Genomic DNA, 69,235 nt, shown 5'->3' with positions numbered 1-69,235 from the left:
TTGTAGTGAAGAGCACTTCACAGGACATAATAGAAGCATGCGCAAGTGGGAACACGTTGCAGATAAGTTAGTTGTTGCATGCGCGGAGGAAGCACGCTGCGGCTAACCTAGTAGCTGTGTGCGACCAGGCGGTGTGCTGCTGGTATTATTAGCCGCACAATCCGGACATGGCACATGGCCAATAAGCTTGCCCCTATATAGTCTCCCTGCCATGTGGATCTGACCCTATGAAGAGCTCCTTGAAGATGTCTTATAAGTGGTAGTTATATAGCTGTAAGCATAAGACCTCTTCAAGAAGAGCTTCCTACGATCGATCAACGACAGTCTTTGCTAAATTATGTGTTTTGAGAGAGTATGATACGGGTAGGCATATATATATCATCTAAACTAGTGCGCATGCACTATGCTTATCATCTCATACAATGAAACCATTGACGCATCAGGCGCACTCACGAAGCTTTATATCGCCAGAGAAAAAGGAGATGATAGTACGTTGTTAAGGTAGTACGGGCACCGTAAAACAATCATGTGCCGAATCCTAGCATGTTACCACTCTCTCCATACCCGTCACGTGCCCCTGTTCGCGTCCGCTGCAGAAAATTTCTTGTCATGGTGGTTCCCACTTACTAGTCATGAGGTACCAAACATTCAGTAATCCCAGCATTAAACTGGGGTCAGATGGGCTCTCGCGACGAGACGGCCGGCCAGCCGGCCATCGCCTCCCATCGTGGCATCGACGGTAAGTTCTGGTCCAGGAATCCGACGGAAGAGGACGATGAGCTACTGCCTTTGCCAGCGACGTCGACGGATCGGTGGAGGCTGTCGTCTCCGGAACCAGCCGCGGAGATTTCAGACAGGGCCAAGAAAAGGATGGAAAGGATTAGACAGCGAAAAGAGGCAGCCTTGTTCTTCACATCAAAGTTGCCGGAGGTAAGTGTGGCCCTTTCTTCCTCTTGCAGGTCGCCCGCGGGGCTGAAGCTGCCGGTTCTCGCCCCATCGACTTTTCTGCTTCATACTTTTGATGCGAATGAATGGGTTCGAGTTGAAAGGATAAAGAATCGACAATTGCACAACAAGTGTGCTGTTCGTCGTCGTTTTAACTATGTTGAGGATGCAAGAGACCAGAGAGGTCTCAGGCGATCGTCGCCGGCAGCGTCTGTTACTCCGAGATTCAGATCTCGAAATTCAAAGTTCCATTTCAGTAGGCCAAACGGGCAGAAGGCCCAGGGTCCACGTCTTTTTTCTTTGGGCCGCCAAACGAGCCACGAGGGCTCTGCGGACATGCACGTCGTCCAGTTTCAACGCGAAGGGCTACGACCCATGCGTTTTCATCTAGGGTTAAACAATACCACAGTCCAATCACGTAATACCATCTCATCTTCGCTGCCTGACCCTGGTGTCGGCTGCGGATCGACTATGGCTGGACGCGAGAGATTCCCACCGCCGCAGCTAAGGGGGAATGCGCAGCCGCCTCGTGGCGCGGCCCAGGGTCCTCCGTCGAGCCTGCGAGGACAGAATCATGACCCTCGGTACCAGCAGCCTTTGCCGCCACCGCGGCAAGGCTTCGCAGGTGCGAACTCTGATGGAGGACAAGGTAGGGGACACCAAGGGTTCCAGCCGCCGTCCTTCAGCAACTCCAGGTTTGAACATGGTTCCGGTTCTAATCAGAATGGTAGTGGCTCGTGGAATGATGATCAGTATAGGTTTGGGGAGCAAGGGTTCAGTGGAGATTTTGGTGCCTTTGATCAGGGATATTACGATGGAGGCTCCGGTTACAGGCAGAATGCTGGAAATAACGGTGATACTAGATATAGACGTCCGTATCGACCTCAGTTCAATAATAACCGCAACAATGGAGGTTATGCAGGAGGGTACCATGGCAGAGGCCAGTATACTAGACACTCTGGTGGTCACAACACTAGGCCCCCGCCGGCAGCATCCGAAGTCCAACAGAATTCCCAACAGGTGGTGGCTGCACACGCACCACTGCGTAAATCGGCTGTTCTGCCCAGCGCGGCAAATATACAGCAGACTAGCTCCCAGACAGTACCTATGGCGGCCGATGTTGTCACAGAGGCAGGGTCCAAGTCCTCTAAAAAGGCTGACAAGACCCTTTGTTTTCGTTGCAGTCTCACAGGTCATATGGCATAGGACTGCACCGCCGTTCTTTGCATTTATTGCGAGAGAGCAACACATCTGAAACAGAACTGTCCGCTACTTTCTATGCCAAAGCCAACGGCAACTACATATGGGCTTTGCCGTAGTGAGCTGAGAATTTTTGAGATACCAGCGTCTGATGAACTCAGCTTCAAACATGACAGTGGCAAAGTGGCTAGAATTCGTGTGGATGGAGGATGCTTGACAGTTGAACAGGTGATTAAAGAGCTGGGATGGATTGTTCCCGGCGAACACCAATGGAACCTCGAAAAAGTTGAGGATAACATTTACAAAACAATATTCCCTACTAAGGCAGATTTGTCTCGGTTAGTTAAAATTTCATCAGTCCCTATCGATGCTCCTAAAGGATTATTCTTGATCTTCGATGAGTGGACCGCAGCTCCAGTGGACAACTTCAAGCTAGAAGAGGCTTGGGTTAGAGTGAGTGGATGCCCATATAAATTGCGCTGCGATTATTTAGCTCTTTTCGCAGTGGGATCTTTAATTGGGAAGGCACTAGAGATTGATATGGATTTCACGAGAAAGCACTCAGTGGTGAGAATGTATGTCCAAGTGACGAGTATTGATCAGATCCCGGGGTGCACCGATCACACTTATGATGGTGAGGGTTATGGGGTCACTTTTGAGGTTGAAGGTTATAATCCTCCAGTGCTGCCAGATGTTCATATGCAAGAGGCAAACGATGATGCTGAGGATAAAGGCCAAGGAGAAGGGAAACATGAGTCAAACCTTGGTAATAAAACAGAGATGAAGAACTCTGAAAAACCACCATCTAAATCTTCAGTGACATTTGATCAGACACAAACACCAAAACATAACACTGTCGTGACTGTTGGATCTATTGTTTTAGAAACTCCTACATGCATTGCTGCATCGGAAGGAAATCTAAAAGTGTTCGTACCTAGGAGACTTTGGGGTGATCGGGCTGAGGAGGATGAAGGCCTTCCCTCGCCGCTTGCGTTTTCGGCTCCAACCTGCTTTGATAGGCCGCAGCAGGCTGTGTCGCAACTCTTTGGTGCGACTGGAAAAACTATTGACAAAACCGAGTGGTCTTCGGCTGAGGTTCTTAAGAAGCTTTCCTCGACCACGAAAGTGCCAGTTGATGTGAAGTCTAGCTCTATCAAAATAATGAGAGAAGAAGAGGCTGCCTTAGTGCGTGCAGCTCAGACAGAATTTTCTGGAGTAGATTGTTTTGCAGCTACACCACTAAAGAGTGGCCATGCATCAAAGTCTCCTACGTATGTTTCAACACCATCCAGCCAAAATAATCTTTCTTCAGCAAAGTCCACCCAGCAGGTAGACGCTACTCCAGTTTCAGATCATGATACAGTGGTATGTAATTCACAAGCTCTTGAACGTGAACAACCAGTAGCACTAGAACATGATTTTTTGTTTTCTTCTCAGAGTGAGGCATGGCAGGAGGCCAATGTTTCTGTTACTACTTCCGATGCGGCCGAGTCTGTAGCGTCGCTCCGCGCATGCAACCCACGGCAGAAGGCCAAGGACATGCATGTAGCTTTGGCGAGCTTGCCATGTACTCCAGGAGGGAGTGCATGTCGCAGCCCCACCTCTTCACCGCACACTCCTCTGGGAACTGGAGTTTTTCTAGGCGGGAGATACTCGCAAGAAGACGTGATCGCTTTTGGTGGAGTTCCATTGGGTGGCATTCGCTCGAGCGAGCGGATCAAGGCGCAACCCAATGCGGACGCCACACAGCTAGAGAGGGCGCAGAAGATTGCCCAAAATCGGGATGCAGGTACTGATTTTATTTCCAGATTTTCTTTAACTTCTATTCCCAATGAGGTTGTTATTCATAGAGCATCTAAATTAGGTGTGTGTTTAGGCGCCTCTCCTTGTCAAATAGAAACCTCTGTTAAGATTGTAAAGGATACAGATTTACAACGGACTTTGATGATGCTTAAGAAAAACGAAGATAAAGTTAAGAGTGGGGAGTCTTCTCAATGCTTAGCTCTTGATCAAGCTACTGATCTCAGCGACGATTTAGAGGAAGAAGAGCAACAAGGCTCTCTAGGTCATAAGGACCAGAATCTTCCCGTTAAAAAGAAAAAGAAGAGAGAATGCAACAAAAAGAATGCAGAGGTTAAGGTAGTGAGGCGTAGTATTAGAATCAAGTCTATAAAGGGTTCAAAATGAAGGGTAGCTTTTGGAATAGTGACGGTTTCAAAGACGTAGCCAAGCACGCGGTAGTGAATGAAACAATTCGGGAACATAAACTTGATTTCTTTGCGGTACTAGAAACTGGGAGGGATAATTTTTTGGCACCCTTTCTAAAAAATATATCAGGGGGTCTGGATTTTGCTTGGTATTGTTTACCTCCACAAGGTAGGTCGGGGGGCATTCTTGTGGGGATAAATGCACAGTCGTTAAACGTTAAGAACATCATTTCGGGGGATAGGTGTGTCAAGTTTCACCTTTCCTCTAAGTCTAATAATTTTGAATGGTCCTTGGTGGCTGTTTATGGTGCAGCTCAGGATGCCCAGAAGGGGGAATTCTTGGCTGAATTAGTTCGTTTTTGTGACGATAATCCTCTACCAATGTTGGTAGGTGGTGATTTTAACATCATTCGTAGACAGGAAGAGAAAAATAATGACAACTTTAATTCGGGATGGCCTTTTATTTTTAATGCTATCATCGAGAGCTTAGACTTGAGAGAATTAGCATTGTCGGGTAGGCAATTTACTTGGGCCAATAGAAAAGTTAACCCTACTTATGAAAAGCTAGACAGAATTCTAGCTAGTGTTTCTTGGGAACAAAAATTTCCTTTGGTCTCGGTTAGAGCTCTCACAAGGGCGGGCTCTGATCACACTCCCCTACTTATTGACTCAGGTGAACAAGCTCATCGGGGTAATAAGTCTATTTTCTCTTTTGAACTGTCGTGGTTACGAAAAGAAGGGTTCTATGACATGGTTGCCAAAGAGTGGGCTTTCATTTCTCGTGGCAATACTCCTATGGAGGTCTGGCAGAACAAGATCCGCCACCTTCGAAAATATTTGAGGGGTTGGGCAAGGGACCAAAGTAGTGTTTATAAAAAGGAAAAGCAACGCCTTCTTGATATCATTGATAGTCTTGATATTAAAGCTGAAACTATACCTCTAGATGCCTCTGAGAGAGAGGTAATGAGAAAAGCACATGAGCAGGTTGCCAAATTGCGTAGAGATGAGGAGACCAAATGGGCTCAACGTGCAAAGGTTAAGCATGTTCAGGAAGGAGGGAATAATACAAAATATTTCCATTTAATAGCAAATGGAAAACATCGAAGGAAGAAGATCTTCCAACTAGAACAAGATGAAGGTACAATAATTGGACAGGAAAATTTAAAGGCTTATATCACAAACTTTTACAAGACACTTTTTGGGCCGCCCACTCGAAACTATTTTTCCTTATTGGAAAATACAATTGATGATATCCCACAATTGTCAGATGAGGAAAATAGTATCCTCTCTGCCAACTTTATTGAGAAGGAGGTCCATGATGCCATTATGCAAATGGAGAAAAATAAAGCACCAGGTCCAGATGGTTTCCCTGCTGAGTTTTATCAAACTTTCTGGGAAGTTATTAAATATGACCTTATGAAGTTGTTTGAGAAATTCCAACAAGGGGACTTGCCTCTCTTTCAATTAAACTATGGCACCATTATTTTGCTTCCCAAGAAGGATAATGCTGTTCAGATTCAACAGTATAGACCTATATGTTTGTTGAACGTAAGTTTTAAAATTTTCACAAAAGTTGGTACTAATCGTGTAACAAAGGTTGCACATTTAGTTATTAGACCAACTCAAACAGCTTTTATGCCAGGGAGACATATTTTAGAAGGGGTACTGATTTTGCATGAAACGATCCATGAACTTCATAGGAAGAAAATGGACGGCGTGTTACTTAAGATTGATTTTGAAAAGGCATACGATAAGGTTAAGTGGCCATTTTTACAACAAGTTTTGCGCATGAAAGGATTTGATCCTAAATGGTGTACATGGGTGAACGAGTTTGTCAGTCGGGGTAGCGTTGGCACTAAGGTAAATGATGACATAGGTCATTACTTTCAAACACACAAAGGCTTAAGACAAGGTGATCCTCTATCACCAATGTTATTTAACCTCATAGCAGATATGTTGGCAATCTTAATCGCCAGAGCCAAAGAAGATGGCCAAGTGGATGGGCTGATTCCACATTTAGTTGACGGGGGAATATCAATTTTACAATACGCCGATGATACAATCATTTTTATGGAGCATAATATGGAGAAAGCTCTTAATATGAAGCTCATTCTATGCATTTTCGAGCAGCTCTCGGGACTTAAGATAAATTTTCACAAAAGTGAAGTTTTTTGTTTTGGTAAGGCGAAAGATGCACAAGAGGATTACAGAAATCTTTTTGGTTGCGAAGTTGGCTCTTTCCCTGTTAGGTATTTGGGAATTCCCATTCATTTTAGAAAGCTAAAAAATGGTGAATGGAAGCCGGTGGAAGACCGGTTCGAGAGGAAACTCTCAAGTTGGATCGGTAAATTACTCTCGTATGGGGATCGCCTGGTTCTTATCAATTCAGGGCTAACAAGCCTCCCTATGTTCATGCTATCTTTATTTGAAATACCAATAGGGGTACGAAAAAGATTGGATTTTTATAGATCAAGATTTTTCTGGCAAAGTGATGGCCACAAGAAGAAGTATAGACTTACTCGGTGGAATATCATTTGCAGACCCAAAGATCAAGGGGGTTTGGGGGTGGAGGTTTTGGAGATAAAAAACAAGTGTTTATTGAGCAAGTGGCTCTTTAAACTCTTAACTGAGCAAGGAGTATGGCAAGAGCTCCTACAGAATAAATATTTACACTCCAAATCTTTGTCGCAAGTAAAGGCAAAATCCTCAGACTCACCTTTTTGGAAAGGCCTTATGAAAGTTAAGGACGATTTTTTTGAACGAGGTTCTTTCACTGTTGGGAATGGTGAGAGTATTAGGTTCTGGGAAGATACTTGGTTAGGTGGTACACCTTTGGCACATCAATATCCATCTTTATATAATATTGTCCAAAGAAAACAAGTTTCTTTGGCCAATGTCATGGCTCAGGTGCCTTTAAACATTGGTTTTAGACAGGCACTATCTGGTACTAGAGCTGATAGATGGATTCATTTGGTGCAGCGTCTAATGAATGTATACCTAACCACACAACCAGATAAATTTACTTGGAAGCTTACAACATCTGGGTATTTTACGGTCAAATCTTTATATCTAGATTATATGAATGACCATACTAGATTTCTTCGGAAATACCTATGGAAAATTAAGGTTCCGCTAAAAATTAGGATTTTTATGTGGTTCCTTCATCGTCGAGTCCTACTCACAAAAGATAATTTTGCCAAAAGAAATTGGCATGGTAGTAAGAAATGTTGTTTTTGTAATCAAGATGAATCAATACAACATTTATTCATTAGTTGCCCGCTAGCAAAAGTTGTGTGGCGTATTGTGCACATGGCCTTCAATATAATTCCCCCAAAGAATATTACAAATTTATTTGGCAATTGGCTAGCGGGAGTTGTAAAGAAAGATAAAGTACAAATCCGAGTTGGTGTTTGTGCTTTACTTTGGGCTATCTGGAACGTGAGGAATGACTATATTTTTAACAAAGCAAAAACTACTCTTTTATGCAGGTTATACCGCTGGCTACCCATTGGATCCGTATGTGGTCTTACCTACAACCAATGGAGAGGCGTCAGGATTTGGCTACTGGGTGCAACCGGCTGGATATGGCTGCTCGGGATATATACAGCCAGTGCAGCTGGCGTTTTGATCATAGATTAACATGATGATGCAGAGCCATCTCATGTTTTCTCTCTTTTTTAGATGGTTGATACATGTATCGACCCTGTGTGACCCATGATGTAATTTTTTGTAAAACTTCAACTTTTAAATAAAGCAATAAAAAGCCGTATGCATCAATCGATGTAGAGGCTGGGGCTTATGCCTCCTTTTCGAAAAAAAAGTCATGTGCATGACTAGACTGTACGCTACCACTACGGTCTTACTAGTCGCATGCCACCATCCAACCCGCTTCTAAAAATAGCAGTCGTGTGCCCTGGCTGGAGCCCGTTTTTATTAGTCGTGCCCCTATAGCCTTTCCCCTACTAGTGTTATAACCTTGTCGACTTGGTGTCATTAGAAGAAACATTATGCAATACATAGTTTCACTATCAAGTCAGGTACTTGATGATACATATCATTAATGGTGTTCAAGGAAAAATTCAAATAACTGATAAATAAGTTGGGAAATATCATCATGTGATTGCCTTAGGGAATATTTCCAACAATTTATATAATTAAATATTGATGTTGGTGGAATATTGTGCCTTTGTTGTTTCGAGATATATCTACATATCTCATGCTTTGAACTGCCTATGGAATTCAGTAGTCATCTTTACTCCCTCCTGAAAAAAGAGATCGTAAAAGGGGTTAGAAAAATAATACAAAAATTGAAATAGTAACTTTGAAAGTTAGAACAATATGAGGAGAAGTATCAACCTTGAGTGACACTATTGGTTTGTAACCAAGTTGTTCATCAGCGTTGCTGCAGTTGAATGTTCTATTCAATGTGGCATACTTAATGATTGTGGATGTTAGCACTCCAGGTTTACGCATTCCATAGCGACTGAATAAGTTATTGTAGCTCCAGTCTACCAGACATGTTATCGGCACGAGAAGATACAGAGGTATTCTTAACCTAAATCGGCTGTGAACAAATATCAGAAGTTAGTAACAATAAGTTTCAATATTACCTTAGTTATAAGAGATAAAATTCTTATTAATGTTACACTTCCTAATGCCAATATTCCAATTCTTCTACACAATAAACATACATAACAATGAAAAGATGTTATTAAATAATCCTAAATATGAAATGTACCATGTTTAAGAAAAACACAACACATCATTTGCCTATTTCTAGACAATTGTGATGAATACATATCGCACGTGACACAACAATACCTTCTACATATGTACCACATTCACAATTTATAATAACTTTATATTGCTCCAACATTATGCGGTAATATTTTGAAGGGCTTCAGGTAGTATACGTCCATGCCTATTAAAGTAGCTTAATTATGTATTTGTGTATAAGAAAGATAAACATGTGAACTGGTAATTTGACACACTCAGTTATACGGGAGAACAGATAAATGTCACCTTTTGTATCCAAGATCTTCCAAAATCGTATATAAAAAGTCCCACATATTCACTGGCTCCATATTAGTTATAAAGTAGGCCTATCAAACAATTAAACATGTCAAGAGAGAATAACATGAATCATTATTTTGCAAGTCACAATAAATACATACTTTGCCTCCACTTCTCTTTGCACCCTCTTTGGTAGAAAGAGTTTTCTCTGCACATAGGTGACCATGCACCACATTCTCAACATATACAAAATCATCACAATTCTTGCCATCACCCATAATAATCTGCAACAGCAAACACTAGCTAGTTCATCTTCAAATCTAAGCACATCAAAATTATTTTATGTTTAACTTGCTTGTATCTGTATTAGTTACTCAATAGTACATATATAGTCTAGATTGATCCGGAAATAACACTAAGGTTTGTGGCACTCATTTTGCATAACATTAATTATATATGTCACAAATAAAGCAGGGAGCGAGCATTTACTAAGATAAATCATATTTACTAAGCTATGTTTTCAGTGGTATTATTATTATTATTATTATTATTATTATTATTATTATTATTATTATTATTATTATTATGTGGAATATGTGAAATATACACTTACACGTACTTACCATCATTCCTCCGTAAGCAAGCAATGTTTGCACCATCTTGTCACCAGGACCAAAAATGCTTCCAGGACGTATACAACAAGTGAGCAGCTCATTTTTGTCATTGGCGCTCATCACTAGCTTTTCTGCTTGTGCCTTTGTTTCTGTGTATGCATCGTGAAACTGACAAATAAGAAAACCACGTGGTTAGCGCTATAACGAATTAACTAAATCTTACTTATACCTATGGCGGGCTGTAAGGTAAATCTGGCAGTATTGAACTATATACAAGCCAAGTTTGTCTCAGCCCCGTTTGTCTTCAAACTTGATACGTTCGATGCTAATAATAAAAACTGATGAAATATGTGTGTCAACCTTATCGGGATATGGTGTCGATTCATCTACACCAAAGAGGCCATGAACTCCATCGAATACAACTGCGCTTGTACTAGTGTATATCAGCGATTTAACCTTGCATATGTTACAAGCCTCGATGACATTCTTTGTCCCTGTGCTCAAGAAATACAAGATGTTGTGAGTATGCTGGCAGACCTCTGAAAAGCATGGCAAAAATTTAACAGTACTTACCCTCGACGTTGACCTTGTAATGAAGCTGGAAGTTGTTGTTGCTCTGATCCGCCGCAGCAGTGTGGAAAACAGTATGTACCCCTTCCAAAGCTGCAGTGCATAAGACTAGCTAATTATAGAGGAAGAAGCCATCGAAGAGGGTGGGAGGCCGCGTACTGGATCTAGACGACAGTATACGACTTGCTAAGCTAGCTTTCTTTTTTTTCGAAATGGGAATGAAGCCCCGGCCTCTGCAGCTAAGCTAGCTGCTACGGGCTTATCTGCAGTGGATCTTGGTATCCTAACAGTATCGAGCCACTTTCTATATATATCTACATGCTAATGTACAGTAGAGAGGATAATATCAAAAACTAAGGTCCTCAGATTTTTCGATAAAGGACTAAGGTCCTCAGATATCAGATTTTGCAGTGAAATCATCATTCAGTTGGTTCGTATTGCTGCCCAAATTAAAGTTGCAGCGATTGTTGGATTAGCACCTTCTGGAACACTAGCTACCTTGTTTCTAGGATGGAGGACAAGATAACAAGTACCTTCCGTGAGTTGGACCAGTTCGCAGACGTCGGCGGCGACGTATACGGCACGGCCGCCGCGGAGGGCCGCGCCGAGGAGCCCATCATTCTCAGTGGGTTCCAGGCACTACGGGAAAACACTACGTTGCCGTGCGACCAATCGCACGGCAAAGGGGCCTATTTGCACGGCAAAGGATTTGCCGTGCGTCGGCGCACGGCAGCGTCTGCACGGCAACGCCCTCGACGGCAAAGAAGACATTGCCGTGCGCCTGTCCAAACCGCACGGCAAAGGCTCGTTGCCGTGCGCGCGCTCGTTGCCGTGCGTTCGAGCGTTTGCCGTGCGCGCGCTCGTTGCCGTGCGCCCACTCCTTTGCCGTGCGCGCCGTCTCTGCCGTGCGTCCTGGAGGCTGCCGTGCGTTCAGACGTTGCCGTGCGCCCCGACGCTGCCGTGCGACCAAACGCTGCCGTGCGCTCCGACGCTGCCGTGCGCCCCGACGTTGCCGTGCGCCCGCTCGTTGCCGTGCTTCTCCTCTTTGCCGTGCGTCCACTCCCCAGCACGCACGGCAAAGGATTCTCCAGGGACACACACTGGCTTCCCAGGAGCACAGGCTTGCGCCACGTGGCGCCTTTGCCGTGTGTATGCACACGGCAAAGTGACCAAATGTCCTTTGCCGTGTGCATACACACGGCAAAGGCCCCTGGTTTTTTCATTTTTTTTCTGTTTTTCTTTAATCCCTGCATTTCAAAATTGCATTTCACATATATATAACATATACAACATATATATTCACCATAGCATCACCAAACACATGAACAACACCACAAATACATCGAGCACACATAGTTTATGCATAACAAGTGCAATGTCCACAAATACATCAAGTACAAGTGCAATGTCCACAAATACATCAACACACATCAAGTACAAGTACAATCCATAACAAGTGTAATGTCCACAAATCCATCAAGACCATGCCATCAACCTTATTGTCCTCCTCCGCTTCCGCCGGCCTCATCGTCATTGCCTTGTGACATATAATCTATAAGGTTGATGGAATGAACATTTACATTTGCATTTGCATATTGATCACTTGAACAAGCACAAGTAGCGGGTTGGGCACAAGAGGACTCACCGCGGTTCATGCTCCGGATGATGTTCAAGTTGTTGACGGTGATAGGTGTCCCCGGGGTCTGAGTGGGCGGTGGCGGCATCCACGGCATGGAGTAAGGTGGAGGAGCAGGAAGACTCCCCGGTGGAGAAGTCAGAACCGTCCGGCTCATCGGCCAGCTCATCCGTGCTCGCTGCGCTTGCATCATCTCGCTGCTCGCTGTTGCATCCGTCGCATCATCCGTGTCCGCCGCTCGCCGGTACTCCAGAATCTGCTGCTCCATGTGCGCCCTTTGCTCCTGGGCCGCCTGCTCCTTCGCTGCCATCTCCTCCTACGTTGTGTTGCCGCGATGTCATTAACATTTCAATGGAAAGCATGTAAAGGAAATGTAGAGACCCGAGGAAGAACATACCCGTAACCGCTCGACAGCTAGATCCGAAGCCCGTGGCCGGGGCTCTACCTCAGGCTGGCCGCTCTTACGACCACGACGGATCTGGCGGAGAGAGGGAACCTTCGCTGGGTCGACGCACCCGTCACCAAACCATAGGCGGCCATGCTTCAAGCCTTCTCCCGCAAGCACCGCGACCTCAGGGTCAAAGTCCTCGGCCTCTGGATTGGCCTCCTCGCCGTACTTCTTCTTGAACTTGGAGACATACGACGTGCACTGGGTCTCGGATTGCGGGTTAACCCACAAGGACCCCGTCTCAGGATCAGGCGTCTTCCTTTGCTTCATCTTCTTTAGCACGGCAAAGACGTTAGGCTTCGCTCCTGTCCTGACTTCCTGCAAAAGAGAACATGTAATTGAGTGAAGTGACACACCCTTGCGGAGTTAACAAATATATAACATGAATTCAAAGAATGAAGGAACCATTAATTTGCTCACCTCCTTCGCAGGTGAAGAGAGATGGGGATGCTGCCTTGGATATGCGATCCACCTCGCATCTCTGCCCGCTTCGCCTTGCCCTCCTCGTGCTTCTTGAGGTATCGGGGGCATGTCCACCACATGACCATCGCACGAAAGCACCTATCGTCGTTGCCGACGTACCGAGGAGGGTTCTACATGCACAAGATAAACCCATTATGGTAAAATAAACTACATGGCGATAAAGAAATCAATAACACATAAATGCAAATACCTGCAAGTACTCGCCACGGCTGCATGAGCGTGTCGCGAGCGTCCTCCTTACTCATGTGGACGAAGCGGTCGGCGTGCCAGTCGCGGACGCATTGAACACGTGCCTCGTAGTGCATGCCAGTCACCCTCTTCCTTGCAAGCTGGTGTAGGACATCATCGCACGCATTCTCCTTGCCCTCGGCCCTCTTGAAGTATTTCTGCAACATAGGTAAAACAAGGGGCATTAGTGCAATTATTGTGAACCAAGGAGAGTGTATGAATGGTAAGAAGTCAAAAGTCACGTACCCAGAATTTGGCAACAACCAAATCCGCCGCGGTGCCGCGGCCAAGAGGATCTTCCGCGAGGCTGTAGTGCGCCCACCTCCAAGCTACGTCGCAGCCACCGCAGGGGAGATTGACTATCCCAGGGAAATACCATCTAAGTAGGCCCCCAAGGATGTTCGAGTACCCACGTGGCGGTCTCTGCGTCGGGTCTTCAAACTGGAACGAGCTGCACCATGAAACGACAACATCAATATGTATGTGATAATAATTTTGATAATGACAAAATTGCGATAACGAAATGCCAAAAAATAACATGTACCTCCTTCCATAGGGCACAAGAACAACGTGCCTGTAGCGCCAGCCTCTTCGGCGAGGGGAGCTGTGTTATCCCACGCCGATATGGCTTCCTATCACGTGGCCTCAGCCTCTCCAAAGCTGGAACGCATCGGTAATCCTCCGGCTCACACCACTCTAGGCTTGGATCAGGATCGAACACTAAGTTCCCCAACCCCTCATCCTCCGAGAGGTCCTCCTCGTCCCCTCCTCCTCCTCGGTCCTCCCCACCCCCTCCTCCTCCTGGTCCTCCCCACCCACCTCCTCCTCCTGGTCCTCCCCACCCCCGTGGTGCTCCCGGTCCTCCTCCTCGTCATCATCATCGGCTGCGGGAGGGGGCTAGGACTAGGAGTGAGTACCCGCGTCGCATTCTTCCTACGCGGCCGCCCCGTGGGAGCGACAGGAGGGGGCTAGGGAGGGGTAGTAGCTCGGCCCCGCCTCGAAGTCCCTACACCTACCAAGTCCTTGAGCTTCTTTTTAAGACCGCCACCCTTTTTTTTGGCGGCATGCTTCAATCACCTGCAAACACAAATGAAGAGAGTGGTTTATTAGTACGCAATATTGCAAAGAGATAAATATTAGTGAAAGCAACAGAAATATAAGTAGATGAACATTAATGAAAGCAACAAATAATGCAAAAGGATGAACATTAATTAGTGGAAGCAACAAATAGCTACCATAGAGTTCTCTCAAACATAGCACGGAGTTCTTACAAATAACCTAGCTAGACAATCTCTATTACACGGAGTTATTACAAATAGGCTAGCCTCACAATTACTACTACATAGATCAGTAGCTTGTGTCGCCATCCGTGATTGGACCGCGTGTCTCCTCATCGTCATCAGGCTCGGCGAACCAATAATCATCAATGAAACCTGGAGGTGGTCCATCTCGCATCGAGGTCAATCCCCGCTTTGAACGCCTCGAGCAAACTCGGGTCTTCCGGGGCAACAGACATCCTCAGCTTCATCTTCTGCATTGTCTCCATCCATGCCCGCGTCTTCTTGTTCATCGTCTACGACCATGTCATCGATAGTCGGCAAGCCGATTGTGAAATGGCCGGGGAGCCCTTCTTCCTGATAAAACTCGACACTCGTTGCTGCGGGGTCTACGCGGCGGTAATCGTCCTTGTTTGGCGGGGGCGGCCTATTGCGTGAAGGCACCGTCATCACAGCATCCCATCCATGTAGACGTTTTGTCGGGTTTCTGCACGCGTACGGGAGATAGAATACTTGAAAGGCCTGGGTTGCCAAGATGTACACATCCTCTCCCTTATAAACGGAGTTCCTTTCAACTTCGACCAACCCAATTTCAGGATCCCGTCTCACCCGACGTGGGTCAAACCAATGGCATTTGAAGACGACGGGATTTAGCCCTTTGTGAAACCCGTAATTCAGCTCGTATATACCCTCGACTCTTCCATAGTAATGGAGCCCATCATCACCTTGACATACCACCCCGCTATTTATTGTCTTCGCGTTGGGCCGGCTTGTTGTGTATTGATGGGTCCGGAAGCGATACCCGTTCACGTCATAGGAGTTGAACGCTTCTACGGAATGGTCAAAGCCCCTAGCAATTTTTCTTAGCTCGACTTCATCTCTTTGTCAGTTCTTGCCTACAAGTTTAGCACAAGAAGTTTAGAACGAGAAATGACCGATAAATGTCGGAAGTGCTAGCTAATTTGGATAGAATAGTACCAAATTACAAAACCAGCTATCGAAACCGAAACCGCCTCCCTTATCGAAAATTTGCTTGGATTCTTCCGGGGTAGGCTCCCTGTGGGTATTCTTCCAATGTATAGCCTTGAATTTCCTATACCGATGAAAAGAGGAAGAGTTAGCCACGAACATACGAGTGAATGTTTGCGAATAATTAAATGGTTCGCACTTACTCGATGTACGGCTTCACTTCGACCATGGTGTTTAAGACATACGAGTGGATCAAGGTCCGCTCAGGTAGGTCCGTTCTGTACGGCTTCGAGCCACTTGACTTGCCACCAAGCCCCACGAAGATGCTAAGCTTGGGTACTTCTTCATTGTTGGCGGCATTGTAACGGAGGACCGGGTTGTGCTTTGTGGGAATGTTGGGATCATAGTGCTTAGTGGTGAAGTTTGCCACCTCCACGTTCGGGACTGCCTCGGCTATGGATGCTTCGATCTTGCATTTATTGCCAGTCATTTGACGAAGCTTTTGTGTTTCTCTCTCGGGACCAAACTGCCAACGGCCCCAATTCGGGCCCCCTTTAAGCACTCCTCCGCGAGGTGCGGGATCATGTGTTGCATCGGATTAAAAACCCCGGAGGAAAGATCTTCTCCGGATCGCAAAGCAACACGGTGCCTCTTCATCCAGCTTCTCAATCACTTTAGTGTCTAACTCCCTAGCACAAATCCGGCGGAAGAAAAACTCAACCTCGCTAGCACTCGCCAAGTCGTCTCAGGGGACATAGCCTCGAATCATCACCGGCATTATCCGCTCAAGCCATATGTGGTAGTCATGACTCTTCGGTCCTTGTACTCGCAGCGTTTCAATGTTCAGGCCCCTCATCCAGGTTGGCTGCGAACCCATCGGGGAAAAACAAGGAGTCCTTCATCCATTGGAAGACCTCCCTTTTTGGGCCTTTGTGAGGCGGAACGGAGCGTGTGGCTTAGTCCAAGTTTTTTGGCACCATTAGGTGGCTGCATGTTCAACTCCGGCCTATCACACCACATTTCTTGATCAATTCGAGCCTTTATGTTATCCTTCGTCTTCTCGGTGTCCACAATCGTGCTCCAAATGGCTTCACCGATATTCTTCTCGGTGTGCATTACATCAATGTTATGCGGGAGCTCGAGAAACTCAAAGTAAGGGAGCTTCCATAAGCACGGCTTGTGAGTCCATTGGTGTGTCTCCCCATATCCTAAGAAACCATTCCCATCGGGGCTAGGGCTGAAGAGCATCTAACTCGGCCTTGATTTCCGTTCCGGTCTTCGGAATTGGCTTCGGGCCACGGACAACACGGCCTTTCTTGAAACTCTTTACATCACTCCCGTATGCATGCCTCCGCTCAAGGAACTGTCGAGCTTCATCAAAGCATGAATACTTGCCTCCCTTGTTTAGCCGAGAAGAAAGTCACGGCACTGTCCGCACCGTGGGCAAGGCCACTTCCCATGTGTACACCACCCGCGGAACAAAGCACGTGCTGGCAGGTCATGCAGGGACGTGTGGTACCACACATACATATCGAAGTACTCCTTCTTTGATGCGTCATATGTTCGGATCCCGCGACCTTCCCAGCCCACGAACCAAGTCATCCACCAGCGGTTCCAGGTACACATTCATGTTCTTGCCCGGGTATTTGGGCCCTGGGATTATCATCGACACAAACATGTTCTCTGATCTCATGCAGACGCCAGGGGGAGGTTCATGGGAATAACAAACACTGGCCAACAACCGTATACCTGCAGCCGACATACCATATGGATTGAACCCATCGGTTGATATCGCAATCGCTACGCTCCTCGGGTCACCCGCTTTCGGTGGAAATTTCTTCACAAAGTTCTTCCATGCAGTACCATCCGACGGATGTATCATCTTGTCGGTGTATCTCGTTTCCTTCCACGGCCCACCTCATCTGCTGGCGGTATCCTCGGTCATGAAGAGCCGCCGGATCCTCGGTAGAACTGGAAGATAGCGGAGGATATTCTTGGCAACCGTGGTCTGCCTCTTCTGACCATCACCATTGCGGTCTACCTCAAAGTACCTAGAGGAATTGCATTTGATGCAATAATTTGTGTCAGCGTGCTCCTCTCTGAATAGCATGCATCCCTTTGGACAAGCGTGTATCTGCTGAGATGACATCTTAAGGTCACCGAGCAATTTGGTCGAATAGTAGAAGTTTTGCGGCAAGAGGTGCCCTTTCGGCGAAGGCTGCCTACAATGACCGGAAGTTCATCGAACCCATCTCTGCACAAGTTCCTATGGCACTTCAAGGCCATAAGGCGAGCGATGGCATCTAGTTGGGTAACCTCTGTATTTTCATGTAGGGGTTTCGCGAAGCAAACGAGCCTCATAGTACTCCTTTGTGTTTTCCTCCGGGTCCTCACTTGTCTCCGCATCCCGAGGTGTCTCCACCTCTACATGAGAGCTTTCAGGCACATTACCATTAGCCAAGTTTTCTAAGCACCTATCAAAACCAGGTGTCATATTCCCCCTAGGTTGAATCCGCCGCACCTCCTTCCTAGCACGTTTCTTTGCCTTTTCTCCATGGTAAGTCCAAATCCTGTAGGACGGTGTGAACCCAAACTTGATCAGGTGCATACTCATAGTTTCCTTGTCCTGTGCCTTTCGGTTAGCGCACTTACTACAAGGGCACCAAACACTTATAGGTCCGGTAGGGATGGCAAACGCCCTATCCACAAACCGCTCGGTCTTTTCTCCCCATTCATCGAGTATAGTTGCACTCGACCGATTCCGCCATCGTACATCCAGCCACGATTATCCATCCTCTAATCAGCAACAAAACAGACGAACATAGCATTTATATATCAAATAGGAAATAAATGCATCATATCTTTATTTTTTTACGCGTGCATCAACCTGAAACTCTACTAGGTGGGCTCCTAGCAGCCGCCGGATCCGTAGATTGAGTACGTTCTCCCAGCTCTACCACGATCCGAGACAGAATTTCGGCAGCACCTCCCCGCTGCTCTCCCGATACACGTCTCGGCAAAAAGCCGAGAGGGGTGTGCATCCGGAGAACAACGGGGAGGCGCTACCGAAATCCTGTCTCGGATCGGGGTAGAGCTGGGAGAACGTACCCAACTACGCATCCGCCGGCTGTCCCGATAAATGCCGGCTGGTATATGTGCCAAAGGGTCCCAATCTTTGGTTCTCCATGTGTATATGTACTAAACAAACCTAAAATAATGAAAAGTTACATTGGTGCACCCTCGCGCGGAGAAATCTAGGGGGTAGACCCGCCGGGGCACACGTTCCGCTGTTTTGGGGGAGGAGGGGGATAACGACCGCCGGAGCACCGGAACCCCACCAAACCTTGCATGTGGACCTATGATATGTGTCAAAGTGTGGTGCAAGGTCTAATGGTGCAAAAGTAGCTCCCCTAAACCCTAAACCCTAAACCGGGGAGGCTTCGAGCCCTAAACCCCTCTAAATCCCTAAACCACGACGCCGGAGCTGCAGAACCATGCATCATAAACCCTAACCCTAACCCTAAACCCTAAACCTATACCTAACCATAAATACTTACCCTTTAACCTAAACCCTAGCCCTAGCCCCTAAACCCTAGCCCTAACCCTACACCTAACCCTAACCAGTAGACCAGGCACACCGTCGATCGTGTGATAATGGCTCTAGCTGCTGGTATATGTGCCAAAGGGTCCCAATCTTTGGTTCTCCATGTGTATATGTACTAAACAAACATAAAGGAATGAAAAGTTACATTGGTGCACCCTCGCGCGGAGAAATCTAGGGGGTAGACCCGCCGGGGCACACGTTCCGCCGTTTTGGGGGAGGAGGGGGATAACGACCGCCGGAGCACCGAACCCCACCAAACCTTGCATGTGGACCTATTCTATGTGTCAAAGTGTGATGCAAGGTGTGATTCACAAAATGGTGCATGGCATGGATCCCCGGTCCGACATTCCTCACCTTCGGCGATAACACTTAACGATTCCTCGGACGTGTACGCCGAAGTGTCCCGCCGCGGGTATATCGGGGGCTAGACTGTGCCAAAGGGTGCCACACATGGTTTTCCATATGTCCATGGACTAAACAAACCTAAACCTATGAAAAGTTACATTGGTGCACCCTCGCGCGGAGAAATCTAGGGGGGTAGACCCGCCGGGGCACACGTTCCCGCTGTTTTGGGGGAGGAGGGGGATAACGACCGCCGGAGCACCGGAACCCCACCAAACCTTGCATGTGGACCTATGATATGTGTCAAAGTGTGGTGCAAGGTCTAATGGTGCAAAAGTAGCTCCCCTAAACCCTAAACCCTAAACTCGGGAGGCTTCGAGCCCTAAACCCCTCTAAATCCCTAAACCACGACGCCGAGTCAGCAGAACCATGCATCATAAACCCTAACCCTAACCCTAAACCCTAAACCTAAACCTAACCATAAATACTTACCCTTTAACCTAAACCCTAGCCCTAGCCCCTAAACCCTAGCCCTAACCCTACACCTAACCCTAACCGAGAGATCGGGCACACCGTCGATCGTGTGATAATGGCTCTAGCCGCTGGTATATGTGCCAAAGGGTCCCAATCTTTGGTTCTCCATGTGTATATGTACTAAACAAACCTAAAATAATGAAAAGTTACATTGGTGCACCCTCGCGCGGAGAAATCTAGGGGGTAGACCCGCCGGGCACACGTTCCGCTGTTTTGGGGGAGGAGGGGGATAACGACCGCCGGAGCACCGGAACCCCACCAAACCTTGCATGTGGACCTATGATATGTGTCAAAGTGTGGTGCAAGGTCTAATGGTGCAAAAGTAGCTCCCCTAAACCCTAAACCCTAAACCGGGGAGGCTTCGAGCCCTAAACCCCTCTAAATCCCTAAACCACGACGCCGGAGCCGCAGTAACCATGCATCATAAACCCTAACCCTAACCCTAAACCCTAAACCTAAACCTAACCATAAATACTTACCCTTTAACCTAAACCCTAGCCCTAGCCCCTAAACCCTAGCCCTAACCCTACACCTAACCCTAACCAATGAGACCGTGCACACCGTCGATCGTGTGATAATGGCTCTAGCTGCTGTATATGTGCCAAAGGGTCCCAATCTTTGGTTCTCCATGTGTATATGTACTAAACAAACCTAAAAGAATCAAAAGTTACATTGGTGCACCCTCGCGCGGAGAAATCTAGGGGGGTAGACCCGCCGGGGCACACGTTCCGCTGTTTTGGGGGGAGGAGGGGGATAACGACCGCCGGAGCACCGGAACCCCACCAAACCTTGCATGTGGACCTATGATATGTGTCAAAGTGTGCTGCTAGGTGTAATGGTGCAAAAGTAGCTCCCCTAAACCCTAAACCCTAAACTGGGGAGGCTTCGAGCCCTAAACCCCTCTAAATCCCTAAACCACGACGCCGGAGCTGCAGAAGCATGCATCATAAACCCTAACCCTAACCCTAAACCCTAAACCTAAACCTAACAATAAATACTTACCCTTTAACCTAAACCCTAGCCCTAGCCCCTAAACCCTAGCCCTAACCCTACACCTAACCCTAACCAGGAGACCGAGCACACCGTCGATCGTGTGATAATGGCTCTAGCTGCCGGTATATGTGCCAAAGGGTCCCAATCTTTGGTTCTCCATGTGTATATGTACTAAACAAACATAAAGGAATGAAAAGTTACATTGGTGCACCCTCGCGCGGAGAAATCTAGGGGGTAGACCCGCCGGGGCACACGTTCCGCTGTTTTGGGGGAGGAGGGGGATAACGACCGCCGGAGCACCGGAACCCCACCAAACCTTGCATGTGGACCTATTCTATGTGTCAAAGTGTGATGCAAGGTGTGATTCACAAAATGGTGCATGGCATGGATCCCCGGTCCGACATTCCTCACCTTCGGGCGATAACACTTACCGGATTCCCGGACGTGTACGTCGAAGTGTCCCGCCGCGGGTATATCGGGGGCTAGACTGTGCCAAAGGGTGCCACACATGGTTTTCCATATGTCCATGGACTAAACAAACCTAAACCTATGAAAAGTTACATTGGTGCACCCTCGCGCGGAGAAATCTAGGGGGGTAGACCCGCCGGGCACACGTTCCCGCTCGTTTTGGGGGAGGAGGGGGATAACGACCGCCGGAGCACCGGAACCCCACCAAACCTTGCATGTGGACCTATGATATGTGTCAAAGTGTGGTGCAAGGTCTAATGGTGCAAAAGTAGCTCCCCTAAACCCTAAACCCTAAACCGGGAGGCTTCGAGCCCTAAACCCCTCTAAATCCCTAAACCACGACGTGAGCCGCAGTAACCATGCATCATAAACCCTAACCCTAACCCTAAACCCTAAACCTATACCTAACCATAAATACTTACCCTTTAACCTAAACCCTAGCCCTAGCCCCTAAACCCTAGCCCTAACCCTACACCTAACCCTAACCAGAGAGACCAGTGCACACCGTCGATCGTGTGATAATGGCTCTAGCTAGCCGGTATATGTGCCAAAGGGTCCCAATCTTTGGTTCTCCATGTGTATATGTACTAAACAAACCTAAAAGAATGAAAAGTTACATTGGTGCACCCTTGCGCGGAGAAATCTAGGGGGTAGACCCGCCGGGGCACACGTTCCGCTGTTTTGGGGGAGGAGGGGGATAACGACCGCCGGAGCACCGGAACCCCACCAAACCTTGCATGTGGACCTATTCTATGTTTCAAAGTGTGATGCTAGGTGTAATTCACCAAATGGTGCATGGCATGGATCCCCGGTCTGACATTCCTCACCTTCGGGCGATAACACTTAACGGATTCCCGGACGTGTACGGTGAAGTGTCCCGCCGCGGGTATATCGGGGGCTAGACTGTGCCAAAGGGTACCACACATGGTTTTCCATATGTCCATGGACTAAACAAACCTAAAACTATGAAAAGGTATATTGGTGGAACGTCGCGTGGAGAAATCTAGGGGTAGACCCGCCGTCCCGCTGTTTTGGGGGAAGGAGGGGGACTGCCGCCGAGCACCGGAACCCTGATATATGTGGGGGATGAGCATGGAGACTAATTTTGTATTTCACATAGTGTAATAAATAGTCATCAAAAAGAAAAACTAATTAACAAAATAAATATAAGTAGTAGATGAAATAAAATAGTTAGAAAAACAAAAAAAATGTAGATTGGCGCACGGCAAAGGGAGAAGCGCACGGCAAAGGACCTTTTGCCGTGCAACTTGTCTGTCTGCACGGCAAAGTTTGGCTGCACGGCAGTGCCCAGGCCTTTGCCGTGCGCTCTTTCTTTGCCGTGCGGCTTGCAGGGTCTTTGCCGTCCGAAAATCTTTGCCGTGCGCTGCTCCCATTCTTTGCCGTGAGAAATTTCTTTGCCGTGCGCCATATCTTTCTTTGCCGTGATACGTTTCTTTGCCGTGCGCTGCGCTCATACTTTGCCGTGCATTTTTTCGTTGCCGTGCGCTCTTCTTGCTACGCACGGCAAAGAAATCTTTGCCGTGCGGCAGCTCACGGCAAAGTTTGGCTGCACGGCAGCGCCTGATTTTCCCGTAGTGAGGGCGGCGTCGGGGGCGAGGTCTGTGATCCGCACGCGCCAACCTCCAGAGCGGAGCAGTGCCATCACCAGGTGCCTCGCCATGAATCCACGTCCGCCGGTCACCGCGCACCACCGTGCTTCCAGGCTGTCAGCCGACTGATCCATTGGGCTAGCTTGATATTAGTATGCAGTACTAGTAGTGCTACCGTCAACTACTTTGGTTACTTCATATCATACATATATATAGGCTTGGACGATGTTCCACCTTTTCTTTTCAGATACCAGAAGATCGATTAGCACAAACTAGTAAAAAACACATGTCTTTTGTTAAGAGCTGCCCGGAGCATTAATCTTGGGTGTGATTAAAACCCGAACTAATGTTAGCACTAGTCCCGATTCCAATGGCTAAGACGCACAGGGGGTACGGCCACCTCTAGTCATGGTTCGATAGGGATCTTTAGTTTCGGTTGGAGACACGAACCAGGACTAAAGGTCCATCTCTATATATACACGTGTCCTGCCCAAATTTGTGAGCTACACTTAGTTTTTTTCTCGTCTTAGCACAAGAGGTGTATGTTGGTTTACTTTCTCTTCTTATGCACAGGAGGTGCTCGATGAAATGGCTCAAAGCATCATGCCACTTGCGTTCACACAAAACAAATAAGATATAAAGTGCCCAACCACACTTAAGCTTTCTCCTCTTTTTTTCCTTCTCGATCAAGGTTAACAATTTTATCCTTTCATCCGCCATTGATAAAATGCAAGTCTCGATGTACATCGCTTTACTATTCATGATGTTCTGTAATGGTTTTTGATGTACCTAATTATATAATGTAGATGAGCAGACAATGGATGCGACGCAGTGACGAGTTCATTACGGGCCTGGAAAGTTTTCTCCGTGTGGCCGTGGAAAATAAACGGGAAGGTTTATGTGTTGTCCATGTGTTGTCTGTCATAATAAGCAGGATAACTCTTCCTCAGACGCCTTTCACACCCACCTGTTTCTCCGGTTTCATGCCCATCTATAATTGTTGGACCAAGCACGGAGAAAGAGGGGTTATGATTGAAGACGATGAAGAAGAAGAGGAGGATGACAACTATCCTATGTTTCTTGAATACGGTGATACTGCAACGAGAAGCAGAAGATCAGGAGGCATCAGATGAGCCCGCTGATGATCTTGGTCAGGCCATTGTGATGCAAAGAGAGACTACGAAACTGAAAAGGAGAGGTTGAAGTTCGAGCAGATGTTAGAGCATCACAACAAATTATTATACCCAACTTCTAAAGATGGCCAGAAAAAGCTAGGTAGCACACTGGAATTGTTGCAATGGAAGACACATAATAGTGTGACTAGCAAGGGATTTGAAAAATTGCTGAAAATAATGAAGAAGCAGCTTCCAAGGGGTAACGAATTGCCCGCCAATACGTACGAATCGAAGAACTTGTCTGCCCTCTAGGATTAGGCATAGGATTAGGCATGCAGAAGATACATGCATGCATTAATGACTGCATCCTCTACCGCGGCGAGGAGTACGAGAATTTGGATGCATGTCTGGTATGAATTTCATTGCGGTATAAGATCAGACGAGATGACCTTGGTGATGTTGAGGGCGAGTGACCCAGGAAGGGAGTTCCTGCCAAGGTGATGTGGTATGCTCCTATAATACCACGGTTGAAACGTTTGTTCAGAAACAAAGAGCATGTGAAGTTATTGCGATGATACAAAGAAGAGTTGTAAGAAAGACGCGATGTTGAGACACCCCGCTGATGGGGTGCAGTGGAGAGAAATTGAGAGAGTGTTCCCGGACTTTGCAGATGATGCAATGAACTTCAGGTTTAGTCTAAGTACAGATGGCATGAATCCTTTTGGTGAGCAGAGATGCAGTTATAACATCTGGCATGTAAATCTATCTATCTATAACCGTTCTTCTTGGTTGTGCATGAAGCGAAAGTTTATTATGATGTCAGTGCTCATCCAAGGCCCGACTCAACCCGTAAACGATAATGATATGTGTAGGGTTCGTTGCATAGAAAACAAAAAAATTCTACCGTGAACAAGAACAAAACCAAGATCCAATCTAGGAAAAGCCAAGATCTAATCTATGAAGATCAGAGCAACGAGAGAGATGAGATACTAACCCTTGAATATCCAAAGCCTTACGAGATTAGATCTCGTGGTTGATGTAGTCGATCGTTCCGGTGCTGCAATCCGGCAGCACTTCCATACTCGGTCGCACATACGGTGTCGATGAAGTCCATCCTCTCCCCATTCCAGCGGGCAGCGGAGGTGTGGTAGATCCCCTCAGAATCCTAGTAGCATGACGACATGGTGGTGGTGGTGGAGGAGAATTCCTGCAGGGCTTCGCCTAAGCCGGAGCAGGAAGAAGCAGGAGGGAGGAGAGGTGGCAGCTTGGGTTGAGCGAAGGGGTCAGGGGGTCGGCTGCCCCTCTCCTCTATTTATAGAGGGAGGGTGCAGCCAGGGTTGCCCCCCTTGGCCCACCTCCTCCTAGGGCCGACGCATGGGAAAGGGGGGAAATAAATCTCCCCCCCCCCCCCCCAAGTCTTCCCCCTAACTTTTAGGGATTTGATCTTATCTCTTGGGGCTGGCCGGCTGGGCCTCTTGGGCATAATGCACCTGTCCCATGAGACCCCCGCAACATTACCTCAGCCCATGTGGCCCCTCCCGGGGTGGTGGTCCCAACGGTAGCCCTATAGAACCTTCTAGAAACTCCGGTCAAAACACCAGAACTTTTCCCGAACCCTAGAAGATGACTTCCATTATATGAATCTTATTCTCCAGACCATTCTGGACCTCCTCGTGATGTCCTGGATCCCATCCGAAACTCCGAACAACATTCGGTATCCATCTCACATTCCGAAGCTACTATACAACATCGAACCTTAAGCGCGTCACCCTATAGTTAATGAACTATGCGGACATGATCGAGACTCCTCTCCGACCAATAACCAATAGCGGGACCTGGAGATCCATAATGGCTCCCACACATTCAGCGATAACTTAGTGATCGATTGAACCATTAACATACGACACCGATTCCCTTTGTCACGCGATACTTTACTTGTCCGAGGATCGATCATCGATATCTCCATACCTAGTTCAACCTCGTTACCGACAAGTACTCTTTACTCGTACCGTGGTATGTCATCTCTTGTGACCTTGTCACATGCTTGCAAACTAACTAGAAGACATTCCACCGAGAGGGCCCAGAGTATATCTATCCGTTATCGGGATGGACAAATCCTACTCTTGATCCATATGCCTCAACTCATACTTTCCGAATACTCAATCCCATCTTTATAACCACCCAGTTACGCAGTGGCATTTGATGTAATCAAAGTACCCTTCCGGTGTAAGTGATTTACATGATCTCATGGTCGAAGGACTAGGTTACTATGTATCGAAATCTTATAGCAAGTTGAACTTAATGACTTGATCTTATGCTATGCTTACTATGGGTGTGTGTCCGTCACATCATTCACCTAATGATATGATCTTGTTATTAATAACATCCAATGTTCATGATCAGGAAACCATGATCATCTATTAATTAACAAGCTAGTTAAATGAGAGGCTTACTAGGGACTTTGGTTGTTTACACAACACAAATGTATTAATGTTTCCGGTTAATACAATTATAGCATGAGGTGTAAACATTTATCATGAACACTAAGATATAACAATAACTACTTTATTATTGCCTCTCGGGCATATCTCCAACAGTCTCCCACTTGCACTAGAGTCAATAATCTAGTTTACATTTGTAAAGATATAACACCTTGACCTTCTGGTGCTTATCATGTTTTGCTCATGGGAGAGGTTTCAGTCAACGAATCTGACATGCTCAGAAACGTATGTATTTTGCAATTCATTTGCGTCCCCACGCATCACTCATTTTCCAAATGAGTCGGCATTTATCGTATATGTTCGGTCTTCTTGTGGAACCTTAATTCCGCGGTCTGAAATATGTCACTAATATTGTCACACACAATATAGCTTCAAAGTTCTGACACTGTCGGAACTACACCAAGTTCTCAAAGAACTCCTCAACTCAAACACTCTTTGTCATTGTCAAAACAATGACATACTCTGCCTTCGGTTGTAGAATCCGTCACAATATTTATACTCATCTAAATCTAGCATCTACTTCTTGTAGATCATTGTGCTACCTTTTAATCAACACTTAGCCTAATTGAGATTAAAATTTATTTTTATATGTGACCAAACTAATATCGGTGCAACACCTTACAATGATTTGTTTGTCATTACCCCATATATCCTTGGTTCTTCTAAAGCACTCAGGGATATTCTTACTGTTGTCCAATGATCATTACATGAATCATTCTGGTATATGCTCGTAACACTTTAGAGCACAGGACATCTGATTTTGTACATATCATTCGTGATCTAAAATCACTCATGTGTTTTTACTCATTGAGTGTCAAATACACTCAAGTCTTGTTAAACCTTCACATGGAAAAGAACACCTTCTTAACGTTTGCGTATTGAACTGTTTCATTATTCATTCTATGTACTTTGACTTAAACTTACTATGCGATTCAATCTATCTTCATAGATCTTAACGCTAAATATGTTTTAGTCCATATCCTTTCATTAAAGTTAATTCTCAATGAAACCTTTTATTCACATCAAGTACATAATTATAATCAATGATATGTCATCCACATATAATATTATAACTATGTCTCAACGCTCCCAATTAATTTCTTGCAAATGCAAGCATCTTCATCATTTCTGATGAAATCAAAAACTCTTTGACTATTTCATCCGGTGAAGATTCAAACTCCACGATACTCACTTCATCCAATTGAAGTTTGTATAACTATCTAGTATTCCACGGACCAGCAAAACTGTTGGTTGTATCTAGTATACATCCTTAATACACACTTCTGGAAGGAATGTATTTCTTCCATTCTACTAACATATCTCATAAAAGAAATATGTAGTGACTACTAGAATAATTCACATGACTATAAGCATTTCTACGGAAGATCTAATCTTATCGTAGTCAACTCTTTGAACTTTTTCGTAAACAACTTATCGACAAGTCGAGCTTCTTCAAGGATATTGCATCCAAGACCATCAATTTTATAGATCTTTTTACTTTCAAAAAAGTATTCACCTATCTTGGATTTCATGGCACTTAGTCATTTTAACAGAGTCAGGACCCATCATAACTTCTTTGTATGTAGTTGGTTTATTATTGTTCAAAATTAGTGCTTTGTCCACAAATCATTTATTCGATCACAAAGTAAACCATACCTACAAGTTTCAATGGGTACTTCAATCTCCATAACTATAACTCTTTGTAGACATGGGAGCTATGATCATCGTGGCCGCTTCCGGAACCATTGCCGATGTTGCGCTACTCTGATTATCATGCTCAGGTTCATAAACCATATCAAGTTCCATTGTTCTCCCACTCAAATACTTCGCTAGAAACAATTTTTTGGAAATAAGTAAGAAACATCGACAAACACTTTTGTCTTTGACTCCCTAGTGGAAAGAATTCCCAGTCAATTCTCTTGGATAACCAACAAAGACATTCATCCGATTTTGGTTGTAAGCTTATTTACTTATGCTATGCATACTAAAATTTAAGAAAGGACTATTAGGGTTTATACCCATGCCATAACTCATATGGTGTCATTTCAGCGGATTATGATGACGCTCTATTTAGTGTAAAAGCGGCAGTCTCTAAAGCATAATCCAAAAATATAATGGCGTCATTTCATTTTATCTTATCATTAACCCAACAAAGTTTGGATACGTCTCTCGGATACTCCATCATCACTATGATACTCCAAGAAACACGAGTTGTACAACAATTTCATAACTCTCTTAGATGTTCGCTAAAACTCGTAATTCTAATATTTCCACCATGATCCAGTCATAGACATTTGACTTTTCTATTACGATGATTTCCACTTCATGCTGAAATTTATTTGAATCTATTCAAATGTTTCAAACTTCTTCCTTATTGAATAAATATCCTTATATATACACTCAATTCATTGTTGGAAGTTTTCATGAAGTAGAAGAATCTCCCGCACACAACAATGCCCAATGAACCACATACATCATCATGTATGTTTCCACTAAGTTAGTTGCCTGTTCAACTCTTGGCCTATGAACGGTATTTGAGTCATTCTTTTTAGAAGAGATTTGCAAGCGCCAAACGATTGAAAAATCGAATGACTCCAAAAATCCATCTGCATGGAGTTCCTTCATGCGTTTCTTTATAACATGACCTAAATGGCGGTTCCACTAATAACTGAAATTCACATCATTTTCCTTATGGCATCTTAGCGTCAGTGTTATGCATGTGTGCTTCACCACAAAAATTTATAATAACTTATCCATCATACATGGAATACTATCATAATTTGAACAACTCATTGTTTTCATTTGACCAGAACAAAACAATAAATATAAAGTTTTTATTATAAATCTGAAGGCCTAGGTAGAATGTCAACGACGAACACAATAACACTTTATTTTGTTCCAGACGTGCATTCCTACCATATTCCTTGTCAGTCACTTAGGCCATTGTATTCTTGTATTGAATTGTTTTTTATGACACCTCATACCAACCAATATGGTACAAATACCTAAGAATTTCATTGTGCGACCAATCATGGAATACATTCATAACATGTATATCATCTATATACACCTGAGCTAGACTTTCTAGTCTTTTGTTTCTTTTTGCTAGAATCTTTTGTAGTTTTTCTTTTAGCTTTTCTCCATTTAAGAAAACACTTCACCTTCAATAACTTCTAGGTCCATTGGTCAAATACCAATAACTTTGAGGTTCTTACTTTGAAGTTGATCATCACATGACAAGTGTTTCAGATTTCACTATTAGTAACTTTTTAATGTGATGAACAATTTCACTCATAATTTTATCCAATAAATCATGACGACTTTCTGAGACCATGTCTATACATACTAGGCTCGTAAAGTTTAACCTCAGTATTCGCGTGTGCAAACCTGGCTTGCACCCGTTGTATGCACACGTAGAATCTATAACACCCGATCATCACGTGATGCTTCGAAACGACGAGTCTTAGCAACGGTGCATACTAAGGATGACCACTTCATGGATATGCGAATATCGTTAATGTCCAACTAGTTGTTGGAGGATCGGGACGCCTAGCGTCTTCAACTTTCATATCCCATAAAACTTATGAGTTTATGTAGTCTCACTAAATTATATTCTATCATCTTGTACTAAGGTCTTAGATATCACATATATCTCACACCTTGCTTATTTCGAAAAACTAACTTTTCAGCTCCTTACTTTCCAAACGGATTTGAACTTCAAGTTTTACGGAGAAAAGATATTTTTAGGTACTAATTGAAACTATTGCTCTTTTGAATCAACAACGTGAGGTTTACCAAAAGTTTGCAATAGGATTTAATCATTTCTTGATTCTTTAACACTACGGTACCAGTCTGTAAAGTTACTTGTCAGATTTAATAGTGTTTCTATCTCAATTACTATACTAGCGCATGGTAGATCACGGATGCCAATTCTACAAATTTAATTCAAAATTCTATTCTGACTATGTTCATGATAATTAGTTCAAGTTTTAATCTAATTACTAATGAACTCCCACTTAATACAACATCCCCCATAGTTGTTTAGTGGCACACGATCCATCGTCACTACACCAAGTCCGATCATCACGTGAAATGATGTAGCTTTAATGGTGAACATCAACATATTGATCATATCATCCATATGACTCGTGTTCAACCTTTCGGTTTCCTGTGTTCCGAGGCCATGTCTGTGCATGCTAGGCTCGTCAAGCAAACCCAAGTATTTTCGCGTGTGCAACATGGCTTACACGTGTTGTACGTGAACGTAGAATCTATCACATTTGATCATCACGAGATGCTTCAAAACGACGAACCTTAGCAACGGTGCATACGAGGGGAGAACACTTTATTGTCTTGATATTAATGTGAGGGATCATCTTATAATGCTACCGTCGCGATCTAAGAAAGATAAGATGCATAAAGGATTAACATCACATGCAATTCATAATATGTGATATGATATGGTCTTTCTTCTTGTTCTTTTGATCTCCATTTCCAAAGCACACGAGCATGATCTCCATCATCACTAGCATTGCACCAAGGTCCATGGCGCCGCTTCATGGTTGTCCATCACTTATAGCTACTATAACAACTACTTGAAATAAAGCTATTACATGATGAATAGACACGCATGTCTTAACAAATTTAAAGACAACCATTAGGCTCCTGCCATTTGCCATAATACAATAATGATCATCTCATACATCAAATATAGCCATCATCACAAAGCCATATCACATCACCAAACCCTGCAAAAACATGTTAGACGCCTCTAATTTGGTTTGCATATTTTACGTGGTTTAGGATTTTCGAGTAAGATCCAATCTACCTACGAACATGAACCACAACGGTGATACTAGTGTTGTAAATTGAAATAGTAAATTCAATCTTAACTATGGTGAGAGAGACAGACACCCGCAAAGCCACTTATGCAATACAAGTTGCATGTCAAGCGTGGAGCAAGTCTCATGAGACGCGGTCATGTAAAGTTAGCCCGGGCCGCTTCATCCCACCATCCCGCAAGATCAAAGTACACATAACCAAAGACAACAAAAGCATCAACGCCCACAAAACCATTGTGTTCTACTCGTGCAACAGATCTATGCATAGACATGGCTCTGATACCACTGTAGGGTTCGTTGCATACAAAACAAAAAAATTCTACTGTGAACAAGAACAAAACCAAGATCCAATCTAGGAAAAGCCAACATCCGATCTAGGAAAAGCCAAGATCGAATCTATGAAGATCGGAGCAACGAGAGAGATGAGATACTAACCCTCGAAGATCCAAAGCCTTACGTGATCAGATCTCGTGGTTGATGTAGTCGATCGTTCCGGTGCTGCAATTCGGCAGCACTTCCATACTCGGTCGCACGTACAGTGTCGATGAAGTCCATCCTCTCCCCGTTCCAGCGGGCAGAGGAGGTGTGGTAGATCCCCTCAGAATCTCAGCAGCACGACGGCGTGGTGGTGGTGGAGGAGAATTCCTGCAGGGCTTCGCCTAAACCGGAGCAGGAAGAAGCAGGAGGGAGGAGAGGCGGCAGCTTGGGTTGAGCGAAGGGGTCAGGGGTTGGCTGCCCCTCTCCTCTATTTATAGAGGGAGGGTGCAGCCAGGGTTGCCCCCCTTGGCCCACCTCCTCCTATGGCCGGCGCATGGGAAAGGAGGGAAAGAAATCTCCCCCCCAAGTCTTCCCCCTAACTTTTAGGGATATGATCTTATCCCCTTGGGATTTGATCTTATCTCTTGGGGCTGGCCGACTGGGCCTCTTGGGCCTGCTGCACCTGGCCCATGAGGCCCCCGCAGCATTCCCTTAGCCCATGTGGCCCCTCCCGGGGAGGTGGGCCCACCGGTGGCCCTCTAGAACCTTCTACAAACTCCGGTCAAAACACCGGAACTTTTCCCGAACCCCGGAAGATGACTTCCATTATATGAATCTTTTTCTTCGGACCATTTCGGACCTCTTCGTGATGTTCTGGATCCCATCCGAGACTCCGAACAACATTCAATATCCATCTCACATTCCGAAGCTACTATACAACATCGAACCTTAAACGCGTCACCCTACGGTTCGTGAACTATGCATACATGATCGAAAATCCTCTCCGACCAATAACCAATATCGGGACCTGAAGATCCATAATGGCTCCCACACATTCAGCAATAACTCAGTGATCGATTGAACCATTAACATACGATACCGATTCCCTTTGTCACACGATACTTTACTTGTCCGAGGTTCGATCATCGATATCTCCATACCTAGTTCAACCTCTTTACCGACAAGTACTCTTTACTCGTACCATGGTACGTCATCTCTTGTGACCTTGTCACATGCTTGCAAGATAATTAGACGACATTCCACCGAGAGGGCCCAGAGTATATCTATCCTTCATCGGGATGGACAAATCCCACTCTTGATCCATATGCCTCAACTCATACTTTCCGAATACTCAATCCTATCTTTATAACCACTCATTTACGTAGTGGTGTTTTATGTAATCAAAGTATCCTTCCGGTGTAAGTGATTGACATGATCTCATGGTCGAAGGACTATGTTACTATCTATCAAAAGCTTATAGCAAGTTGAACTTAATGACTTGATCTTATGCAATGCTTACTATGGGTGTGTGTCCATCACATCAACCTAATGATATGATTTTGTTAATAATAACATCCAATGTTCATGATCAGGAAACCATGATCATCTATTAATTAACAAGCTAGTTAAATGAGAGGCTTAGTAGGGACTTTGGTTGTTTGCACAACACACATGTATTAATGTTTCCGGTTAATACAATTATAGCATGAGGTGTAAACATTTATCATGAACACTAAGATATAACAATAACTACTTTATTATTGCCTCTCGGGCATATCTCCAAGAATATGTACCTAAGGCCATTAGTTGAATAACTTTTACAGTTGTGGGGAAAAAAGGCGTACATGTGTGGGATGAGCATAAACAAGAGCCATTTGACCTATGAGCGTTGGTTTTCGTAACCATTAATGGTTGGCATGCTCTTAGCAACCTTTCAGGACATACAAACAAAGAATACAATGCATGCATACATTGTTTAGATGAGACTAACTGTTTATATTTAGATAATTCTAAAAAGGTCGTGTACCTTAGATATCGTCGATTTTTTCCAAAGAAGCATGTCGTCGAAAAGAAAGGCAAGAATTTCAAATGTGAGCCAGGTCACTGGAACAATCCTATCCACCGTACTAGTGATGATGTATTTGGTATGGTCAAGCATCTAGAACTATTCTTTGGAAAGGTTCATGGCGAAGAATCTTTGGAATGTCCGCCATCATAATATGTCCGCTCTCTTAAGAAGTCTGTGGCAAAGAAGAGGGCAAAAAAAGTTGCCCAACTCGGAGAAGAGAAAAACCAATCATTGCCCCCGCTTAAGGTGTTTTTCAATGAAGTACTAGTGTGAAAATACCAATTGGTCCCCCGCTAAACAAGGCCTCAACAGAATATTACGAGAGGTTTTCTAGTGAACTTGGTATGACTGTTGATTAAATGCTAAACGATGCATATTTCCTTAAGGCTGAACTAGCAATAAATATGGCCCCAGGGATTCTCTCGTCATACCTGAGCAAGTCCAGCAACTACCAACACAAATGCGAAGATTGCATGACTGGTAAACGGTATCTGTCTTGAGTGTATGCTTGTAATGTGAACGCTTTTTGCGCGCCGTTGGGATTTTATATAAAGCCGGGCCTATGGCCTTATGTTTAAAATAAATAAAAACACTATGTTCAGCACTTTGCCAAATGTTATTGGCATGTAAGCCAAATCTTAGGTTGGAGTTGGGATTGGTGGTTGTCTCCTTGATTGCAATTTGCTATCACTACTTTTTTCTCTGGTTATACAATATTCCGATCCTTAGAAATATAATAATATCCAGTTAACATCTGGTGCATTCGAATTGGCACAACGGTAACGAACACACACTACGGGAAGAATGGCATTGTCGTGCAGCAAATCATTGCCGTGCGCCCATGCACAACAAAGACATCTTTGCCGTGCGCAGCAAGCAGCACGCACGACAAAGAAATTGTGCACAACAACATCTGAACGTAGCGCACGGCAACGAAACCCTGCATGGCAAAGTCCGAAGATAGCGCACGACAACGAGACGTCAACGGCAAAGTCCCAACACGCCGCACGACAAAGAACTAATCCACGACAAAAGCTCTGGGCGTTGCCGTTGCACACCCTTTGCCGTTCGAGTAGCTATGTTGCACGGCAACGATGCATTTGCCGTGCGTTTTTTTCTTTGCCGTGCACCAACAGACATTTTATTTGTTTTTCTTTCAATTTTATTTCAACTAATACTTATATTTATTTTTTAATTAGTTTTACTTTTTGTTGACTATTTATTAGTGTTACTTAAGACGAATGTGCAATACAAAATTACTCTCCATGTTCATCCCCCACATATATCAGAGTTTCGGAGCAATCCACGCTTCAATTCCATGACACCATGTTCAGTTCCATGTCAATATGCTAGTACTTGTTGAAGTGTAGTCATGGAGCCATGCTTGTTCAATTCCATGTCAACATGCAAATGCTACTACTTGTTCAATTCCATGTCAATATGCAAATGCAAATGCTAATTCCATCAACCTTGTAGGAAGAGGACAAGGCAATGACGATGATGCCATGGGAAGCAATGGAGGAGGACAAGGTTGATGGCATCGATTCTATCAACTTGTTTTCATGCTTGCACTTGTTGTTGTTCGATTATGCACTTGTCGTTGTTGGATTGTATGCACTTGTTTGAATTGCTACTTTCACTTGTATGGATGGACTCTATGTATGGACCTTATGCATGGACTATGTGTGTTCGATGTATTTATGGTATTGTTGATGTGTTTAGTGATGATATGTTGAATATATATGCTGTATATGCTATATTTTGAAATGCAGGGATTAATGAAAAACAGAAAAAACAGGAAAAACGGGGGCCTTTGCCGTGTGCACACACGGCAAAGGAGTCACGTGGCGCGCAACTGTGCTCCTGTCATGCTGCTGGGTATGCCTGGAGGAGCCTTTGCCGTGCGGGCTGAGGTGTGGGCGCACGGCAAAGGGACCATGCACGGCACAGTCAGGCGCACGGCAGTGGCCAGCCACACGACAAAGGATGAGCGCACAATAAAGGACCGAGCTAGCGCACGGCAGTGGACAGCGTTGGCTCGCACGGCAAACCGGGCTAGCGCACGGCAACGCTCTGGGCACACGTCTAGCATAAAGCATCGTAACACACAGCTAGCATTAAGCATAAATGAAAATAGATAACGTGAACCCATGGGAGGCAAGAGGGAAAATGTTTGCCTTGCAAAGATTGTCGAGGAAAATCTGCAGAACTCGTCTTTGCTCACATACGGGAAAATGCAAAATGTTGTGACACATAACGGATGCTAGCCTTACTACTAGAATAGAACAATCATCATGATTAAGATATGATATGCATGGCATGAAAAAGATGATCTAATGGAACTTATCCAATTAAGGGGAATCGAATCCTGAAAAACACAATTTAGGGTTCACGTTGTTTTTCCTACCAGAAAATTAAATGTTGTTTATCATAGAAAACACATGGCATGGTTGAACTACACAAATTAAATCGAATGAATTTGACCTTATCGCCAAATTCCCACTAACCCATATTTAGTTATTATGTGATATGAAACTACCATAAAAAATGCAAGTTACATGATGCAAACAATCATACCAGTTTCATATTAGTTTTCCTCACATTATTCTGAGAAACTTCCATAACAAACACTTTCCCATTGAAGTTAAAGATAAAATGATATTGATTTTCCAAGACAAAATCATTTTATGAAATTTTTGGAAAAACTGAAAAGATGTTGGAAAACTTTCTCACCAAAGGAAGACGAGGTTCTTGTCATCAATTGCGAGCGCCCAGTTCGATTTGCTTGGGAGGAGAATGATTGGAGCCACGACGGAGCTGTAGCCGCGATTGGACCCGGAAGCAGGGAGCAGTCAGTCGCGATGAAGCTACATTAGCGGCGGTTTTCGGGAGCTTGCAAAGAAGAGGAAAATGACGGGGTGCAGCATCAGGATAGTGCTAGGGGGAAGCTAGGGCTACAGGTTAGCAGTAGCAGCTTAAGAGGGATTCAGGCACGTGGCTCCATCGTCGACAGCGAGGATAGCGACAAGTGGAGGAACAGATGTGTGTCTGTACGCGAGGAAGAAGAAGCACATGACTAAGGTTCAGTCGACTAAGACTTAACTTATTTCTCAATCAAATTATATCAGCATGTTTCGATGCAGGCGTAAACAAAGTACAAACAACAGCAAACACAAATCTTCAGCAGAAACAAAATTTAACGATGGAGCACGTGATTAAGACATAAGTTACGTCTCAGCTAGCTGAAACTTAGCAATCTCCATAGTTCACTGGCCTGGATAGAGTGGGCTTGTTGGGATTGGACGGAGAGAAGGGAAAAGGTCAGTCTGAGCCGAAGAGAAGAAACATGCTCTTTTTGAATTTTTATGTATTTTATGAATCCCCAAGAATTACAAAGGAAGAAAGAGAGAGAAGGAACTTTTAGTAAAAACATGTAAAAATCCATCTTAATTAAGATGGTTTCCAAAAGGAGGATGAAAGCCACACCAATGCATGTAAATACAAAAGTATTTCCATAATTTTAAACGCAATTTGGTAAGGTTTTCAAAGTATTAGATTTATTAGTTTGAACTAAATTAAGAAAAAGGAGAGAGAAGGTTTTAGTCATGATTTGAAGTTAAACTATTTTGCAAGATTTCAAAATTACTTGTTATTTTGTTTTATTTGAAATAAGAATAAGGAATAAAAGTTTTCAAAACACCTTAGAATTATAATTGCAAAACAAAAATATGGATTGCACAAATAATTTTTGGGGTTTAGAAAAAAAAACATGTAAGGTGATATAATGCATGCATGATGATGCAAAAATAAAAACAACAGGCAAACCTAGTAAGGGTATTTTTCCGGGTGGTTACATGACGCTTCATCTTTATATCTCCATCACCGCTTTTTCGCAGGTTAGCACCGGTCGTCAGCTGAATGACTTGTCGGTGACATCATCTATTATTGATTTGTTTGTCACTACTGAGGATAACCAATGACATAACAGTTGTTCATTAGACTACTCATAGTGGAAATATAGGTAGTAACATCACACATCCCGAAGCATTTTGGTGACATGACATGACAATAAATGAAGAAAAAGAGTGAGGTGGTAACTAGCTATGTTACCATAACATCACATTTCTCAAGACAGGATGAGTCTACAATGAAATAAATATAACATGCATGATACCACATGATATCACATATATGTTACCACCCACTATGAAGGTAGTAACATAGAGTAGTAAGATGCACCATGTTACTACTCTACTACTCCCCACTATGACTAGTCTTAGAGGTGACCATCACACTACTAGGAAAAGGCTTATAGCCGCACTCCTTACCGCCGGCGAGTACGATTTGAAGTGGCCGGCAGTAAGGCATTTTAGGCCCTCCTCGCGTTACCACCGGCGAGTTGATATGTAGTCGGCAGGGATAAGACACTTACCGCCGGCGAGTAGGAATTGCAACTGCCGGGGGTAAGGTGGGCCGAGAGCACCTGGATGGGCCTCCTCTTACCGCCAGCGGTTTAGTTTTGGAGATGCCAGGGGTAATCTAATTACCACCGGCGAAATTAGTTCACATGGGCCGAGGGTAAAGTGGAGTCCTGTGGGCCATTTGGGCCAAAATTATCGCCGGCGTCTAAGATTCGTTTTCTCTTGGGATAAAGGAGACCATGACCCAGGGAAAATGGAGACCACGAGTCCAACCAACCGAGTCATCCCCCGTCTCATCCTCCTTCCCCACGCGGACACGCTCCCTCCCCGCCCGATCTACTGCAGGTTTCGATTCGCCGCCGTTCCGATTCGATTCCGCCGCGCCATGGGCCGATTCCCCTCACCCAACTCCTAGCGCGGCCTCCCCTCCTCCCTCACCCAACCCCGCCCTGCGCGGCGCCTCTTTCGATCTCCCTTCCTCCCCGCCGTCGACCTCTCCCCTTGGCCGGAGAGCTCTGCATGAGGTCTGGAGCAGCAACGCAAAGAACATGCTCGTCAAGCGCGGCCCGCGGCCGCTGACGGCCAAGCTCACTGCAAGGCGGGCCGGCGACGCCGCCCCCGTCCCCGGCGACCGCGGTCTTCACCGTCCGTCGGCTGGGCCTCTAGATCCAGCGACGGCGGCCTCTATCAGCCACCTTCTTGCGCGCTCAGAGCTGGGGACGAAGGTGATGGCGGCCGTCGCGGTTCCGCCGGGTCGTCGCCTACCGCATAAGCGCCAAGCCGCGGAAGGGGATCCACCAGGAGCTCGGCAACTTTGCTCGCTGCTTCCCCACGACCTAGGTCAGACTTTCCCCCTATCATCTTCAGTTGCTTATGTGCTGCAAAAATGCATCGCTGCACTGGCTCATGCCGTTTCTCTTCTGTGTTGTGCTGTGTCGAGAGTTGAGACAAGGCTGTGCTGGGCTGCTGCGAGCTACCGGAGCTACTGCCAGAGGCCACCTTTCCATGCTCCTGTCGCCCCAATAACATGCTGCTGGTGAGCCCCTCTTCTAGATCGGGAGCTAGAAGATGGCCGTCGTCATCGTCGAGCGGGATGGTGGCATGCGGCGGCGGGATCCAGATCGGGATCCAGGAGATGGGACTTGATCGCTTTCGCTTTTCTTTTCAGGGTCCTTGATGTAAACTTGTAGTTTCTGGTTGTACTATTTTTATGTCTGGACTTTTTTGTAACTTGTACACAGCCTGGTGCTGCAGAAGTGCCGCTTGCCATGCTTTTTTTTGTTTGCAAAAACTGATAACGCCGGCGAATAGCTATGGAGTAGGGAAAACGCCGGGGTTAACTGCTAGTTACCACTGGCGAGTTCGAGAACGCCGGCGATAAGGGGTTACCACCGATGAGGAGATCGCCGGCGAGCGCGAAAATGCCGGCGGTAAGCCTTTTCAGTGTGCCGGTGGTAAGCCTTTTCCTACTAATGTCACATATATATAGGTGACACATAGCTATACCGTTAGCAGGTACATAAGACGTTCGTAACTGGTTAGCCTTTTTCCGATAGTGAAAGAAGGATACATCAGTGCCGTTTACCCGTTGATGGAGTATGTGGGATAGAGGAGATGTTCCGCCGCGTGGCCGTTACCGCGCGACTGTCATGATAATCAGTGATTAATAAAATAAATATCTAAACAAAAATTATAGCACTCGCGCGCTGACATGGCAAACCGTGGTGAGTTGGATATGTTGTATGTGAAAAGAGATAGATAGTAGGGATGGCCTATTTGGATACTAGGTTGTATGTGAAAAGAAACATACTCCGTATAGTAATTACTCCAGCCATTTATAATACTGAAAGGGTAAAAACTGAAAGAGTAGGCTGGTGAACTGGTATCATGTGCAGCCACTTGTCTACGGCTATATAATGGAACATAAGCTTGAGGCACAGGGGAGGATACAGTAGAGATCGACTCCGTGCCATGGCGCAGCAAGATGAGCATGTGATGTACTACTACATCCTCTTGGCCACAATCTTAGTAGTACCTCTCCTCCTCGTCAAGCTGATGAGGCCAGGCAAGCACAGCAAAAACCTACCACCGGGGCCATGGCAGCTGCCGGTGATCGGCAGCCTGCACCACATGGTGGGCGCCCTTCCGCACCGCGCGATGCGGGGCCTGGCCCGACGGCATGGCCCGCTCATGCTGCTCCGTCTGGGTGAGATTGACTTCGTGGTGGCCTCGTCGGCCAGCGCCGCGATGGAGGTGTTGAAAACCCATGATGCCATGTTAGCCTCGCGACCCAGGACGAGCACAACGAAGGCGATGACAAGGCATGGCCTGGGCATCGTGTTGGCGCCCAAGGGCGAGCACTGGCGGCAGGTTCGCAAGCTCTGCGTCAACGAGCTGCTTAGCGCACGGAAGGTCCAGTCTTTCCGTGGCATCCGCGAGGCAGAGGCCGGGAAGCTCGTGGCGTCCCTCGCCGTCGCGTCGGCGGCATCCCGCCACGGCCAGCCCGTGAACGTCAGCTCGCATCTCGCCACCTACGTCAGCAACGCGGTGGTCCGTGCCATGGTTGGGGACGAGATCACAGACCGGGACGCCTTCTTTGAGTGCCTCGACAAGGGCGTCACGGCGGCCGCCGGGTTCAGCCTCACGGACTTGTTTCCGTCATCACGCCTCGCGCACGCATTCTGTGGTACGACGCGACGATTGGAGGCGGCCCTCCAAGGTATGAGACATGTCATCACTAGTAGAAACAAGGGCTTTGGTTTTTTGCCCCAAAGAGCTTTTGCACCGAATTTGGCACGAACCGGTGCAAAAGGGGGTCATTAGCACCGGTTCGTGTTTCGAGGGACCTTTAGCACCGGTTCGTGTTACGAACCGGTGCAAATGAGCTATCTTTTGCACCGGTTCGTAACACGAACCGGTGCTAAAGGGTTGGCGTCGCTACTGACCCTTTTGCACCGGTTCGTGTTACGAACCGGTGCAAAAGGTCTACCCTTTAGCACCGGTTCGTAACACGAACCGGTGCAAAAGGTTTTTCTGCTCCCCACGCACCTCCACCCCCCCTGGATCGCCTTTTTTAACACCGTAAAATACAAAAGAAAATGATAGAAAATTCAAAAAATAAAATCTTTTGAGATTCCTGTATGTTACGCAACCTACTATTAGGGAAAATTAACAAATTTGAATTTCAATTTTTTTTGCAATAAAAGTTTGGAAAATGGTAAAATCGCATTAACTTTTGCATACGACGTCGAAAAAAAACGTATAATATATCAAAATCATCGTGGGAAAAAGTTACATCCGAATTCACCAGGGTTTACCCGGTTAGCCAATTTTTAGATTCTCAAAATTCCAAATGAAAATATGAAAGCAGGAAGATTTTAGTTTTTTCTAGAAATGTAGGATTTTTTTATTTTTCAAAATTAAAATTAATAATTGCATTCTGCATAAAGAATACTATTAATTTTAGCAAATTATAAGTTTTTCAAATTTTCAGGTTTTAGGTTTGGCAAAAAAAATTAAAAAATTAAAAATAATTATAAATAATACAAATTATAAAGTTAATGTTTATTTATTTATTCAAGATTATTATTATATCATTACTTTTGTTTATTAAAAGAATTATTTGAAATTTTAACAATAAATAAATATGACATCGACCGATATGTTAATAGGATTGATATGATACTATTATCACATACATGCGCGCGAAGCACTTGGATGCGGGATGGAAAAGGAACTTGGAAGTTAAGCGTGCTAGTGCTAGAGTAGTGGGAGGATGGGTGACCGAGCGGGAAGTCTAAGCATGCGTAAGTAATTGGACTAGAGATAATGCTAGTTAGAGAATAAACTTGTGAAATAACTAAAATATTAGAAATTCTGAAAATAGGAAAAAAGAGGGAGTGAAAAATAATTCGAAAAAAAATAATGGTACCGGGGTCCTACCGCGGCAGCGTTTTGGGCCGTTTTCCTGCCGCGGCAGACCCTTTAGCATACGAACCGGTGCTAAAGGTCCTCCCGCTGGGGCGCCCGGCTGCCGCCACGTGGTGCACCCTTTAGCACCGGTTCGCAACTGAACCGGTGCTAAAGGGGGGGCCTTTTGCACCGGATCCTTTGCACCGGTTGGGCATCCGGTGCATATAGCCCTTACCAACCGGTGCAAAAGGGCCATTTTCTACTAGTGCATGAACGGTGTGATCGAGGAACATCGCGCCAGGAGGTCAGTCGACGCCTGCAACGGGGATGAGAACATTCTAGACGTGCTACTGAGAATCCAGCAGACGGAACAAGGTGCACCTCTCAACATGGGAACCGTCCGCGCCATGATCACCGTGCGTAAGCCACAACTTGCTCCGACCCTGAATAATTTGGCATATTTAGGCAAAATATATACTCATTGCAGGACCTCTTCGGTGGCGGGAGCGAGACCACGGCGACGACTCTCAAATGGGCCATGGCAGAAATGATGCGGAACCCAAAGGTGTTGTGCAAAGCTCAGGCTGAGGTGCGCGCTACCCTCCTAGGGCAGAGCCGCGTCCAGGAGGACGACCTATCCAAGCTGCACTACATGCAACTGGTAATTAAGGAGACGCTACGGCTGCACGTTCCCGGGCCGCTCCTCCTCCCTCGGGAGTGCCAAGAGCCTTGCCGCCTCCTTGGCTATGACATACCCAAGGCCGCCATGGTATTGGTCAATGTGTGGGCGATCGCCCGGGACACCCAAAACTGGGGCCCCGACGCAGAGGAGTTCAGGCCCGAGAGGTTCGAGGAACCTGCTGACAGTGCTGGGGTGGGCTTTAGGGGGCAACACTTTCAGTTTTTACCCTTCGGCGCCGGCCGAAGGATCTGCCCTGGAGTGAACTTCAGCCTCGCTGTCATGGAGCTCGCGCTGGCCAACCTTCTCTTCCATTTTGACTGGGAGCTCCCCAAGGGCACCGTTCCAGATGAACTGGACATGACGGAGGCGTTTGGGATCACGGCGAGAAGGAAGAACGATTTGATGGTGCATGCCTATCTTCGTGTGCCTCTTCCAATTAATAATCTATAGGCTCGCAATCCTAGCAGACTGCTTGTATCTTACGTAATCTTGTCTCCGCGAAAACAAATAATGTACTTCATCCTTTTTTTAGTTCGCATTCTAGATTAAGTTAAAGTTGAATTTACCAAATTTTAATAACAAATATAAGAAAATATCAATCGATGCAGAGGCTGGAGCTTATGCCTCCCTTTTGAAAAACAAGAAAATATCAATATCTATAATACTACATACATATAATATGAAGTAATAGTTTATGACAATTCTAATACAATAGATTTCCTATTATTGATGTTGATGGTTTTTCGTAAATATTTAGTCAAAGTTTATAAAATTTGACTTTGATCAAACCTAGAAACGCAAAGTGATCGTGACAGAGGGAGTAAACTAGCACGGTTACATTTTGTAGTTGTGCAGATAAAATTCATTTATATTAATTGTCACAAAATAATCGAAGTTTTATCACGATGTTTCAAAAAAGCGGGCTATGAAAAATAGTGGCAGCCTTCGAAGGCAACTACATGGGAGCTATAGAGCAGACAACTCTAGAAGATTTCAATTCGCGGCATAATGCTCAAACAACTATAGCGGGCTGCTTATAACTATGGGTTATATATCGCTACATGGTCTCGTTACTTTTTTTTTTAAGAAATGCGGTAGAGGAAGCTCTTATGGAGTTTACTTTTAGAAAATAATAAGAAATCAACTTTGCGTCCCTAGAGACTTGAATTTGGGTGGCTGAGTCGTATAGACACATCTCTATAATGGATGGTCTCGTTACTTAACTGGCCCTTACGGAGTGTAAGCTCGCTTTGAAAAAAAAAAGGAAGTGTAAACAATATTATTTTTATAAAACACTTTAATGAATAAGATAAATTTTCTTACTGAACTGTGACACTGTTTAAAACATTTATATGCCTCACGCTTTAATATTTGACCTTTTTATACACATGCGTCATCGGTAACAATATATAGTTGCAATACTTGACTGGTTTTAGAACACCCTCTGAAAATAAAATGTTACTCATAAGTAGGTTTCGCATGCTAGCGAATGAAATCCAAATTCAATTTCAAACATAATGTGTATTCAACGTTTTATTTTCTAATGTTCTGATCCCACAAAAGAGTATGTGAAAATTTATCTATCAATGCTGTTTATCTGGGGTTGGCATGTATCCTATTTGTTTGTTTTCCTTTTAATTCTTATTTCATATATATGAAGTGTGCAATAATGTTTTTACATCTTTATATATTTCAGGTTTTGATATTGAATTTTTGTGAACCTATTTTATTTTCTAAAGGCAATTTATTTTGTTCTGAACTTATTATATAAAATTGAGTTATACAGAGTTACTACAACCTTTAAGCTTGTTGTTGACCCAGCCCGCTGAAGCTGCCTTTACAACCATTGGATCTCCACCTTAGGTGATCTACCATGTTCATTTCGTTTGGTCGGTGTGTTTTCTTGGCACTTTGCACTCTGTGTACTCTCTGGCTGACATTGGCTCCCACTGCCACAATTCACTGTGATAGGTACATCTTCACAGTGTAAAAAAGGAAAAAGGGACACCCCTTTTCCTTACACGTTCGAACCCCTAGACCCGACCCTGACAGAGGCAGCCTAACCATTTTCTCCTTTCTCCTCTAGGGTTCACCACCTCCATAGCTGCCGCCGCTCCCCTCACCGCCTCCACACCTGCCACGACTGCCCGCGCCCATCAAGCTTCGGCCGCCGCCCCGCTCAACCCGGCCAACAGTTCTTCCTCGTGCATACTTTCGGTCAGCCGCACGTCCTTCTCGTTGTTGCACCCGGCCTCATCTCGATGGCCACGTTGCCAGACGCAGGGTGGTGGTGGTCGGAAAACTCCACTCAAGTGGGTTTCAGGGACCATGGGGGAACAACTCAGGCGGAGGGGGCGACGGGAGTCTAGGCGCAGCACGGAAGGCGCGGGTCAGAATGGGACTTGTAGGTGCCACTCCGCGTCGATCCCGTCGATGGAGGGCCGATCGTCGCGCATCTCCGGCCGTACCTGGCACCCTTCGACGCCAGCCCTCCTCGCCCTCAAGGATGACGGTCGACGATACAGCGACCTCGTCCACCGCCGGGTAGTGGCGGCTCCCAACAATTCCGCCACGGACAAGACGTCCTGGAGCTCCCATGGCCTCGCTCGCGGACTCTTCTACCTCCCATGGTCCCGCTCATTGCATGTTCCTCCCAAGGCCGAGGTCACTGATATGCATCTCGGTGAACACGCCTGACGCCGCCAAAAAAAACCTCAACCTCTACTTTCATTCACTAGCGTTCTCGTCAGGCCGTCTGTGGGAAGAGTTGCTCCCAGACGAATAACTGATGGTGATACAAGCACCTCACTGCACCGCGCCGTGTCTCTGGGGTTATTGTTGCTGCTGGTTCAGGGTGCTGCTACCTTGGGCGCCTGGTGTTGATACCTTGATCACCTTGCATTGATACCAGCGGAGGATGGATTTTCCTAACTTAGGTGTTCGACTTTGCTACCAGTGATTATGGTAGTTGTTGCAACCTTGGGCGGTGTTGTTGCAGGTGAGGTCTTGTCTCCAACGTGGTCTCTTTTATGTGGATTTGTTACATGTGAATATTTTTTTTGCTACAGCTTTTTTGCGGTTTTACTACAATTGCGAAATATGTTTGCTACCGGAGTCTTTGGCGAGGTCTCCGGTGAGTTCTCCGGCAATTTCCCCATGGATGCCTCTGACGATAACCATTTCTGCTACAATAACACAATTGTTTTGCCACAAGTTCTCCGGCGAATCTCTGGTGGTGTGTCCAATGAGTTCAACATTTTTCTTTTATTTTGTGGATGAACCGTTTTTTGCTACACTGGAGCAAAATCAGGTTTTTTTTGCTACCCAACAGCAAAAAAGACACGTGTGTGTTGAAGTTTTTTCACAGCGAATAGAGGAACACCACACACCAAGAGAAATCCAAGTATGGTGAAGACCATAAGCTTGGGTATGCCCAAGGCATCCCATTGGACATATATTTAAAATCTCGGTTTGCACACTTCTAAAATTTGGTTTTTGAGCAACATAGAATTCTCGCTAAAACTTGGAGCGTCCTTTATTTGTTTTGTGTCTAGAATTGTTTTGAATTAAAGAAGAACATCACATTGAATACTTTTCATTTATGAAACAGCTACTGAACTATACTCTCTATTCACGAATGCCTCAATAAAAATAAGTTGCTCTCATATTATTAAAAGATGAAGAAGGATGCCAATTAAAAGCTGAAATTTATATTGTGCATGGTACTACTAGCTTCAAATGCTTTATTGAATGATGATGTGTTGTTTGCCTTATTTAGTGCTACTTCTTACTAGTATACATAGATGTTTAATATTAAGTGTCATTGTTTGATGATGAATGAATAGCACTATGGATACTGTTGCATGCTTCTAGATCTCTTGCTAGCCAAAAAAATTGAATTCTCACACAAGCATAGACTTGTTTCCAATTCAACTCAAACCCAAATGTGTACCTACATAGCAATTTCTATTCCAAGTATAATATTTGTGTCATGCCTCCAATCATTTCAAAATATTCCTTTTTGTGTAATTTAAAGCTTGTAGGAAAGTAAGGTATGGAAGGAAAACACCACTATGTATGTTATGGGTTCGATTAATTATAAGTAATGAGCTAGGTTGGAACCATCCTGATATGGGGAATGCCTTTAAACATTGCACTTACCCTTGAGTTGATCATCATTGCTTTGGATTACTGGTTAGCCATCTCGTATGAAATAAAGGGGGTTATCAAATAAAGAGTAGAGTATGCATATATGTCAGAGAAGTGCATTGGGGCACTAACCAAAGCCACGCTTAAGCATCCTCAATATGAAGAGAGAAAACAAAAAGAAAGAAAAAAAAGAGTGGAAAAAGAAAAAACAAAGATAGAGAAAAAAGTGAGAGAGATATTTTAGTGAGGATGCTCACAAGACTATTGTTCATGTTGTCCTGGTATGGATGACCTATAAAGTTGAGACTCAAAATCTCCTAAGGTACCCCCTTGTGTTTTTTTTGAGGAATTACAGCAGGAGAGGCTCCTACTGCTTTTTAATATCAAATAAAAAAAAGGATATTTACAACATTTTTACAAGTGTCATGTTTGGGCCATGACTACCTTGAAGAAATCACTCTCAAAACTTCAATGAAATGATGAACTACTACTGCATTCTCAGGCTTTACTCTCACCCTTAAAATGTCGAGATCAGCAGCCAATTTCCTCTTCCATATGTGGAGCTCGGGAGTGATATCATCAAAGTGTTTTCTGTTGCATTGTTTCCAAATATTCCAGGCCGCCAAAATTGCTATCTCCAAAAACAAGGGGCGGTTCCAGGAATTAGTAGAAGATGCTATTCTCAATCTAAGGTCAAGGCTAAGATCCCACTGAATACCGAGCACATCCCAACATCTCTGACTCAGCTGACAAGCAAAGAACAAATGATCGCTAGTCTCTCTCACTCCACGGCAAACCACACATGTATTATCAGGTATGGGACAATTCCTACGCTCAAGCATATCTCTCGTATTTAGCTTATCCATGAACATTAACCAAGCAAAGAACTTGTGTTTCATCGTGGATTTTGTCTTCCAAATCAAAGGCAAACATGGCAAAGGAGTGACACCACGGAAGAAAAACTTATAGAATTTATGAACTTTATAATCATCACTACCCCAGGCATACGACCACCTGTCCGCTGCGTGCATATCTTGTCCAGGTCTGCGAGAACATTTTGCAGGGAGTGGAGCTCCAAACCAGCCTCTATCGATAAAGGAAGACAAAGATTATTGGTCTGCCTTTCCTGAGAAATAAAATCCAACACCGAATAGTCTTCATTTTCAACAAAAGAAAAGAGGCGCGACAAAGAGTCTTGCAGCACTGTACCATCATGCCAGACATCTTTCCACAGTAGCACAGTGTCACCCATGTTTACTGGCACTCAGTGATACCTCGGTAAATATCAAATAGGCTAAAGACGTCACGCCAGCATAAAGAACCACATGGCTGCTTTGAGTGACGAACGGAGTTTTGATAATACCTCTCCCAAATAATCATAACCGAAGGAATATCCTGCTTATGAATGAACTTGTGAAGAAATTTCAAAAGTAGACCCTTGTTCTGAACTTTGAGGTCAAGGATACCCAAACCACCTTTTTTCTTCGGCTGACAAACAAGATCCCAAGCAGCCAAGGAATAAGTCTTCTCCTCTCTATCGTTGGACTTTCTCCAAAGATAGTGTCAACGTGCCCTGTCAATAAATTCTATGATTTGCAATGGAATCTTGAGAACACAAAGGGCATAGATAATGAGAGGGGATAATGCAGAGTTAACCAAAAGGCAGCACTAGTCAACCTTCTCTCTACTATGTCTGCAAGGGGCATGAGCTCAGATATAGTTGGCCTGGTAGTGCCAACAGGGTAGACCCAGATAGGTGAACGGCATGACACCAACTTGGCATCCCATGATTTGGGCGAGTTCAGTAGCTCTTTCACTTGTCAAATTGATAGGGATCAGCTGTGATTTGTGAAAGTTTATTTTCAAGCCAGTCGATTGAGCATAAGCCTCCAGAATGGAATTAAGATTTGTAAGTTGTGTGTTATCCGCCGGCAATATTAAGAGAGTGTCATCAGCGTACTGAACAACAGGAAAGTTTTCAGATGCAGGTTGCTCAATGGGCAAAGTAAGTAGGCCTTCAGCCAAAGCAGAGTTGATTATGACCTGCAATAATTCAGCTCCCGCAACAAATAGGAGAGGGTAGAGGGGGTCGCCCTGCCTAACTCCTCTTCTACATTTAAACTCAGTGCCGGGAACACCATTAACAAGGATTGAGAAAGTGCCAGATTCTAGAATTAACTTCATCATATTAATCCATTTGTCATCAAACCCCATATGGTGTAGAACTTGGAGAATGGTGGAATGCTCAATAGTATCAAATGCTTTTTCAAAATCTAGTTTCAAAACAACAATCTCTCTGCCAGAGGCCTTGCACTAATGGAAATACTTAGAAGACCATGCTAAACAATCTTGAATGTTTCTACCCTTGATGAAGCCATATTGGTTTCTATGACCAACCTTCAGTATCCATTTTTGTAGCTTCTCAGCAAGGATTTTAGTCAGCACCTTGAGCACACAATTCAACAAAGAAATGGGTCTATAATCATTTACTGTCTCGGGAGCTAGCTTTTTAGGGACCAGTGTAATTAGAGAACTATTGAGACATTGCAGGCTAATGGTGCCATCCTGATGTCTACTCACGCTTCTATTCCTGTAGACAGTGTTGGGCCTCCAAGAGCAGAGGTTTGTAGAACAGCAGCAAGTTTCCCTTAAGTGGATCACCCAAGGTTTATCGAACTCAGGGAGGTAGAGGTCAAAGATATTCCTCTCAAGCAACCCCGCAATTAAGATACAAGAAGTCTCTTGTGTCCCCAACACACCTAATACACATGTCAGATGTATAGGTGCACTAGTTCGGCGAAGAGATAGTGAAATACAAGTAATATGGATGAATATGAGTGGTAATAGCAATCTGAAATAAATATGGCAGCAAGCAAACATGTAGCAGAACTTGTTGGAAACGGTGTTTCAATGCTTAGAAACAAGGCCTAGGGATCATACTTTCACTAGTGGACACTCTCAACATTGATTACATAATAAATAAATAACTTCTCCTCACTTGTGCTACTTTCAAACACTCTCTTGTTGGATAACAAACACCATTCATTGTGTAGGGCTACAAGAGCTCCCTCAAGCCGGAGTAAACAAGCTCCACAACATCCGGAGTTCATATGTAAGTAACCTCTAGAGTGCATAATAGACCGTTGCAATTTAGACCGAGTACTAACATAGCATACACACTGTCACCAATAGCTATGAAAGGGGGAATAGATCACATCAATACTATCATAGTAATAGTTAACTTCATAATCTACAAGAGATCACAATCATAACCTACACCAAGTACTACATGATGCACACCCTATCACCTTTACATCATGGAGGAGGAATAGACTACTTCAATAACATCACTAGAGTAGCACATAGATTAATAGTGATACAAAGCTCATCATATGGATCTCAATCATGTAAGGCAGCTCATGATATCATTGTATTGAGGTACATGAGAGAGAGATTAACCACATAGCTACCGGTAGAGCCCTCAGCCTCGGGGGAGAACTACTCCCTCCTCATCATGGGAGTCAGCAGCGGCGATGAAGATGGCGGCGTGCCGGAACAGAGACTTCTGTCCCCCGAACTTGACTTCGTGATGGCGGCGGCTGCGTAACTTTTCTCGTCCGTGGCTTATTGTTTTAGGGTTTTCGCGACTGGAGGTTTATATAGGCGGAAGGGCAGCCTCGGAGGGGTCCCGAGGGTCCCACACCATAGCCCCCCCCCCTTGGCCGCGCCGCCATGTGGGGTGGGGCCCCCTGGGCTCCCCTCTGGTCCCTCTCTGGCTCTCTGGAACCTTCCGTGGAAAATAAGGCCTTGGGCTTTTGTTTCGTCCAATTCCGAGAATATTTCCTGTGTAGGATTTCTAGAACCAAAAACAGCAGAAAACAGGAACTGGCACTTCGGCATCTTGTTAATAGGCTAGTTCCGGAAAATGCATAAAAATGATATAAAGTGTGAACAAAACATGTAGGTATTGTCATAAAACTAGCATGGAACATAAGAAATTATAGATACGTTGGAGACGTATCAAGCATCCCCAAGCTTAGTTCCTACTCGCCCTCGAGTAGGTAAACGATAAAAATAATAATTTATGAAGTGACATGCTACCAACATAATCTTGAACAACATTATTGTAAAGCATATGAGATGAATGAAGTGATTCGAAGCAATATATTGCTAACAAAAGATAATGACTAAACAACTGAATCATATAGCAAAAACTTTTCATGAATAGTACTTTCAAGACAAGTATCAAAAAGACTTGCATAAGAGCTAACTCATAAAGCAATAGATTCTTAATAGAAGTTTCGAAGCAACACAAAGGATGATTAAGTTTCAGCAATTGTTTTCAACTTGTAACATGTATATCTCATGGATAATTGTCAACATAAAGTAATATAACAAGTGCAATAAGTAAACATGTAAGAATCAATGAACACAGTTGACACAAGTGTTTGCTTCTAAGATAGAAAGAAGTAGGTAAACTGACTCAACATAAAGTAAAAGAAAGGCCCTTCGCAGAGGGAACCATGGATTACTCATGTGCTAGAGCTTTTTATTTTGAAAACATGGAAACAATTTTGTCAACGGTAGTAATAATTCATATGTGTTATGCATAAAACCTCTTATAAGTTGCAAGCCTCATGCATCGAATACCAATAGTGTTCGCACCTTGTCCTAATTAGCTCGGATTTCCATGGATTATCATTGCATTACATATGTTTCAACCAAGTGTCACAAAGGGGTACCTCTATGCCGCCTGTACAAAGGTCCAAGGAGATAGATCGCATTTGATTTCTCAGTTTTGATAGATCACAACTTGAGGACATCCATATCGGGACAACATAGAAAACAGATAATGGACTCCTCTTTAATGCTCAAGCATTCAACAACAGATAATATTCTCATAAGAGATTGAGGATTAATGTCCAAACTGAAAACTTCCACCATGATACATGGCTTTGGTTGGCGGCCCAAAGTTCTTCTCTAACAATATGCATACTCAAACCATTTAATCATGATAAATCACCCTTACTTCAGACAAGACGAACATGCATAGCAACTCACATGATATTCAACAAAGGTGTAAAAAAAAGTTGATGGCGTCCCCAGAAACATGGTTACCGCTCAACAAGCAACTACATATTCATCACCACAATAGTTTTTAAGCTATTTTCCCATGAGCTATGTATTGTAAAGACAAAGGAATGAAATTTTAAAGGTAGCACTCAAGAGGGCTTACAACCGAAGAGGGCACAAACACTGATATTGAAAGGTAGTGTTCCGAAGCAAGAAGTAAATTAAGCATTTTTTCTTTCTCTGCAGAGGTACCAACCGCTTTTCGCGCGGCAAGGAGATTCTCCGACGAGAGCTCAGCAGGAGGAACCCCGCATAAGTTGACACCAATGTTCTGCAAGACAATAATCGGTGTCTGAAGCATGGTAAGATCAGGTGCAGTAGCATAGGCTTCAGTCGACACAGGAGCAGCAACTGCAGTTGACACAGGAGGAACGGAGTCCGATATAACAATGGAAGTGACCTTTCCTGGAACACGGCGAGGCTTCACACGGGATTTGCGCTTGGGTTTGTCCGAGATAGGCTGCGGTTTAAAACCCTGATAGCACTTGGAGCGTTCGCTGCGACGAAGAGGAGCCACAGTAACAGGGGTTGGATCAGGAGATGGAGCGGGGACATCCCCATTATGGCGACGTTTACGAGACACCACAACATCATCTGGTACATGAAAATCATCAGAAGTATCAACGTGCATCATCGTCCCATTGAGAATGGCTGACCAACTAATAGGCTCTGGCTGAACCACCTGAACATCTTGTGGGAGCATATCGGTGAAAGAGGTGCTTGGCTAAAACAATATGTGAAAGGCCTGCGATAATCTAAAGTTGAGTAATACGAGGTGTGGTTATCTAAGTGCTAGGGCGTAAGGCAATGCTTACTTATAAGAAGTCAAACTCATGAATCATAGGTATCTCTATAACTAGGAGATACATGGAACCCCATCTTTATAAGTATTATTGACATGGATTGTATATCTCAAAATCTTGTTTTATGCTCTCTTTACCTTTTATTTTGTTGGAGGACTAGAACATATATTCCCTACTTACTTTCTTGTGTTCAAGAGTCAAGATAATCAAAAGAATCAAAAGAGAGGACAATGAGTCTTCCAAACAATTTCTATAGAATTATCCAAGCATGCTTTATGATTCATAATACTTATCCTTCATTTTCTTACAATGCTATATACTATTATGCATGCTTTGTAGAATGTAAGAGTTATCTCTCCATGAGTTCATATTGCTTATTTTCATTCTTTATTGACTGGACCTTGTAAGACTTTGCATGATCACATAGAGTCAATATAATAAACACCAAAGTTCATGTTAGTTTTATCACCTTTATGCTCGAGAACGAGCATATGTTAAGCTTGGGGATGTTGGTGCATCTAAAATGCATACATGAAATTTGTACTTTATTAACACATATTCCCACATATTTGCAACATATAGGATGTTATTACGATATTTTATGTTGATTTATGGGTATTTATCAATGATCCCCTTAATTTGGGTTATAACTATACGGAACAGGAAACCCATGTTTTATGTATTTTCCACATTCAGGGACTTATACAGAGTCAAATTGAGTTAAGATTTCGTAGACGTCAATAGTTCACCACGAGAAGGATCTGGAGCGCTTGGACCTCACGAGGGAGGGCCTGAGGCCCAAAAGAGCATAGGTGGTGCGCCTAGTAAAGGTGGGCGCTCCACCTTGTCTTTTTTCGCCGTCAATCATCTGTTTCGCTTGATTATTTTGCGGACCGACTTCTTTTGACCTAATAACCCCTATATATATGACCTTCGAGGGATCTTTGGAGGAGAGAGCCGCAAAAACACAGAAACAAGAAAACGGAGGCTGCAGCAGCGATGACTGGAGGAGGAAACTTCGCCGGAGCCGCCGACGAAGGGATCTCCACGTTCTCCAACGTATTACTCATTAACACCATGATCAAGAGGGGTAGTCCACCTGTGGACTACGGGTTTGTGGGAGTAGCTTGATCTATTTCTCTCATGTTCTTCATAGATCTTAGTATCATATGAGCTTCCCAACATAAATATGGTCATATAATGTAATTCATATGTGGTGGATATTTATTCTATGATATTGTGATATGAGATTTGAGTCTACCTTGGCTAAGATGTATTGATAGATGCATATTATGTACGTCGTTCTTAAGTATTGGTTTTGATCCAACTTGTATGCAAGAACATGTGTGGGAAAATGTGTGTGTTAGATGGAGTAGCATGGTTTTAGTGATTGAATATGATAACAAATTCATTATCTATTATGGCTTTGCCTTTTATTTTCTTACCTCACTAGGGATAAAGTGAATGCATGTGCTATGTTCGTCACATGACAAAAGTAATGATCTTCTTTGGTCAAGGTAGCATATTTGATATTCAAACTTCATGTCAAAGCACTTATGGCTATGCTCTGTTAATTCTTAATACAAATTGTATAGAGGTTTCCCTTTCTTGTGGGGTAGAAGAGAGATGTGTTGCATCATCCCCATGTTAGGACGTGATGCCCATATGAATGTGTATCTTACACATATTAAAGTTGTATTCTTATTATCTCATTGATCGATGAATTGCTATTATCCACTACAACTTTGAAGAGAGAGTAGACAAGTGAACCCATGAACCCTAGTCCAATTTAAATCATAAGAAACACCTTTCCATAGCATTTATCTTACTTTCTATTTGCAGCACTATTTTAATCCGAAAATACAAAAATATTTTGTTCTCCTATTCATACACAAAACCTAAAAACATCTATCTTTTTACAGTTTTTATTTAGTTTACTTTACTTTCCTAGTTTAGTTTACTTGTGTTATTACCTTTATTTACTATTACTAATACAAAACCTTGTGCTTGACAACCACATGGTGGAGTTGGGGACATAAGGCTTTATTTTATTTCACAGGATTGCTAGAAGAAGAGGACGGGAGGTAACTGTTTACTCAATTCCTCGAGAGTTCGATATAACCCTCGAGTTACCCTTGTGGGGAAAATACTCTGCTGACACAACACTCTGCACTTGGAGTCCAACGTCATCAATATAATAAATCAATATAGGTTCAGTACTGAAATCATGTCACTCGGGCCCTAGTAACAAGCATTAAACATAGAAAAGGTGTACCAACTGACATGGGCATCCCCAATGGGCCTGCCGAAGATGGTACCCGGGGTTTGTTGAAGGCCCACAAGTCGAAGAATATGAAGTTCGGAAGCCCAGTTAATGTTAAGGAAAGTTAAAAGTTGTAATAGGAAATATAGAGACTTGTAATTTTACGGGACGGGTTGGAAACCCTCCCGGACTCTGTAATCTGTGTATTATGAATCCCTCGGCTTTGCCTCCTATATAAGGGGGAGTCGAGGGACAAAGAGAGGATCGAATCCATTGTCAACATAACCCTAGTTTCATAATCGTCGAGTACTTTTCGGCTGAAACCTTCGAGATCTACTTGCCCTCTACATCCAACTAAACCCTAGTCTACAATACGTAGGCATTGATAAGTTAATACCTTGTCAATTGGCGCCGACTGTGGGGATCTAGAGGCGACAAGGAGCTGATCTCGATGGCACGTTCAAGATCGTCGACTTCGTCGGTAGCAAGCAACGCGATGGATCGAGGTAAACATGTCGAAACTCATACATGAATATCCTCAAGACAAACACCTCAAATCTCAATACATATGGATGATTACATGATATATCTCCTCCAAACGCCATCCACCTCTTGGTCCTATAGAGAATTACTCACTCATGGAGATGGAGAGTGAGCCCATAGTTGTTGAGCCCTCGAAATCACCCTCTCCGGCATGGAGAGCAGGATCAATCTGACCCCCGAAACGAAGATCGTGGACTCGAAATGGTTCCTCCCCCTGACAAGCTAGGTTTTTGAGGTATATATGGCATCACGCGAAGGGGGAGGCGAGACGACGAAAGAGGGCCAAAAGGGCCTAGGTGGTGCACCCAGGGCAAGGGCGCGCCACATGTGCTCTTTTGGGCCTTGTGGCCCCTCTCATCTGGTCCAAAGCTCCTTGTCCCTTCTTTTGGTGAAAAACTGATGTGGTATTTTTCCCTGATTTAATGTCCTGCGAAAACAGACAAAAACAAGCGTCTGATTCAACAGTTTTACACAAGTATGGAAAGATTGGGAGCAAAGCCTTTAGCAAAGTGCTTGAAAAAGTAGATACATTTGAGATGTATCAACATGTTTCGATATTTCTTTTCTAAATGCATAGCTTTTTACCATGCTTTCTTTGACTTTTATTTTTCCTTTGTAATAAAGATAAACTCTCATAGCGCAACACGTTATAAGAACAAAATTTTCTAGGGATTTCTATTTTCGTGCCCTCGGGTCCTTAGTTGTACTCAGTTTTCCCCAGCTCCTTGGTTTTTCCTCAGTTTTCCCCAAGCCCTTGTTTGAAACCCGCAGAAGCAGCTCAGATGGCAGGATTCCCATTTAGTTGACCATTCTGTCACGTGTGGGTCCGCGTCGTGTGGGGCCGCGTCGCGTGGTGCTGGTAGAAAGGGGCCGCGTGGGACATGACGAGAAGCGTTTGGTTGCACGTGAGCAGGAGCTGGGTTCTGTCTCTCTCGTCCCCAAATTGGCATTATTAAGAGCACCTTTTTCCCCTCTTTCTCTCTATCCTTTTCACCAAATTAGTATCAAATCTAGAGAAGCTTGCATTTCTTTCTTTCTTCAATTATTTGTGCCTTTTGGCCCTTGTTGTTTGCCCAATATGGCAGCAAATCTAGTACTCCCTCTGGTCCGTATGTATGTAGTTAAATCTAGAAGCAAATCTCCAGGCGGGTAATGTACGATAAATTCACAGTCATAGTAAATCGAGAAAACTAAGTACGGCCAACAAAATATAGTAGAATAGGGATAGATAATATGGATAGATAATAGGGATCCCTCCCTAGATAATAAGCCGCATACACAAGCAACCAACATAGTAACAGAGTTCTTCACAGAGCACCATCATACTAACATAACAACAAGGGATCCCTAGCTAACAACAAAATAGGAGGCAGCAACAGCACACGTCCAGGACTCCGCCTACCCCATCTGGCTCTGCCTCCACTTGTTGCTCCTGCTCCCCTTGGGAGCCTTGGGCTTGAGCGGAGGCATGCGCCCTGCGGAGATCTCCACCCGCTGCAAGCTACGGAGGTGCATGCCGAGCGCCCTGTGCTTGGCGCGGAAGGAGTGGACGTTCACCGTCGTGCCGACCTTGGGGAAGGTGTTGTCGATGTTCTCGGCATGCGTGACGAGGCAGTTGAAGTCCGTGCCGCCGAGTCTCCTAGTGCAGAAGGGGCACCTGTAGACATCCTTGGCGAAGTAGGAGATGTACTGGCCGACATGCAGCCTCCCCAGCACCTGGCGAGTCTTGACGTCCTCCTCCTCTTCGTCGCTGCCGACGTCGCTGCCAGACAGCTGATCCATATCAAATGGAAACTATGAGTGAATGAGTTGCAACGATGACTAACGTGCATGATAACAAATTTAGGAAAAACAGAGTCAGCCTCAGTTAGAGTGGGCATGATTATATATCTACAGAGAAGGTGTTAGCAAACCAAAGCTCATGCACAACAGATTTGTACACAGCAATGGTTCGCTGAACCCTCCCTGTAAAAATTTGTGCCCAACGATTCATCATAGGCAAAGATGTGAACTTGAACACATTCCAGATCTGAACATGAACACATTCCAGGTTATTTGCAAAATTAAACGGTTGATATCTTTTGATTAGTGCATAAAATAACTGATTGAGATCTCATGATTACTTGCATAAATTAACTGATTGAGATCCAATTATTACTTGCATAAATTAACCGAACGGCCGAACCCCAAATCTTAAACGAAATCAAGAAGTGATCAAAACAAAATGGAATAAAATCGGCGCAAATATTAGCCCAATACTCATCCATCTACAGATCCATCTACACCAGCAGAAATAGGGTTCAAAAAGTAATGGGGAACAAAAAAGGAAGCAAACCGTAGTTACCTCGTTCCATGGGTCCTCCAGGGAGGTGTCGTAGGGGTTCAGGGGCGGGACGTACGGCACCGGCTCATAGGGGTCAAATCCCGGCGGGATCTGACCGCCACCGGCGGCAGCAGCCTCCGATGCACCGGCGGCAGCGGCGGCGACGGCCGTTGAGGGGACGGCGTCGAAGAGGGAGGCGTCGCGCTTGGAGCCTACGTCGACGATTGGATTGGCATTCTCCTTGTCCATCTCGCCGGAAGAGGAAGAGGGAGAGGGTTTTTTTGCTTTGGAGAAGATGATGGGACGTGAGAGAGTTGGCGTTGCGTGAGCGAGTGAGAGTGACAGAGATAGTGCGAGGAGGCGTCTATAAAGGCGAGGGGTGGTTAATGTGACCCGCGTCCTACGCGTCCACAGTTGCACGTCTGCAAGTCTTGGACTTCTGCAACGCGACACGCGTCCACGATTGCACGTCTCGACTTCTCCACCGCGACCCGCGTCTACGCGTCAACAATTGCACGTGTCCTCGAGTCTAACCCTGAAAATTTATATATACTCAGGTATACCCTCGAGTCTTATACTAGCATATTTTGTGTGCTCAGTTTTTCGCTTGAGTGCTAATGCTGGCTAGTGCAATATACTCAGTTTTACCCTCAAGTGGCTGGTCAACAGAGAGTCAACAAATGGGATGAACTAGTTAAATGAGTCATTTAATGTGCAAAAAAATCCAAAAAAGAGTGGCACTTACTCATGGAGTCTTTACCACAAATTGCCACTTCTCAAATCATAGATAAATCAAGTTTTACCACAAATTGCCACTTCTCAAATCACCTAGTAGCTATGAAGGTGCATGGTTTTCCACAATAAGCCCTTCCCAAAACAGCTTCCCCCAAAACATACTTTGTCTAAATGAGGCCACAATTCTCACACTGATGTATATTTGTATTGCAAATAGTTTGAGATAGGCCAAGATGGGTTTCATTGTACAAAACACGCATTTTCCATTTTTTAAATCTCAAATTTGAATCCCTTAGTCTGTTTACTACTCAGGTTCCCTTGGTTTCTTGATACTACTCAGTTTTGCCCTCTCCCTTCACAAATTCTCGCAGACGTGCAACATTGCCCTGATTGGTCTAGCCCATGTCACGCAGATCGTGCCTGCCGACCGTTGATCGTATGATCTAGGGAACGGGCAGGATAACCCCTCTCTCTCTCTCTCTGTCGGCGGTTAGCTTCCACCCTCTAAGTATGCTAAAAGGCAGTTTTCTGTATTATTTTTCACGCGCTAAAAATTATAAACTCTTTTAGGCATTACTTTTCACGCAAAAAATGATAAACCATCACCGATTTGTTGTAGCCATTACTTTTCATGCAAAAAAAATGATAAACCATCACCGATTTGTTATAGCCATTACTTTTCGCGCAAAAAAAAATGATAAAGCATCACTGATTTGTTGTAGCCATTACTTTTCACGCAAAAAAATGATAAACCATCACCGATTCCCTTTGTTGTAGCCATTACTTTTCACGCAAAAAATGATAAACCATCAACGATTTGTTGTAGCCATTAATTTTCACGCAAAAAATGATAAACCATCACCGAGTTGTTGTAGCCATTACTTTTCACGCAAAAAATGATAAACCATCACCGATTTGTTGTAACCATTAATTTTCATGCAAAAAATGATAGACCATCACCGATTTCTTGTAGCCATTACTTTTCACGCAAAAAGTGATAAACAATCACCGATTTCTTGTAGCCATTACCTATCTTTGTATAGAATGATAAACCTATCACGTATGATTATTGAGGTCATTTAGAGAAGGTGTAAAAAACCTAATTTGTTACAAAATCTGGTTTCAGTGAGACCTAACCAAGTTTGGCATACATGATGCCATACCTAATAACAACAAGGAATATCTAAAAGGGAAAGTTTCACAAAATTTGAAATTTAGGGTGAAAATGATGCCATACATGATGCTGTTTTTCGAGGTTTTGACCTAAAAATCAATTGGGTATTATAAAGGGAAATAAAAAGTTCGAAAAATGTAAAAAACGAAACAATCTATCTATCTATGTATAGAAGATCAGCTGTATGAAATTTGAGGTTATTTAGAGAAGGTAGAAAAAATCACCTTATTAGAAAAGCTGGTTTCAGCGAGACGAAACGGCATGCGCTTAAGCAAAGTGATTTTTTCGAACATCTCCAAATGACCCCAAATTTTCCATACATGATGCCATACGTGTAACAACAAGGAACCCTATCTAAAAAGTGTCAAAAAAAGTTTGCCCAAGCGTATAGCTCTATCAAAAAGAACCTCACCATGGCGCTAGTATAATTTTGGGATAGTTACAAACTTTCGTTACCTAACCATCAACATGAAACTTGTTTCAAATTCACTTTGGCCTACAAGAAACAAATCCCACCTTGATTCGAGCACCACAGCCTCCAAACGATGCGGATGCCGATATCGGCATGGTCAGAACGGCTATGCTCGCCGCCACTGCTAGGTCAACGTCGGGATGCACCCTCAATCCCGTCCCCTCATTCGATCACTGACACACCAGAGATACCGCCGAGCCCAATGCCGAACGTACATGCTGATGCCAATGCCGGACATGCATGCACGCCGCTGTGGGCACGGCCACGCCGCCCCGCTATGCTGGACGCCATAGACCACCGCGAGGTCTTTCCCTTCGCCACCACACTCTCCTAGCACCCACCTATACACGCCAGAAAGGAGAGACACTAGTTTTCTCTATATTGCTCGCGTTCGTGTCCGACACGGTCAGTCAAAGTTTTGAGGTAGTCGTCGATGTTGTCGAGCATTTCTTCTCTTCTTTGCATGGTTAAACGCGTCTAGTTCATATCTATCTAATGCGTCTGTCTCGCCTCATGCAGTTCTTTGTGGACGTCGATCTCATCTCGGCACCCCGCAGGCCACCTCCTCCGTGCCATCGCTGTAGAGCTCCATTTAAAAATCTAATCCTACCCGTGTATTGCCCCTTGTATCAGCGTCATGGCCCCACTTGTCATTCGATATACCGAAGCCCCACTTGTTCGCGTTTTGGTCAGGGACACAACGATGCTTTCCCAACAAAGATGGATGGTCTGACGTGTCTTTGCGGGCTCTACGTGGCCCCACTAGTCAGAAGATAACGGTCAACCGTCGGGCAACCGGCCGTTACATCACGTGTGATGGTTTTCAGACAAAATCTTGGGTAAAACTGAGGAAAAACTAAGGAGCTGGGGAAAACTGAGCACAACTAAGGACCCGAGGGCACGAAAATAGAAAACCCAATTTTCTAAACCAAAAGGTAAACATGAAAATCGGCTTCATCAAACACTTTGCCATATTTTGAATGGTATCAGTGAATAGTCTTGCCTCCTAGTAACAAGTATAAACCTTATTCATGGATATTTTAATCAAGGCATATGCTCTACATCCACATTTGCCTTTCTCTTTCCATGGCTAACTGAATCCTTGGGTTCCTACCTTTTCTTTCACATTCTTGTTTTGAGGATATGTATTGAAATACACATGACCATCAGTTTACCAGTTGATTACTGTTGTGGGTATACGTCATAGGTGTACCATCGATAGTGATTGGATCCGACAACCCCGGATGGCCCACAGATGGTGGTGGTGGCATAAGGCCCACCGGACGGCTCAATTGCTGTTGATCAAGATAGAAGAAGTCCAGCCCATGAACAAGGAACCAGATCTAGCCCGACTTGCGCCAGGGGTCGGATCCGGCAAAGTCCATGAAGGTAGCCGGATCTAGTACGATGTTTTAGGTATAGGCGGATCATTGGCATGCACGGCAATGTAATATTCCGTAGTTAGGTAAGATTGTATTCCGGCTAGACTCTCCGTAGAAACACTAGTTCATGGCGCCTTTATAATCCGGATCCCGGGAGCCCTAGAGGCACAACCACAACTCATTGTAACAACGCGCAAGCGCCCAGATAATTCTAGACAAGTAGCAGTAGGCCCTACCTCCGAGCAGCATGTTCCGAAGCTGGGTAACCCGCGTACCACCGTCCCAATGACTCTCTGCCCTATGGCCCCCACTTCTCCCCCCTCCGTGAGAATCCCTCTCCGGGGTACCATCGAATAGGCAATAACAGTTGGCACCCACCGTGGTGATAGCGGCGTCTGGAGGCCGGAACCGGGAAGCATCGGCGACACAATCGTTGTGGAGTGCGTCTTGTACACCAGCAACTTTCCGATCGTCCCTCGAGACGAGTGATGGATTCCAGCTAGGACAGACCCCGCCAAGCTCTCCATCATCCCGACCGACGGGATACACATCTTCATCGGCAAGATTGTCGATTCTGACGGAAACACACTGGTAAGTACTGCAGCTACTTCCGCCGCTGAGAAGGACGAGCCGCAAAGATCCGATCTGGGACGTTGGAACTTTCTTTAGAAAATTCTGCCTTAGATCTGGAATTTTCAACTCTCACCCAATCCACCGATGAGCAGGAGTTAGAGGTGGAAGACCAACGCAGATCCTCCTGGTTTTCCCAAGTGTTAGAGAAGCAGAGGTGTCACTTCGTGCACTTCCTCACGCACACATCTGGATATGCCCCTCCTCGGGAAGGTGCTGGACCAACGCAGCTAGAGGGCACCAGAGAGAATATTGGATCTGAGCACCCTGAAGGTGTCGGAAACAATGTTGACTCAATACTCGATAGCCTCAGCCCGCTCTCAGAAGACGTTTCGCCCATTGCTTCGAAAGAGTAAGAGAGGTACTGCAAGGAGCTGGAGGACGCAGAGAAAGCTGATGGTGAATCAACTACGCCAAAGCAGGTCTTCGTGACTTTAGCTGGCCTAGATGAGGACGAGGATGACAACTCAGAGAAGACTCTGCCTGAAGCAACAATTCCAGATCCAGCGCAGCCGGAGACCCTGTCGTGGGTTCGTGCCCATCGGACGGCGGAACCACAGCAGGGCCGGAGCCTGAAGTTTTACGAAGGGATGGCAGCCAAGACGCTCGTGGACATAGCAGGCCAACACGAAGAACACGTCCAGCAGAAAGAGATCCTGACCACTCCAATCACCCCAGAGGTGGCTGCAGATCAAAAAGCTTTCGAAGTTCGATGTAAATAACTCCTGGAGGAAGCTCAGAACTTGGTCAAGGTCACAACAGCAATCCTACATGACAAGATGGAAACCAACAAGTTGTACGAATAAGCCGTAGAGGATGGGCGATTGGCGGAGGAGCAATACGAGAAAGCCAGAGAGCTTGCGGAGGAGTAGAAAACCATAGTTAAAGAAACCCATGAGAAAGCGATGCAGATGAGGCGGAGAGATACTATCCCCCATCGCACATCAACTTCGACAGTGCATCTCACCACAAGCCTCTGGCAACTCCAAAGGAGAACATGAAAAAAACGGCAGATCACCTGGCTAAGGACAATGACCATATCAATATTGAGTATCTGAGAACAATCATTGGAACAACCATGAAGCAACAGAGTAATGCGGATACTTCGCGCAGGTTGGAATCCAACCCGGATGCATGTGTGCCCACAACGCAGAACCGGCCTGCCGGAAAGCCAAGGGAGCACCGCGATGATCAATCGCGCACCGAATCAACGGAGCACCAGAGAAAGAGCAAAGAGCATCCAAATCCGATCCCCATACGAGGACTTTCTACCGATATGGCCGCGGCAGATCTAGGGACAACCGACGAGATATCCCCCAGCCTAAGAAGGGACTATGTCACCGATATGGCCGCGGCAGATCTAGGGCTGACCGAGGAGATCTCCCGCAGCCTAAGGAGGGATGATGTCAATAATTCAGTATTGCCTCTAGATGTTGTTATTTTCATATTAGCTATCGGCTTGCTCATAATTTTCGGTGTTTATTGTAGTTGAGTACGCACACCTCAAATCTTACAGAGAAGAATTTCCCATTGAATCAGCACCTGCTGGAGGATAAGGTAACCGATCTTCTCGGCGAACGCGAGAAGCTTCGGCGGGAAATCGCCCAGTGGCACGATCTCCAGGAGGAGACTGTTGCGAAGATGAATCGGCACAATAGTCGCCTCTAGGAGGAGATGTCTAAGAATACAGAGCTACGGCTTGAGCGCCAGCGCCTCCTTGAAGAGAACATGTTTATAGAGCAGAAACGTGTTGAGGCTGTGCAACAAAGATTGTTGGCAAGCAGTGAGGTCAAGGACCATGATTTGGCGCGCTATGCAATGTGCAAGCCGCTGTCGGAGATTCAAAAGAACTTAGAATGCTCCATATACTATTACAACGATCTGAATGAGGTTTACAACGATCTGCGCTGATACGGGCATGGAGGCCTATGTGGAGCCCAGATTCAGGACTCCACCAGCTTAATTATCTTAGTTTAGGTAATGGTCATATGTGGGCCAATTAGGGTTTTTAATAAATTGAGTCAGTTTGGTTTGGGCCTGTCCAAACCAAGGTAGAGAGGCCCACTAGGGGCTGGCCGGCCACTCCATCCCTCATATAAGGTGGAGGCACGGTTAGGGTTTAGATAGACAAGTTTAGACCGAAGTTTAGGGTTTTCCCCATTGCGTGTGTTCACGTGTATCATCCCTCCGGGGGTACGGCGCTGCCGTTTATCTATATTATTATCCGCCGCGAAGGTTCTTGTGTTCATCAAGGATTATCTAGCTCTTGGTTTGAGGCGTATCGTTCATCGATCCGTTGCTTGCTTGGATTCGTTCCCTCTTCTCCGGAGCTGCGTTCATCGCGTTGTTGGGAGGATTCTCTACCCCAGGTTCTCGCTGTGAAAGATCGGGCATCAACGTAGGTGGATCGGCTTGGATCCACCGTATCATGTGGTATCAGCTTTCTGGGTTCCTCACGGCGAGGTTTTGTTGATCGATCTCTTTGATCGGTTTGCTGCGGAGAAGATTGGTTCTAAGATCGGAGGAGTTTGGTTCTTGGTCGAAGGAGGTTGGTTGGAGGAAGTTTGGAGTTGTTTGGGGCAGTTTGGAGGTCATCCATGGCTGTTTCGGAGGTCAAAATCGCAAAAAATGCGACCAGCATCGGGAAGAAGACGAAATTTCGCGACCAGGAAAAATCCGGTCAGAAATCCGGTCAACCGGGCCACAGACCGGGCAGCCCGGCGTAGAACCCGGTCAACCAGGCGGCAGACCGGGAAGTTCGCAAAATTTCGTCCGGTTTGGTTCCGGTACGATGCATCCGCTTGGCGGCCGGTCAACCGGGCCACAGACCGGACAGGCCGATCCAACCGGGCTCTGGGCCAGGCAGCCTGCTGCGATGTCTGTTTCTTCGGCGACGAAAACCAGTGTTGCTGCGGTATTTTCTCTGACGTTTTCGGCTATTGATGCTGTTGATGTTGGTGAGTTTCCGAGCGATGTTCTGGGCATAAGGTGTACTCATCCGACGAAATCCAGTAAGGTTTTCAATGACTATTTGGATTGCTTGAAGGGAGAGCAGCGTCCACCGTCCAGTCTTCGTTGGTATCTACACCGTCTTGCGACAGTTCAGGAGTATGAAGATTGGGAAAGGAACATGGAATTGGGTTTTGCTCGATGTCGCACATACAAGAGGAAGTTCAACAGTTCTTATGCATATTACCTTGCTATACGGCGTGTGGACGAGGCATTAGAACGTTGTTGGTACGATGCGGTGGACAGAGGTGAATTTGCTGAAAATTGGGAAGATTACAAAACTTTTCTTCATAGTGGTTTCGTGGTACCATATATGGAGAAACGTAAGCAGTCATCCAGAGTTGGGCATGCATTGAAGGAGGTACACAAGTGCCTAGAGGAGGTACAACAGGCAGTGGACAAGTGCATAGTTACTAGTCAGAAGATTGTTCCACTACCAACAGTCACTAAGGTCGAGGTGAAATCTTCAGAGGAGAGGAAACCTGGCTCTGATACCAAGAGCACTACTATGACAGTTGAGGAGGATGTACCATTGAGCGGGCTGAATATGCAACTCAAGAAGGTACAAGGTGATGCTTGCAAGACAATTGACAAGGTTCAGCGATGGAGTTTGTTTCAGACTCAGTGCTTTATCAAGGGCAAGGCTTGCAAGTTGATGATTGATGGTGGTAGTTGTACTAATGGCATTAGCAAGGCGATGGTGGCAGCATTGGGGTTGTCTACATGGCGTCTTCCTGAACCTAAACGTCTTGAGTGGTTGAATAGCTGTGGTATGCTGAAGATTACTCACAAAGTGCGTGTGCCATTTACAGTTGATGATTATGTTGATGAGATCGAGTGCGATGTGTTGCCATTGGAGGTGTGTGGATTGCTACTTGGGCGTCCTTGGCAGTATGATCGCAATGTGACACATGCTGGGCGAGCAAATACATATTCTTTTCTGCATGGTGGCAAACAGCGGACTTTGAAGCCTATGGGTGATGATCATATCAAGTCCGATGTGGAGTTAGTGGTGCATAAAGAGAAGTTGCACAAGCCTAAAGTGCAGCAAGATGTGCATGATGTTTCGAGCATTGATGTTGGTGATGTTTCAGCCAAGCCTGTAGATGACAAGCCAGTTCTTGTTGGTGACAAGCCGGATGAAGCTACACTTGTTGTTGATGTGGATGTTGCAGCATGTGCTACAGTTCCAATTTGTGTTGATGTCAGTACACAGACTGATGATGGGTGCGCTGATGGTGTTTCAGTGCATATGGCGCAGATGCGCGTGGGAGGAGTGGGAGGCGAGCGTGTCAGTGGAGACAGTGGGCAGCGGCACTACCGTGCTAGGAGTACTGTCCAGTTTTCCGCGACACCGTGGATGCATCGAGGCAAGGATGGACGTGTGAGACATCTATGTGGCCCAGGAATTACACATCTAGTGCAGGGTCATGTGCAGCGACAAAGGGGTCCATCAAAACCTCGCAAGAAGAAGGAATTGGCGCTGAAGTCCAAGCTCATATGGAGAAGAAAGGAGGTGCCAAGTGTTGTATCAAGTCGAGAAGGTCGCGAGGGAGGATGTGGTGTGGAAGGCAAGCAAGACTTGAAGACGGCGAGGACGTGTCATGTTCATATCACGTCACCTTTTCCAGAAGACCCTCACGCGTTGGGGACAACGCTTCTTGAAGGGGGAGGATGATACGGGCATGGAGGCCTATGTGGAGCCCAGATTCAGGACTCCACCAGCTTAATTATCTTAGTTTAGGTAATGGTCATATGTGGGCCAATTAGGGTTTTTAATAAATTGAGTCAGTTTGGTTTGGGCCTGTCCAAACCAAGGTAGAGAGGCCCACTAGGGGCTGGCCGGCCACTCCATCCCTCATATAAGGTGGAGGCACGGTTAGGGTTTAGATAGACAAGTTTAGACTGAAGTTTAGGGTTTTCCCCATTGCGTGTGTTCACGTGTATCATCCCTCCGGGGGTACGGCGCTGCCGTTTATCTATATTATTATCCGCTGCGAAGGTTCTTGTGTTCATCAAGGATTATCTAGCTCTTGGTTTGAGGCGTATCGTTCATCGATCCGTTGCTTGCTGGATTCGTTCCCTCTTCTCCAGGCTGCGTTCATCGCGTTGTTGGGAGGATTCTCTACCCCAGGTTCTCGCTGTGAAAGATCGGGCATCAATCTAGGTGGATCGGCTTGGATCCACCGTATCATGCGCCTGCGCCCAGAACCGTAGAGGAGAACATTCAGATGACCGCGTAGATGAGATGTTCTTCTGAATTCATGCTCTTCATATGCTAGTAGTTTTACTTATATAATCTTAAGTTGACTAGTATTTATTAAAACATTTTTTCGATCGTTTTTCATTACCTAAGGATAACGAAAAATATGGTGGCACCCTGAAACTAGATTACTGGTCTCTCTCCCAGCGCTAGAACCATGAGATGAACCAGCGGAAGTTACTTTTGTTCCAGCGCTACTATTTTCTGCAAAATGTAATCCCTGTAATGAACCTGCAACACTTTCAGGTTTTTTTGTTTAACCGGGGATGAGGTCCCTATTGATCTACAAAAATAAACATGGTGACACAAGGTAGAGGTTCGAACAATTGCATTAGGCAGGTTACGGAGGCCTGCCCAATATTTCATAAAAACAAGAGAAAAACTGATTTGTTCAACAGGGTTACTCTCATCGTAGTGGTCAATGTCACTGTGTCTTGTTCTGATGTTTGAAGGATTAACATAAATCGGGCATCAAAGTAAAGCAGATGAGTTGTACGCAATCAAGTGTTGGCCGTGACATACTTTCTGCCAAATAGGCCCGTTTGCTCTGTCAAATACTACCCGTTGTGCTCCTCTTTACTATTGATTTTTTTGATGGGTTTATTTTTTTATTGATATTGCGGGTAATACAAGTCGACCTTCATTCGTGGTAGAACATTGAACTGGGCCTACAGCAGCTTGAGTAGCGAACTAGACTATTCGAGCGTAGGTATGGGAATTCAATCTGTGCCGGGATAAAACTTTCCAGGAATAGGCCTTGGGCCCATTATTAGGCTTCGAATATATTCTAGGCTCTTCTGTGTGTCTTGTTTCAACAAGAATAAATTGGAATTGGGCCAAGTAATTTCCTCTGCGTGTCTTGTTTCGAGATGAAAAATTGTCCTTGGGCCTTTAGTCAGCCAATCTGGCCCAAGGACACCACGACGAGTAGCTGACAGGTGGGACACATAGTGAATCCAGTAGGTCCCACGGCTACATGTTGGTCCGACGGGGTTGGGACCAGGGACCCACCAAGCTCTGATGTACGGCCCCCACAAGTTCTGTCATGTTGGGTCCACACTCTGGCATGTTGGGCCCACCAAGCTCGGGCATGCTGGGACCCACCAGGCTCTGACATGCGGACCCCACAGATCTCTGGCATACAGGGCCCACTAAAAGTGTCATACGTGGGTCCCACTAGGCTCTGTAAGCGGCCCCCATAGATCTCTGGCATGCCGGACCCACCAAAATTCTCAGAGAGGGGTCCCAGCAGGCTCTGACATGCACCCCCCCACAGATCACTGTCATGCCAGACCCACCAAAATTGTCAGAGAAGGGTCCCAGCAGGCTCTGACATGTGACCCCCTCAGATCTCTGGCATGCCGGACCCACGAAAACTCTCATAGAAGGGTCCCAGCAGTCTTTGACCTGCGGGGCC

At 45.0% G+C, this 69,235-nt stretch overlaps 2 protein-coding genes across 2 annotated transcripts; one reads left to right on the top strand and one right to left on the bottom strand.

Annotated features, from left to right (window-relative positions):
• Positions 1-8,566: 8,566 nt before the first annotated feature.
• LOC124696556 (3beta-hydroxysteroid-dehydrogenase/decarboxylase-like) lies at positions 8,567-23,275 on the bottom strand. The gene is made up of 9 exons (XM_047229269.1): positions 23,135-23,275; positions 11,083-11,188; positions 10,553-10,642; positions 10,340-10,473; positions 9,989-10,147; positions 9,527-9,649; positions 9,375-9,454; positions 8,709-8,916; positions 8,567-8,614 (listed from the first exon to the last, which is right to left on the bottom strand). The coding sequence occupies exons 1-9, from the start codon at positions 23,273-23,275 to the stop codon at positions 8,567-8,569; spliced, it is 1,089 nt and encodes a 362-aa protein (XP_047085225.1).
• A 17,041-nt stretch (positions 23,276-40,316) lies between these two features.
• LOC124696554 (desmethyl-deoxy-podophyllotoxin synthase-like) lies at positions 40,317-43,389 on the top strand. The gene is made up of 3 exons (XM_047229268.1): positions 40,317-41,075; positions 42,524-42,673; positions 42,745-43,389. The coding sequence occupies exons 1-3, from the start codon at positions 40,317-40,319 to the stop codon at positions 43,387-43,389; spliced, it is 1,554 nt and encodes a 517-aa protein (XP_047085224.1).
• Positions 43,390-69,235: the final 25,846 nt, after the last annotated feature.

The sequence above is a fragment of the Lolium rigidum genome, chromosome 3 (assembly GCF_022539505.1).
Source record: "Lolium rigidum isolate FL_2022 chromosome 3, APGP_CSIRO_Lrig_0.1, whole genome shotgun sequence".
Taxonomy (NCBI): Eukaryota; Viridiplantae; Streptophyta; class Magnoliopsida; order Poales; family Poaceae; genus Lolium; species Lolium rigidum.
The sequence above is the reverse complement of the archived record's forward strand: the minus strand, read 5'-3'. Positions and strand labels throughout refer to the sequence as shown.

What these genes read in the sequence shown, in the direction of transcription:
- LOC124696556 (XM_047229269.1), bottom strand. Translation starts at nt 23,275, where the DNA reads ATGGATCAGTCGGCTGACAGCCTGGAAGCACGGTGGTGCGCGGTGACC. An exon ending in TTACAAGGTCAACGTCGAGG is followed by an intron (nt 10,474 to 10,552) that starts GTAAGTACTGTT and finishes TCTTGAGCACAG; the next exon opens with GGACAAAGAATGTCATCGAG. An exon ending in GAAGATCTTGGATACAAAAG is followed by an intron (nt 8,917 to 9,374) that starts GTGACATTTATC and finishes ATTTGTTCACAG; the next exon opens with CCGATTTAGGTTAAGAATAC.
- LOC124696554 (XM_047229268.1), top strand. Translation starts at nt 40,317, where the DNA reads ATGGCGCAGCAAGATGAGCATGTGATGTACTACTACATCCTCTTGGCC. An exon ending in CCCTCCAAGGTATGAGACAT is followed by an intron (nt 41,076 to 42,523) that starts GTCATCACTAGT and finishes ATTTTCTACTAG; the next exon opens with TGCATGAACGGTGTGATCGA. An exon ending in CCGTCCGCGCCATGATCACC is followed by an intron (nt 42,674 to 42,744) that starts GTGCGTAAGCCA and finishes TACTCATTGCAG; the next exon opens with GACCTCTTCGGTGGCGGGAG.